Genomic DNA, 60,948 nt, shown 5'->3' on the forward strand with positions numbered 1-60,948 from the left:
TAAGTGTCATGTTACCAGAATATTTAATCTCCTGTGTCAGTGTTGAAGTGCTAATCAGCCCACAGTGGCACAGCTCTGAGTAACTTCATTCAGTGGAGTGGACAGGACTGTCAGCTGACCGAGCCACATGTAAATATGGCGCCAGACAGAACGGAATAAAGACCTGAGATTTGAATTCATACAGGTCACATTCTTGACCTTACCTGTCATGTGCAGTACTGGTAATATTATTACAGTGCTAATCTGCTTTCACTGTATTTAGTATTAACTTTTCATTTTCATCTTTTAAGTTTAGATTTTATTTTATTTATTACTTAAAATGTGTGTAGACTAGTGTAGCACTTAGAAAATTATAAAGATATTACATATAATAGCAGAATTACTTAAACATACAGAGACATGATTCATTGAGTTGCCTGCTTTCTATTTAATGATCATTTATTTAGCTTTGGATGGACTCTCAGCATGCCCCAGTGGTTCCCTCCAAGCGCCCGAGGGCCACCAGCTTTACAGAGCTAAGCAGGCTAAGAGTTGTGCTGCTAAAGCACCAGGGCTGTGAATTAATGGACCATGAGTGTGTGTGCCATGTACGGCAAAGAGACCGGGAGAGAGGTAATTTGAGTTATAGCTCCCTGTGCCGGGATACTACACCACTGACTACAGGTCATTAGTGCGAAAAACCAAGCACACACAGACAGATAAATATTCTCCCTGGAAGTACGGCTGCAATTTATTACCTCTATTTATATCTAAGGAAGATGGGAGGGGGCGAGAGAGTGTAGGAGGGAAGAATGAGGAAAATTGGGACAAAAGGTACAGGAAAAATGAATAGGTCCAATCCATAATCGCTGTATAAATAAATTGACTAAGATGCCATGCGTTTGTGAGTAACAGATGGCATAGAGGAAAAGAGGAATCGCCAAAAGACAACAGACAGGAAAAGAGAGGCCGTTTGGAAGGATTCTGGGACAGCTGAGATCTTATATGGCAGCAAGACGACATCCCCTGTTGCCATGACAACCGCCTCAGTGGTGAGCGATGGATGCGTCCCGCGCCCACTCACTCGCCCTCCCACACATGTATTCATATAGACACAACTATATCATGTCCTGAAACTCCCACACACACTGCCTGGCAACTTCCCTTCTCGTGTACTCCAAAGTCCCAGTACTCCATCCAACTGGCCACTAGTACAAGTATTCTATTTTCACTGCTTATATTAGATCATAGTACTTCCATGGTGTAGTTCGCTTAAAATAAAACTCTTTTTAAACACGCAATAGCATTTCAGTGCCAGGAGAGCATGTTTTTTCCTCCTTCTTATTGGTATGCAGAGCGTGTAGTGCTTCTTTTGCACTGCTAGATAGCGCTGTAAGGCACCAAAGAGAACCAAGGCAGGTGTCAGAGCGAATCCACAGACACTCCACAGCTACCCTGAGAGAAACGAAACAAATTAATTCAACATTTTTGCATGTGTGAAAAAACACTGCCCCCGCAACAAGCTAGCTAGAATGCACTTATTGGAATTGACAAGGCTTTTAATAATGGCGCAGAGAAAGAACAATCAGAGCAAGGTCACAGTACTACGGAGGTGCGTGCTGTGGAGGAGAGGAGAGAGACTTTTGGCACACGGGGGAAGGGCAATGCCAAACAATTTTCCATGCGCTGTATAAAGCCTGCCAAGGTGATAAGAGCCAGCAAATGTCCTGTCATCGCACAAAGCATACATGTACAATACAGTGGCCTTGAATACACTAGGAGACCCAAAGAAAAAAACACTACTGAGAAAAAGGTGGGTGGTGGTAATGAGATTCGCGATGATGAGCATTCGCGATCCAGCTGTATACATGGGGTGAGAGCGTGCATTTCAAAAATAATAATGAGGTTCATATTATCATATTAAGGTACATTTTCGTTACTACTAGGAAAGAGACAATAAACAGGATGGAGGTATACCGTAAGGATGGGCATTGACAGAAATCATTTATTTCGCAGGGTCTGTGGAACAAGCAGCTCTCTTCACAACCTTGAATTCATGCCTGTATAACTGTTGGTCATCGTAGTGTTACAGGTCTGTCACATCACAAATAATATAAATGACCAGGTGGGAATAATCTGAGGTCTGTTTTCATATATGCATGTATGACAACTTGCCTAAAATCTGCACATCAAAGTAGAGCATTTCATAAAAGCATAAGATGTTAGCATTAGAAAACATGACTATACTACATGGTATACCATCAATCATAATGTGGTATTTTTAATTACAGTTATCATACCATGAAAATTTATTGCGGTCACATCCCTGTACAGTACTCTTATATATTCAGACTGATTACACTTTTTACTCTCTTGTTACATCATCATAACAAAATAACTAATTTATATTCAATTTGTAGCTCTGCTGTCATCTGTGCTATTGATAAACTATAAAGTCACTGGTGGAAAAATGATTGTGACATTTCCAGCATTCTTTGGCAAATGACAGAGTAGTGGACAGATGGAGTCTGCTTCTACGATAAGAGGTCTCATTGTTTCTATCAATAAAATTGGGAAACATTTGCCATGCACATAATATGCATTGGTCATTGTCAGGCATTGTTCCATTGCAGCCACTGTCCAAGGTGCTGATTTTGGAGGCACAAGAATGGGAGCCTTGAAAGGTAAGCCACAATGACAATTCAACCCCCCCCCCAAAAAAAAAACAATATAAATTGCCAAATAAGGTAGGCAGAGGTCTAGACTAGTATATTTTTTGCATAACAAGACACCATTTACAACCAATCAATCAATTTGCAATTTCTGTTTGATGCAGTTTGCAGCTCTCGATCAGAATACAACTGAAGATGATTCTATAGGCTACGTTTTGGATCGAGGACTTACATCACATTGAAAAGATATTGCATTTGAAAACTATATATGTGCAAGACTTCTTTTATGTTTCCCCTGTGGCTTCACGCATCATTCATCCAGTCTATTTTGTAACCAGTGCCCTTGAATGCTAAGACATCCACTTTGTTTTTGTGCCCAACTACTGCGTTTCTCCCAGCATGCATTGGGTGATAGACAGGAAAACAGACACCGGAGGGCTCCAGTGTACATGACAGTTTAGAACACGATGTGTGCAGGTGAACTCGGCTGCAGAGAGACCAGTGGGGTTTTCTCACTGGGATGTGACAGTGCTAATCTCCCAGCCACTCTGGCACTTTACTCACCAATACAAGGTGTCACCAAGATGATGAGGACACTATGGGCCACAAATTGGAACCATGCAGGAGGATGTTGGCAGGTTTGTGCAGGCAGGCATCCAAAGCAACAAGCATCAAGCTGCCCCTGAAAAAAATGTCATAATTTGACATGAACAATATACAAAAATATGCGTAAATAACAGATATTTCAGAGCAAAAATAAACAGCTGCCATGAGATGCAGTAGTAGAAGTAGTAGAATAAAATTTTTATTATTATTATTATTGTTGTTGCTGTTATTATTATTATTTCCAAACAGTATCTTAGAATAAGTAAATTCCATCTTAAAAATTTAATCTGAACAATATTTTGGCCACTTTTGTATTTTATAAACACTAAGATGCCTTCTGTAGCTGTAGCTGTTCTGGTGGGGAGTCTAACACCTGCTTGTCTCCAAGAAGATGTCTGGTTTGCCTGGAAAGTTCAGCAGTACACATATTTTGCATTTATTCAATAACACATGCTTTTATTGCTAAAAACATGCATTCTTGCTGTTAATGGAGTCACATCTCTACATATCTGACCTGGTGGTGTCTCCTGCTTGTGTCCATGGAGATAGATAACATTAACTTTGGAGGCAAAGCAACATCGTCTTTAGGTCATAGACCCTCCACCTGATGTAGTTAAACTTTAATGTTCAGATTATGTTTATAAGATTTATGTGTGATTTTGTCTCTTTTTTTTTTGTATGACCCCTTAACAATTTCATTTGATACATTACAACGTTTGGCTTCTCTCCAAGACTGCAAATACACAAGGAGGTGGATGTGTCTCATGGTATTTTGTTTGTGGGAGCACTATTGTCTGTACTAGACACAGACAGTGGGCTTGAATGTGCTGGTTTATATAAGAGTCCGTTGCGGACAGTCAATGCTCTCTGAAGACCTTTTCCGCCCACTACTTTGGTATCCAGCTTTTTCCTGTGTACTACACTCAACCACAGTGGGCAGAATGTAATACAACAGAAATACAGTTGATCCTGGCCTATTGCACTTGGCAGAACACAAATCGCTGTATAGAGATTAATATAGTGCAACTAAACAACTGCTTTGTTTTTAATTGTGCGTATTTAGATGCAAATTGGGAGCCCTGATGTGTTAAACTAATAGGATCACATCCGAAGACTACAGCTTCATATTAACCAGTATTACATTTTACCAAGATGCTCCACGAATGTTGATTAAATGATTTCGTGACTAAATGAATCGAATACTGTTCCTAATTGGTACATGAATTACCATTTTTTACAAGGAATATCACTTGCATTGGTGTTAATGAGCTTGTAAAGACAACAGCATAATTGAAAATGCTCTTGCGACTGGGACTGTCTCAAGTGCATCGGGGGACAAGCAGGAACCAAAGCAGCCGGTGTCTGTGTTACATGTCCTGTGGGCTAGTTATCCTGTGTCTGAGTTGGTCGTGAATGATGAGTCACTGAGTCGGCCTCTTTGAAATTCCCATTCCATTTCAAAGTCCTGCTGCGGAGGGGTCAGTTGTATACACACATACACAAGGGGAGATTAATACGCACTCACGTCAATGGGCACGCAGACCAACACGCACGTCCATCGATCAAAAGCAAGAGGCCCAGCCGTTATTTTCATTCATCCCCTGTCTCCTGTGGCTCCACATATTGATTCTTTTACTTAGTGTTTAATTCTGGGCAGAAGTAAGCCTGGCACTGCCACAACTTCTAATACCTCTCTCGATGTTTATTGACCATAGTAGCACTATTCAACTGAGCTAAGGGTGTGTATTTCTGCTTGAGCTGGTTTACGTCCTCTGTTCAGAAATTTTATTACTCTTTTTACTTGTACAGCTGCTTCTACAAGGTATTGTACTGAAACTGCATTGAATGAGGTTTAATTGTCATCTTGGGAAATAGTGGCTTGCATTCTTGCCTCACAGCAAGAAGGAGTCAGTTCAAATCCAAGTCCATTATATGGTATCCTTCTGTATTTTTGAGTTTGTATATCCTTAACACATTTTTCCTTGGTTATTTCAATAGTATATCCATCATCAGATGTGTGAAATTTATGTTTGAATGATAAGCAAAATTTTCGTCTTTCTTTCTTTATGTATTTTAGGAAATCATGTTTTTGTTCCTATTAATTGCTTGATCTGGTATTGGTATACCTTTCTGATATTTCATGATACGGTGCAATAAAATCAATAGGAAAAACTGGGTCTTGCCCCCATCTGAGAGCATGACAACATCACATTCTATAATCTAAAAAACACCACCACCTGAACATCTCTGAAGGCATCCAGAGGCATAACAGCTTCATGGAGGCCTTGATTGAAAAGGGCTTCGTCCATAAGCGCCAAGAGCAGAGGAGAGCCAATCAACTTCACAAAAAACACATGAAACACGGGTGCTTCAAGAAGAACATGGTGAATCAGTACAAGCAGCAACCAGCCCAGAAGCTGCACACCAAGCTGAGACAAACTCACCCTGAGCAGAAACCTACTCAGCCCAGAGACGTGGTCATGAAGGTCCAAGGCACAGACTGTCTAGACCCACAGGAGATCTTTCCAGACCTTTTACTAACTCTCCATCAGACTCTCAGGAATGAGGGTCTACTCAGCTCAATGCAAAATAAAAAATTGCAACTGCAATTAAATGAGTTTTATCTGTACAGTGTAATACACTATTGGTAGTACATATATACTTCAACTACCTCAAGCTATTAAAACACGATACCACATTTACCCTTGACTGTGCCTGGCAGACCAAACACAGTCAATGTTATTTGTTCTGAAAGTAGTACATAACATAATATTGTGATGGATACGGCACATAACAAATTTTGAAAAAGATGATTCCTCTGCGACCCATTATAGGACCACCCACAGAACATCTATTTAGAAGGAAATAAATGAGTAAATAATAATCAAGTCGAACAAGTGGTTACCCCTTGTGTAAATAATAAATGAATGAGGTCAAATGCATTAACTCCAATAATGTATGAACCACAGAGAAAAAGATGAAAATGGCTAAAGTTACATTGGTTTTAACATAGCTTGGTAAATGTAAACAGATGTATTATTGGCTTGCAATAAGAAGATATATTTACACTGTGTAATAAAGATTTATATACAGCACCCAAGCATACATTAGCCATTTTGAAACACTTGAGAGAAACCTTACAGAGGTTAAAGGCCTGTGCATGTATTACCATAAATCACCTGCAGAATAATTACAATATCTATCTGTGTGAGAAAATGGTAGATACTTGAAGTCACTCTGAAATCACGTGCAGCTTACTTCCTCCTTATCCTCCATGACTGAGAAGTCTTGTGATTATGCCCCCTTGTTGTGGTTCCTTACTCTTTCTGCCTCTCTCTGCCTCTCTCTCCCCTTTTTTTCTCCCTCTCTCCTTCCCTCTCTTTTCCAGCATTTCCTTGTGTTGTGAATCAAGGAGAACTAAAGGATATGGTCTGTATGTAAACCGACGCATCACAGTCTGAGCAGCTCGTTACCTTAGAGACCAGGATAAATCTGCTGAAATCTTCTGATCATCTCTGTAATGCGTGTACAGGCAACGTGTGGGAGTATAGAAAAAAGGGGGCAGCTTCTGACATGCAGTCTCACAACAACAATAAAAAAATGAAAATTCTCAACAAAACTCAGCAGTTCGATCTCTCCCCTTCTGCCCTTGTTTTCACACACAAATTGTAGCATCAATGCAGCAAATCAGAACTAATTATTACAATTTGGACAGTGGCACGGGCTCCCTCGCTATTGTACCCTGCTAACCCATTATGTGAGAGAGAATAGACAAGCTGGTGTGGAGCAATAGGCAACCGCAGAGGTGAAAACTGTTGTCTGTGTAAAGGGGTAATTAGGAGAAAAGGACAAGACAGTGTTGGAAATGTTTTTAGACAAAACCTTACCTCTAATTGGAGCAAATAGTCATAACAGGAATGTGGCATGAAGGTAGGATTCAAAAGGTTATGGTTCTGGCAGGCTGGAGGGGCTGATGGAGTCACATGCCAGGTCGAAAGCAGGTCATGCAAAAGGAAAAAAGTAAAGATCAACAAACAACAACTACTATAATCTGAACTTCTCACAGTCCAAATCGGATTTTTGAGCATATTAGCAAAGGTATCCTGCACTGGGAAAAAGTGCAGGGAGTGCTAATGCTGACAAGAACGCAGGAATGTTTGATCACAAGATTCAACTTAACCATTAAAATGTATGTGTGTATGTCTATCTATACATGTATAGATATATAGCATAAAGATTAAGCAACATGTTGTGTAAGACCCATTTGAAAAAAAAGAAAGGAATTGGTAATTTTATAGACTGAAAATTGTGCATTTTATAATTTCTTGATTCTAGGAAAGCAAAGGGGATACCTATCTTAACTTGCTCCTTGGCCTTTGTGGCTAGTTACTAGACAGACTGATATTTTGGTTGGTCTATATATATTTTTAGCATATGTGTTATCGGGCCTAAATATCCAGCATAGGAAAGGATTTTGTTTTGGCCAACCAGCTACTTAGAAATATGCACAAGGCTTTAATTTGAACACTTTAGTAAAGAGTGTATTGAACATAATGTGACTTTGGACTTGTGACTGAAGCTTGCAGTAAAACAGAGTTGTTCATAATAAATTTAGCAAATGTAATTTGGGGGGAAAATCTACATTGGCCCTACATACTGGTCCAAAAAATCTCTTTCGCTGGACAGTAAATAATCTTGGTCGATCTCTAGTTAACCTACCAGACTTTTAGGGTTTTAATTAGCCAGAGTTATGATAGCTGTATAGTTTAGATATTTGTAATGAAATATACACAATAAGCTGTAAAGTCACGCTAGCATTCATAACATTATTGGACGGTGATCAAATCTAGCTGAACTAAAAAAATAGCTTGCATTGGAATAGTTAGAACTACTAGTATAGAAGAAAATGTAAAGTGGCTAGTGCATTAGAAGTCTAAATGAAAATCTTGGTGGATTTTACTAGTTGGCTAGTGAAAACTGATGATAATGTTAGCCTTTCACTAGGTCATATGTTAAGTAAGAAGAAACTCAGCCTACCTGTGCATACTGTGTAGAACAGATGTAGGCCAATGTAGGCAAAGTCAGCCTTATAATTCCATTGGGGACCATTAAGCCTTCTCCAGAGCTAACTGTAAATCTAACTATGAAACATCTTGCTTCTCTGCTATCTTTGCTCATTAATTGACTGAGTAATGCTAGGTGCCTACGTCACCTGTCTGCACTGACTGGTGTGATGCGGATGACATGAGCCTACCTATGCTAATGTTAGTCACACTAGCTCTAGCATATTAGGCCTAAAGAAATCATTATCACTTTATTTTTCTTTACCCATTTAGACCACGATGCTGCAGATTTTGGAATCGGTGGAGGAAAGAGCACATGGCCTCATACGAAGATCATGCGGTCTTCTTCACCTGGTGCTGACAACGTCAAAGAGCGACGCAAGGTCAGCGTCCTGTGGAGTAAAATTCTGACGCCAGAAAGTAGCTTCTGTCTAAAGTTAATTGGGGGAAATAGTGAATTAAGGAAAATAAATTAGACAAAATGAGTGAAGTGCCGCAAAATTGTCTCATTTGTAAGTCAGCCTACTAGTAAACCAGCTTTTGCAACAATTATTACACCACTATTAAGTTAACTCACGTAGCGCAGGAAGTAGTTAATTATTATGAATGTGACAACCACAAGGCCTTTTCTCCAAGTCAGAAAAACTACTGTTTCTGAAATTACAAGAAAGTGGACAGGAAAAACATACAGACTTAAGGTTGTTTTTATTCAAAATACAATGAATGTTATTTCAGGTCATCAAAAACCTGGGTTATTCTCTGAAAGTACATCTTTGGTTATTTCTCTTGACTTGTAGTTTTACATTTGCAGGCTACTATTACACACACAAACTAGACTATAGGCTACTAATCAGAGCACAGAATGGTCCATTCCACTACCATGTATAAAACTTTTATTCTGTTAGCGTAATAGCCTATGCATTTCAAATACAATAGCCTATTGAGTAAAAACCATAGACATATAATTATAATATTCTTTAAACAGTCTCTGGTAAAAACACCCAATTAAATAATAGAATTTATTATATAAAGTTATGTAACGTTCGGACTATGATATTCACAGGCAGAGCAACCACATGACACCATAAATGCAGCCGATTCATTTAGAAAAAAAAAGTATGACTGAAAAATACTGGACGAAATGGAAAACGACTTTTGCTCATGCGTTGTGCTGCAATAAATACTGAATAGAGATACTTTATTTCTTCCAAAATTATGGAACTGGTTGTAGCTATATCTATTAGCTAAATGCTACATACCTCTGTGCGTTTGATTGGTTTCAGTCAATTAAAGGGTACAACTGGGTAAGTAGCCTACATGGATAATTTTCACTAAACACAGCAATTTTTACAGATGAATGTGCAAACTTTCGAAAAGTTTTTTTGTTGTTGTTTGTTTGTTTGTTTGTTTGTTTTTACGCAGTGTGAACTTTATTTCAGTCATAACATAAACCACTTGTGGTTCAGGCTATACTTTTTTACTTCAACTGAATATGTTGGCCCAAACCATTTTGTTATCTTTCAATCTTCTTAATGCGATAAACCCAAACACCAAAACACACTTGGGACAATATGCTACTTTTAACCAAAATGTGGTCTATGTATGCACTAAAAGAATAGCATGTCATTATGAGCTGTCTCCACAATGCTGTCAAACCCTGCCCCAGAGTTGACCTTGTCTTGACAAGCACCCATCTGTACTTGTCCATATATATCTACACATTTGGTCTCTCCAGTCCATCTAATTTCTGAGTCCATTGGTTTCCTGTCATTCCTGACGCTGGGGCATTGGCACACTTCTCCTCTTCATTAAAAGCTGCCAGAGTCATTGTGCCTCTGCGTCTTGCTGGCTGACCATAATGAGATACAAAAGGACATCCGCGTTTGGTGAGCGCTTACTGGGAGCGGAAGCAGGCGGAGCACGTTCCTCCTCTGTCCTTCTCCAGCTGAGGTGTGACCGTATCGGGGACTTCTGATTGGAGCATGTCTTTCTCACTGGCAATGATGTGTTTCACCAAGCAGTTCGCCGCCTCATCAATGTTTATGTTTTCCTGCAGGATACAAAGGGAAATTAGAAATGGTCAAAGGTATAAACATAATAAACAGTTGTAAATTAGCCTTGAACAAGAGAATTAATGAGGTAGAACGTGTCAAACAAAGACATCTGGCACACTCACTCTTAACAGTTACCCATCCCTTTGTATTGTGACTGAAAAGGTTTAACACGTTTATTTATTTTCTATAGGGGCCATATCTCAAAGTGCACATTGGTGGAGTAATTGGAATCTGGCTGTCTCACCAAAAAGTCTGTGCAATCCCAAACTGGCTACATCCAGGGAGGTGAGTCTTCTTTAGTTTAATGGTAAAACCTATTTCCATCGTGTTAAATTGGCTTATCAATCAAATTGCAAATATCTTCATTACATGTCCATCAATGACCATAAAATGTTTGTATTTTAAGAATTTTTATTACAATTCTAATTCTGTCTACACCTTCAAAATGTTCTGTTCCACCTTGTGATGTCATGTAGCTTATACGACCTCAAACATTTAGTTGAGTAGAGATTGACTATTCTATTCTTTTTCAGTGTTTTGTTTTGTTTTTGTTTGTTTTTTTGCTTGAGAGAAGAATTCACCTTAAATATGCAGGGATTGTGTTAAACATGTGAATGAAAAAAAACACAACTCTAGGTATGTTTTAGATGAGGAAACAGCATTATAACATAAATCTGAAAAAGTGTAATATGGACCCTTTAATTAAATATAGGATATTCAGATTGGCACAGGTCAACTCTGGCTATTGCTTAAGTGAATTATAATAACTTCCTCTGTGTCAGTGTAAATGGAAAAGTGTAATTTAGGAAGAATATTGAATGACTGGTGATGGCTTAGCAAACTATAAAATGGCCTGAGGAGTTAGGGGAGTAATTCATATGCACACCGAACCAGCAGGGATTATAAATGTGCTGTATGCAAACACTTAGTTAATATGTGGAGTGTGAGAGAGTCAGAGCCTTGCCTGCATATTCACTGCAAAGATCTAACAGCGTGTTCAGTAGGATGTGACACAGTGGAGTCTGTAAAACCTCTAAACCCTTTGAGAATGCCAACACATGCCCAAAACACTACATACCCTCATCCATCATGCATTCCCTAAGATCTATGCAGCGAGATTTGACTTTTCCAAATAAAATACACTTTGTTTTATCAGTGTGATGTCCTTCCTCTTACTCCTCTGTGCACACTAAAGCATGCCCCGTGTAGTTGAAGATAAAAGCTTTGAATAATTCCTCTCGACTATTCAGCTCTGGGCTTTATTAAGAGTGCATCAAGTCCGATCGTGCTGTATTAAGAACTCCCCTTTATATCCTTAAAGGCAACTACATAGCTTTTGTAGCACTTATTACATTTAAAAACGTGAAACATTGATTTGCACTTACAAGTCTATTTACATTAAAGGTCACTAGCAATTTATGCGAAAACTGCAACCGTGCATACATAATGATTGATTCTAGCTTGGTATCGCTCGCACAACATCTCCCTTTGTGCACAGTAGACCAAATACCAAAAGAGCTTTGTGGTCACAGCTAATAATGGTTTTAGCATTTAGCTCCCACTAATTGGTCCCATCGATGATCAGTTGTGGTTGTTGCTCTATATTTTCTTGCCTTAGCCCATAGCTGTGAGATTCCTGCTCCACATTAGCAGCTATAATAGGCTATGTGGTGGTGTGTCACTGTGCTAGTGTGTAGGTGGGTGAATCCACAGCTCATCTTGTGGTCTGGGCTTTCTCACCACCTTCTTTCATTCTGTTCCGAGTCAAGACAATACAATAGGGATGTTACTCTGAAATGTGCCCTACTCTCTATTTATTTTCATTGCTTTAGTAATATTTGCACAATTTTCCAGTAGATTGTGGGTTAAGTGTTAGTCTTGGCAACTTTGGGTCTTAGGTGGGGCACATTTGTAACAGCATGCAGTCACATACATAACATAGTCAGATGCACACTCATTCAAATTTTTTGAGTCACTATTCCAGTAAGAAGTCAAATTAACAAGATAGCAGTAATAGTGATTACTAGGGGTGGAACAATAATATCGTAATATCGTATCGTCAAATTTCTCACAATAATATTGTGGTCCATCACAATATATAAGTCTCTTATATATTAGTAAGTATTAGTAAGTTATTGGTGCAGAAATAGCTAAAAATTTAAAAAAAATTTAAAAGACAAAAAAAAAGACAGAACTACATAGGCCATGATCCTTTGCTCCATTTCACTGTAGACTATAAGTAGAAATAACAATTCTAAGAACTTTTAAGCCTTAGTTCTTTGGATTAAGTCTTGTCAAGGCATTTTAAGAGGAAAAAGTAGCATATTAACAGTTCTGTTAGCCTTCGCAAAATATTGCAATAAATATCATACCGTGAGATGTATATCATGAAAATATTGTATCAAGAGATTTGGATATTGTTACATCCCTAATTGTGAGCTTCCCACCATATCGTGAGCTTTCCCACAATATCGCAATAAATACCGTACCATGAGGTTCATACCGTGACAATATTGTATCGTGAGACTTGGATATTGTTACACCTCTAGTAATTACAGTAAGAAATTGTAGGTGTTCAGTAGAGTAATACTACAAAAATAAAGGAATTGTTAAAGAAGTCTCAAAAGTAGCAGAAGCATATATAGATAATACATATCGCAATTTTTTTCCACTTGGGGTCATGACTCACAGTATCTCTTATCAATTTTTTTTTTAAATGGCTTCTCATTTGGAGCAATCTACATTGTCTTGGGAGTCATTTATTTTACCTAATGCTTACACTGAATTGGCTTTGGACACCATGTTGCTCTATAGTACATTAGGAAAATAAAGTTTTTAACTCAGGAACTTTGGATATAGAAAAAATTACAATTCCTCTCATGTCCTATAAACATGTCAGTGGTTTTTTTGACTATTGATTTTAAAATGCCAGTGCCGAGTTCCTGTACAAGGGTGTCCTCTTCACCATTCCTGCTCATTATCAGTAGTGTGTCTGCGTTGGCATTTCCACAGGGATGATCAGGTGCTGCGTGTGACACAGTGGAGCTGGCAGGGAGTCACGGCCCAAGGACATTTAAATGGGATGAGATGTCTGGTGGTTTCAGCCTGTACTTGTTTTGTATTCACAGCACAACACAGCCCAACAAGAATGACCTTTCCTCACCTTGGCGGAGGTCTCGAACCACCCCACGAATCCGTTTTCCTGACAAAACTGCTCCATCTTTATCCCATTGTTGGTCAAGACGTCACGGCCCTGGTCACATTTGTTGGCCAAAAGCACAGTTGCTACATGTTTCCCATTGGCAAGTGTCAGTTTGGAATCTAAGTCTTCCTTCCATTTGGTGACAGCGTCGAAGGAAGCAGGTCTGGTGACGTCAAACACAATGAATGCTCCCATGGCCTCGCGATAATACACACGGGTCATGTTGCCAAATCGTTCCTGACCTGTAATACACATCATATTGGTATTTAATTAACCGACATGTTTAATATTGACACTATATTATAAAAACATAAAAATCTATCATTTGTTTCTGGTCAAAAAGTGATCAAGATTGAATCATCTAAAAGATCTATATTCATTAAAGCTTGTTTTGGATATAGCTTTTGTACTGTACTCAAAACCTAAATATTACATGCATGTTTTGAATTTCGATACAGTCAGTTGCAGAGTTGCATTGGGAGGAAAGGGAAAGCATTACAATAACTGATTTGAACCACTCTGTGTGCAAATCCATGTCTGGGAGAGGCACAGTAATGATCTTGTAAGTAAATTGTAAATGATATAAGCAATATGTAGAATACATGCTGGCCATTTTCTATCATAGATTCGATTTACTTCAGGACTAACTGAGTTGGTGTTACAAATGGGGGACTATGAATACAGTGTTTGGAATGTACATGGTTCAGGTTGATCCTAGTAGTCTGATACTCCTTGGTGTGTACAGCCCTGTGAGCTGTAGAAAAATTACTGCTAAAAATAGAAGGGAAAGTCGCAGCTTGTTTTGGGAAAAGCCAAGAAGTATCGAGTGATTTATTACGTTGGTGCCATGAGAAAACTCAATGAAGCAAAAATATCCCCAAAATGCTGAAATGCTTAAATGTAAAACTGAGATGTACTGTACGATTTGGCAAATAGAAGAAACATATGAAAAGTGTTCACTACCCACATCACTTTTATGCACATGAAGGCATCTTAACACAGGCTCAGGCCTCAAATCTGCCTCACATGAGCTGCAGACACATGACTGTATGTGCTACAGGAGAAAGCGCAGGAGGAGAGCAGGTCCAAGCATTCTTCTGGCCCTCAGCCGACTCTCATGTGAGCCTCTTATCTGACCCTGCAGCATCACACTCAAAGCCTGCATTATAACTAATTCCTGGGGCCATTGCACCATTTGTTTGCATCACTGTGACATCAAACTGCGTTAGGTATGTGTTTTGTTTTGTTTTTTTGTTGTTTTTTTTTCTACAAATTCCTCACCACCAGGGATGTTCTATATCGGCATTTTTCTTACGTTAGATAGTGGAAATAATCTTTTCTTTGATACAGAATGTATTTTTGTATTGTATTTTAAAAGGTCAACAAGGACACATAATTATGCATCACGAACACAACTTTTGAACATGGTTCAGACCAGTTTAAGTAAAAATAATCTGGATGGATAGCATGGTGGTTTTAAATTTGTTGTGATAGTGTATACAGCCATTTAATTTACAGAAACATGTACACAATATGTTTAATAATATTTACAACTCATGTTCTTATTTCTTTTCTATAATATCAGCAATTCCACGCAAAATTATTTGAAGTGAGTAATGCCAACATGTCAGCTGGTGGACATGAGCAATCATGACCCTGAATAACCCTTTTTACCATCCCTTTGGTGAGGAAATGTCAACTGTGACCAACCGGTCATGTGTCTTTTCACTATACAATCATGTGTTACTCACTATACATATGCAGTATGAGTAATGGTCTTTTATTACAATTAACTGAATTGTTATAACAGCAAAGTATAACTTTAGAGACAAGTGTTTCATTTGTGGATGAAAGTAATGTACACCTGTGGGCCCAACTCTACCTGAATGGTTTTCAAAGTAGGTGTTGACAGGCTAATACAAATCTAAGGGACAAAGCAGCAATCAACTTGACTGAGATTGATGCAAAAACATAGCCTAGCCTACAGCCTACTGAATAATTAAAACACCGCACATAAAAACCAGAAAACTGTCTATAACCATTTCCTAGAGAAAGTTATACTTGTTTCTTAGAAGTTAATACTGACAAAAATTTATGACACGATGTACGTAAAAGTTACCTGCGATGTCCCACAGCTGAAGGCGCACGGTCTCTTGGTCCCAGTTGAGCACTTTGAGGGCGAAGTCCACTCCAATTGTGGCGCGATAGTTGGGGCTGAAGTTATGATGTACATACCGTTTTATGATGCTGGTCTTGCCGACCCCAAGGTCCCCGATTACAAGGATCTTATAAAGATGTTCCTTATGGTTGTTCTGCATCGCGACCCGAGAGAGCGAGATCTAAGCATGAATCCACCTTTAGCGTCAAGGATGAGGTGTTTGAAGGGGCCAGAGAGCGCAGCGCGGAAAACACAGCACAGAGCCAAAGAGAAGGATGGCGAAGAGCACAGGGTGGTAAGGTACAGCCCGGCCCACATGGGGATGTGGAGCAAGACGTCTGGACCTTGTGACTCACTTAGGACGCTGTAAGGGAGTAGCAGTGCCCTCGCAAGACATGTGAAAAGTGCTAGAAATGGTAGTATTAAATAGACTGAATAGTATTAAGAATGGTTATACATTTCATGAGATAAACTTTATAATCAAATTATAAAATACACCAACAAATCAGACTTTTGTTTTTTATAGCTTTAGTTACGTTTTATTTCCTTTTGTCCAACAGTGCAAACATTTACATTTTCTGAAACAGTACTGTGAAGTCAGCATTTTAATGAATCACAAATGATTTACATGATGTTGTAATCAAATATTCCCTTTTAAAATTAAAATAAAAAAAGGCATCCTAGGTTCAAATTGGATAAAAACTAGAGCCCGACCGATATATCGGTTGGCCGATATTATCGTCTGATATGGGCAACTTTGGGCATATCGGCCGATATGCTTGCTGATAGGGGCCGATATTTCACGTGGGCATGTTATACCTCGTTATAAAGCTTAGACTCTCTACATTCTGTTCATTTAATCCAATTTACAGACAGATAAATGTCCTAATATGTGGCTCCACATCAGTATTTATTTACGGAGTCATTTGTCTCTGTGTCCGTACTGTCCCTGAACACACCACAGAGTCGCGTCACTCACGTGTGTTTGTTTACACCTGCAGACACAGATCCAAACACTGAGATTATATTCTTTTTACGGACAATCGGTTTGAGTCTGGATTAAAAGGACATTTATTAGTGCAGATTTGTGATGTGAGGAGGAGCCTGTATGAGCGGTGAGTGTTGGAAATATGTCGACTCTGAAGCTAGTTTTTGTCATTTGTTATGGGTTAGCTGCTGTAGCTCCCGCACATAAACAGACTGTTTTCTATTGGTCTGTTCTAAAGTGACTATATTGGCTGTATATTTGCTACTGGACCTGCACTGATATGTAAATGAGCTGTGAATAGACGTGTGAATTATAACATTTGCGCATATAATTAATTACCGCGGCGCGCACGTATTTACGGCTAAAGGCTAATAGCGCTACTTTCTTTACTAGTTATGGGTCCGTCGCGAACGAAATGACTCTTAGAACCGGCTCTTTGAAGGGAACGACGGGAGCCTGATCCTTATTGGGAGCCGTGTTTTCTCTTTCTCTCACTTTTTTCTCTTCACGCCGCGTGCAGATTCGTAGTTTGACAGCGGCAGCGGCTCAAAACGAAACTTTGAGAAATTTGCGTGTACGTAGGATTAAAAAAAAAACGAGCATATTTGACTGTAGTTTAGCATAAAATAAATAAGTCCCGGTTTAGTCCTTTTTCAGTCCTGGTTTAGACCTGGTTCAGTCCTGATTCAGTCCTGCTTTAGACGTGCTTTAGACCTGCTTGCAACAAAACAATCTGAAGAGCCACTTGGGAGCCAAAAGAACCAGCAGCTTTTAGTGAGCCGAGCCAAAAGAGCCGGTTCTCTGAAAAGAACTGGAATACCAATCACTAGTGTCTAGAATGTGATGCAAAAATGCCATTAAGCCAACCTACTGTCTGTAAATATGATGTAAAGAGGCAGAATAACAATAAATGTAGCCTAAATAAACCCAATTTAAAATCCACCAGAGTCAAACCTAAGTTTTTTAAACAATTAAACATTTACAGTGAATTTTTACATCACTAAATATATCGGCGATTATATCGGCTATCGGCAGCTCCAACTTCCATTATACCGGTTTCATATCGGCCACCGCAAAATCCCTATCGGTCGGGCTCTAATAAAAACCATATGATACAATTAAGGGCACATAATTAAAATCTCATTTATGCTTCCCTGAGAATGCAGAACACATCAATTGCACAAAGATGAAGAGTTTCAGCATGTATCCAACCCTTTTTGAAAAGGCTAAGAATATTTCTATCAATTATCTTATACTTTGCTTCCTTTTGGATGTCCCTTTTCATCAGTAAAATTAGAACCTCAAGAATCAAAACAATAAAAACATAGTTTTCCAATTTAAAAATTGGCTCCCATAAAGGTTTTCCCTTTTCTAACTACAGCTTGGGGATGGGACTGGCTGCAACAGCGATGCTCTCAATGGAACATTCGTCGCTCCCCCTGCGGATGCGGAAGTAGCCCTCTTCTCCCCAGGCGGTGCCCCAGCTATTCTTAACTATCCAGTACTTTTGTCCAGTCATGTGACAGTGGCCATAACCCACCAGCAGCACGGCGTGGTTGGTCAGTTCAAAAGGATTGACAGTATCAATGAGACCAGTGTGATGGTAGATGCCCTCTTTGTAATGCATGAAGTCAGGATACACCTTTAGGAAAACAATTCAAGTCATTGATAGAATATAAAGACATGAGGACCAGAGTATGCAAGTAAAAGCAATTAATCAGACCTGACATGGTTCTAACAGAAACCTTTTGATGGCGTGAAACAACATCAGAATTTAAACACCCATAATTTACCTCAAACGCCACTGCCATGGGTCCATTCTTAACGAGCTCCAACATCATGGCTGCTTCACTGCAGGCACCGTAAAATCCACCAACATAGTTGTATTCTGCAGCATAAGTGCGCCCGCATTTTTGAGAAAGACCACAAGGGGTGTCTTTGCCAACATACGGAAAGCAGGATTCCTCCACCACACCAAAGTCCTGCACATACTTCCCAATCAGATACGGGAATCCACCATCACAACCTTTAAATGAGAAGGTAAATTAAAAATAATTATCTTTTTTCCGTTCATAATTTTGTTACTCTTTCATTAATGTACCTTGGGAGTATTCTGAACACGATACGATCTGTTGAGGGCTGAGGATGGGTGTCTGGCTGTTGTTGGTCAAAATGCGGATTCGTGCCTCCAGCATTCCCATTGAAGCAAAGGAATAGCAGCTACCACAGGAGGCTGAAAAAGAGAACATAAAAGGTTCACACAAAAGTCAGGTACACATCCATTGTACTTGCTAAAATAAACTGAGATAAGGTTAGCAGTTTCTGATAGAGCATCATAGTCTGAAAAAAGCTTTATGCAGCATTGTAAAAAGCAAATTAGGTCACAGAAAAGACTTTAGGGATTTACTGAGCAGAGTAATTGTAGAGATAATTCATGCCAAGGTTATGGTGGCTTTTATTTGTGCTTCACTTAACAACCACAAAGCAATACTTACAAATGTCTATGGTACATTTTCTCTAGCACAGCTGATAAAAACATTTTAGATTTTTGTGGTACTAAAATCTATTTGACTTGAGACCGTGGCAGAGGGCCTAACGCAGGCTTAGGGGGCTTCTACTGAAACACTCCAGGCCTCTCCAGATCTTTATACCCAGTACTGCCGAGGCCCTCCTAGACACTCAGCAGACATAATCTGTGCTCTCACACACTAGGCTGTGCAGAAACACAAGGGAAGGCACAATCCAGGCTAAAGCTCGCCAAAAGGGAAGCCATTGTACTGGATAAATGCTCTTCAGCACTGACAGCTGCTACAGTGAAACCTACTCAATTGTCCGCATATATAAAAATGTCATATTTGCCATGCTTGCCTGATTTGTATATTCAGACATGTTTATGATTTACCTTGGTTTCGTACAGCGCTGACAAAGTTAACACCATTGACGTTCCTCCAGTCCCAGTGGGCAGGGAGAGCAGCTGCCATCTTGGCTACATCACTTGTCACAGGGGCTGGGCGAGCGCGTCTGTGCAGGTATATTTCAACCATCATAAAAGATGTTACCCCAAAAAAAAAAAACATGCTTCAAGTCTGGGCATGATGTTGTCAGCTGAGCACATGATTTATGGTACAGTTTCACCTTCTATGCAAGTGTACAGGAGACATTTATAAAGAGGTTTATTTATGTAACACTAGAGTGGAGTAATGGGGTCTCCAAAGGCATCCTAAGGTAATGAACAAGAACATGAGGGAGAACTCACACAGGGATCCGAGATGCAGGACCTCCAGCTCTGTACTGCAGCTCCAACAGACTGTAGGTTTCATGTTCAAGATAAGGCTGAGCTTTCCAAAGGCTTTGAACGGAGTTGATTGCATCAATGAAGTCCAGATTGTGTTTGTATGAGCTCTGGAGATACCTAAGATTGAGCAGCATTTGATTAGATCAATAATAACATTGATTTTTGCCTTAAGTAGAAGACCTTCAAGATAGATAGTAGATATTTTCTAACACAAGACACTAAAGAAATATTCATATGTGACTTGCCGCAGCTTTTGTGAATATTGCTGTAGACCTACTTTCTGCTGAAGATCGGCTGGGCGTCCCTTCGGGGTGGCACTCCTTTCACTTTTTTCCCCACAAAACAGGCCCAGTTGTTTCCTAAGACATCATGAACCCATCCTGGCAGGGTCTGATCACAGTAACTGATCACCTGTGGACCATCCTGAGAGTACTGCAATGGAGGGCATTTAAAATAAAAAAAACATGTGCATAAATCAAAAAAGCACCATAAAATTATGAAGTGTCCAGTCAATAAAATCATTACAACGTATCTTTATTTTTTTTTTACAGAACAGGAATTATAAAATGGTTAACAAAAAAAAAAAAAAAAAAGATATAAAGAGGAAGTTTAGACCTAGAAAAATCAGGACAAGAAAGCCAAATGTGGCACTTCCCTCGGCCAAGTATCATGTGATTGTCTTCTCACACAACACTATGTGGGCCTATATTTTTAAGTAATAGTGTCTTAAAAATAAATTTGTTATGGCCCTTTTGATTCTGTGTTTTAATACTGAAGAAATATGACCTTAAATACCAATTCAGGCCTCTGCAAGCATGTATAAATTAAGTACAGCAAAAGGATGAGACTTACCTTGAAAAAACCAAACCATTTGTATCCACCAAGCACCACCTCATAACCTTGGTTGTAGATGAGCGTGAAGAAGCCAGTGTTGCCCAATTCATCAATGGCTACATCCTGTTTTTCCAGGGTCACGGTTACTGAGCTTGCTCCAACAGCTTTAAAGTAAAATACAACACTGACATTTGGAATTGCTTTTAAATTTAACAATGGATTTTACTGTTTGCACCGCCAATTCATGGTTAGGACGAGAATCAGGAAATGAAAGAGCCACCTGCCCCAACTTGTGATATTCAAGGCCCGATCACTCCGTCACATGACTTTATAATTATAAGCAGGCTAACACAAAAACAGGTTTACCTTCTGCTGAACAGTTGATGCTCTTATCGTGACCTCCTTTGGACACTTGAAAGACCCATGTGCCCAGCAGGTCTTCATAAGAGCAGTTCGCCGGTGTGTCAGCCCAGGACGACTCAACCCAGATCAGGAGAACACAGAACAGCACACCGCTGAGCCTCATGGTGATGAGAAGGAGACGAGCCGCTCTTAGAAACACTCTGCTGCCTGTGCGTACAGGTGACCTACTGTCGCCAAACAAACAGCGCAGGGGAATTTGAACTTCCCTGTTGTTCCGACTGATTTATGCAAGCGCAACTTTTTCAAAGAGCACTACAAGTCAAGATGAGTGTTGTTCCAGCGTCACACAAAGAGTTATGTCAATCTTCTAATTAACACACATTTAAAATATAGATTTAATAGCCTAAACTGGGCATTTTCACCGAACACATAAAGACAATTTATCACAGGAAATGCCCGTAGGTGGGTCTATGTGTAGCACATTCTGTCTGGCAACATTGAAACGCAAGAAGTTCACCTCTTGTCTCCTCGTGTTCTTTGTTCGAGTTTCTCATGTGATATGCTCGCGTGTCATGTGACTTTTCATACAATGCACATGCGCAAAGGAGCCCCAACACTTGAGCGTTACTCATGTCTGTACTCACTACTATAAATAGCTAAAGTATCGTTGCTGTTTCTATTGGTTAGTTGCCAAAACGTTATTTGAAGATAGTTTTATTTTTTGTGGATTGTGCAGCTCTTCTGCATCTTCCCATCAGGCTTTCTTGTCAGTAGTGCAGTAGGCTAAAAAGCTCCGTAAGCAGTGCTATGGGTGGCAGTCGGTAAAATTACTCATTAATACATTATTTGGACAGTGTTTGTGAAACATCACACTATCTCAGTGTAGCATCACTGTTGGCCCAGGTGACATTCACATGTCATAATAAAAGTTTATAAATGTTGTAATGTTTTGTGATTCTCTTGTGTTCATTGCTGACTATTGCAGTTCAGTCAGAATAGTGGGACTTTGACCACGCATAAGAAATAATACCTACTGATTACTATACAATATTTTATTTTTTTTTTTATGAAATCTATATTTAATTCATATAGTCTATGAAGAACAGGCCTTGTGAAACAATATCAGTCATATTTCCTGTTATGCTTTGGACTATATTTTTATGGCTCAGTTATCGTGACGCACACGCCTAGACATTTCGAGAAGTAATTTTGTTCAGATCAACTGTTATTTTAGACACAACATCATATTTGTTCCTGTAGGCCATACAGGACCCAAGTGAAAGCTGTGAAAAATTGTCCAAAAATAAATAAATTTTTTAAATCCAGGGCTGATATTTTTTTCCCAGTCCAGTTGTGCCTGATTGGTGTGTGGTTAAAGGGGTTAAAAGAGTCTTATTTCAGCCAGCGGGCACTTAAAGGAAGTACTGAGGGCTTTGATCACCATAGTAACCATGACATAGACTGACTCATCTCCTTGACAGACCATAATAAGCACTCATCTGTAGAAAGGGCTGAAGAGGAATTAGTCATGCAGCCTCATTAGTGCTATTAGTCCGTGTGTAAGTGAAAGTGTGTGAGGGAGCGGGTGTCTGTCATACGTGTGCGTCTGACTGTCTGTGTGAAGGCGAGCAGGAGCACAGAGCACAGGCGCAGACACAGAGATGAGGTTATGAATGCTAACAGCCTGAACCCAGCAAGCGCACTGCAAGAGTGACTCATACCAAGTCATGTTTCAATCTTGATATTGTTCTCGCTTCCACTGACAGGAAATTAAAACTCAAGTGACTCGGAGTTCTGCGATATTGGCAGCCACAATTTTGTTCTATAGTCAGCTCCCTTTTATTCACATGGCTCAGCTCAACCATAAATTACCAACGACAGCTTTGCATGGAATATTTCACAGTATGGCATTAAAATTATGCTACCATCTTAAGTTACAGGGTAGGTCTGTGGAGAGGCAACACCACTCACAGTAAGAAGGGTATTTTTGAGCAGAGATATGAGATTTTTCTTGGCCGATGCCCATTGTTTAGAATCCAGCGCAACCAATGACTCAGGAGCTCTTTCCCCCAAAATATATTATTTAAATTACTAGTAACATAAATCTTGTCTATAGTACTTTTTACTGCACGGCATAATCAAACTATAATAAGGAAAAAATCTCTAAAGAAATTATTATTAGACATCTACAACCCTGTAACTTCTCCTAATCCATAATGGAGCAGTGTAAACTCATTTTGTGCAAAGCCATTGTCGTAGTAAAGTGTTAAAATAAAGCTAAATGCACTAATTGGTGAGCTCAAACCACAACAGCCTGGGTAGGAGATTTACGATAAACGATAAGCTCAAAATTGCAAAACATGAAGTTTAATGCCATACTGTGGAACATTCTTGGAAGCAGACTGAAACCTGTACCACATAGAGAGATATTTAATGCACCGTTGCTCCTCAGCTCTAGAAAAGCCTATGGAAATTTGATAATTACATAACAGAGTGGCTGGTAAATTGCAAAGCTATTTAAATTGAGGCTCTTCAACTTAAATATATTTCACCAACATAGCAGTGAATTCTTACTTGATCATCTCTCCACTGCCCAAAAAGTTGAAGGTTCTGCTGACCACCTTGATTAACCATAGAAAGGGACATTTTGTCAATATACCTGAAGAGCTACTTGAGTGTGCTGACCACTCCACTCCTCTGGAGTAGCTTCATGGACACTTGTGCGCCCACATATGTGAGAAAACACACATATGCTGAAGCCCACACAGCTTTGTATATATAGTAAATCTCCACACACTATACAATCTCACCCGGTGTTAACCACAGGCTGCCATGACACCCTTTGCCCACACGCTCTTATATATAGGCCCCATCTGACTGCAGTGAACCCACAACATGCCATTCACGCAGCAACAAACAAGGGAAAAGAGTTAATGGACTGTACAGGCAACTGCTAAGAGCCTAAAACGATTGTTCTTTCTAGAGTTGAGTGCTCACAGCTGCTATTGGGTGTTATAAACCAGTGCACTTTTATTCTGTTTCATGACTGCAAGAAAAGCACTGAAGCATCTTAACTAAAAAAAAAAAATCTATTTTACAGCCAAACAGACTAAAATAAAAGCATGTTTTTGTTTTCGATTTGGTTGTGCGTATTGCACCGAAAAAGATGCATCTTCACAAACAAGGCATGTTTCCATGGAAATAGTGTTCCCATGGCTATAATCTTCCACAGTATGGCACGAAGTTGATTTATTTCTATGGAGAATATTCCACAATATGGTTTTATTTCTTTGGAATCATGCAGGTAATGTACCATTATATGGATATAAATGAATACAGAAGTGATTTTGCCGTTCAAATTATAATTGAATCTCACAAGAATCAAATTAAATTAAAAATGAAATCATTTTAGTTGACCCAGTAAAAAACAATTTGTTTATGTTAGCATTCTGGGCATGTTTCTTTTCACACTGAGCCATTTGCAACAATTTCCTATTTGATAGAGAGCAATTGCTGCTCTCAGAACAATGACAGGGTGTCTCGGACTGACACACAATATTAAAGGGTGAAATGAGGAGAGTGTGCAGATAAGGGGCAGGAGAATGAGAGATGGCAGAGTCGTTTCATAGTCTTGACCTGTATCCCTCATCACACTCACACAGTGAATGAAAACAGTGTGTGTGTCTGTGTGTCTGTGTGTGACTGTGGGCTGGCTGACGAGATCAGCAGGAGACAGAGCAGAGCAGATATCACAGACAGGCAGAGCATGGACTCACAGCTTCTATTGACTGGAGTCATTGACATGTAGGACACAGTACAACGGGCTGTGCCTTCATTCACCGCGTGCACTAAACTGACTTCTCTATTCACTGCCTCAGTGCAACAGTTCAAGATGTGACCACAACTGTGAAACATGATCCTTGTATATTAGAATATGGTAAACTTTGTAATAGAATTAAAGCACAAACAATGAATAAAACAGAACAGAGCCATTTAACCAAGCATCATTTTAATAACAATTTAAAAGGTACTTCAAAGTACACATACACAATTAATTATCAATGGCAAAAAATAATAGACAAAACACTTGATTGTTTCCCCTCTTATGTCTTCCATATACTCTGTGGTCTTTCTGTTACCAGAAATACTGGGATACATCCAAAACATTAAGAACTGCCTTTGTTCAAACATCAATATGATTGGGTAAATGTATTCAGACTTCCAAGTTATGTATTCGTAAAATGATATAAATGAAAAATTCAGTGCAATTCTTTTTAGGCAGCACAATATTTTGTCAGAAGATCAAGAAGTCAATAAATGAATGACCCCAGTCAAGTGCTTCATCTAAAGTGACTCTTGACCTGTCAGTGTGCAATAAATGAAGCTGCCTCTAGAGTTCAATGGATGCTGATTTTAAATAAGAATTTCCTGTATATGGTGTGTGTGTGTGTTTTTGATGTTTGGAAAGATGCGAAGCAGAATAAGCTATTTTTACTAATTCACAATTATCATAGCAGTATGATAATGGCACTGTTAAATGTGAATGTTTCATATGTGTTTCATTATTGCTCAATAAAAAAATTAAGAGGTATATTCAAAGTGCCTTTAACAGTGTCTTGTGTCTAATTTGGAATTAACTGAAGATTCATTGCAACATTACTCAGAAGCTATATCTGTAAAAGATAAAAATGAATCTATGAGACCATGTGATAATATATTACCAGCAACAAACACACTGGGCGGCATGGAGGCATGAAGTGTAGAAAAATGTAAACAGATTTGATTATAGGTCTAAATGAACTAAGAGACATCTCAGTTAGCCTGCAAGAACCCCACGCCATAAAGCCATGTAAATACTCTTCACCTAGAACCATAGATTCTTATATTTCACACTTAACAAAGCAATATTAAATAGGTCATCAAATACCCAAATGAACCATCCCTTATCACACTGATTTAGCATCAAATTACATTCTGTATTTCTGAACATCAGAAAAAAACGCAAAAACAAACCAAGCAATAAAAAGTTCATTAAATGCCATTTACTTTGAAATGAGAAGGACAAATGCCACAAAGTTTCTCAGCAAAACAATTCACTTTTCCTGAAAGATTAACTATAATGACTTCCTTATGGTGTAGTGTCCATCCAGGAGCAACGCCAGCATTACATTCTACACCATCAGTACAGTAGTTCTGGTGACTTTACATTTAAAATTAAAGTTAATTTGAGGGAAAATGTTCAGACCTACATTACTTTGTCTTTGGAAATCTATAATTCAAAATCTCATAGTTATTAAAATAATTTGATATATAACATTCACCAATGGACATCAGTTAAATTTGGAAGTTGTCCCGACACTACAATGAGAAGGTGTGTCAAATATAAAAAGCACACAGCATTTATCCTGCAAAGATATTTATAGAACATCTTATATAACATATAATCACAGTTTAGTTTGGTTTTGTTCTCTTAGAATTACAAATATAATTAATTAGCAATAACACTGTCACAATCTTGCCAACTCTATACTTTATACAAAGCAAACACTTATATTCAAACATGTCCAATACATCCATATACCATTCACCAGCTTCTTAACACAAGAAATCTGAAGTCATTAAAAAGGCAGCATCAAATATCACCATGATTTTTGACTAGCAGAGGAAGTTGATCCTGTGATAGCTGGAACAGTGCCTCTAGTGGTATGAAATACATGCTTAAGATTTGTTTCTCAATGATCATCAACCAAATATGGTTGGATTATGTACTTTTGATTGCAGGGATTATTATTTCAATCTTTTAGAGTGCATTTATAAAGTCAACATGGCCACAGCATTTTGCATATAGGGATGGAAAACCTTGTTTTATGCATTGTCATCACTATGTTCTGATTGCAGAAAAATGTGAAAATCAATGTAGCCTTGACCAGGCTAGGCTAATGTAAGCAATTGCTGTGTCTGATTGTTGAGGCTGGTCTAAAATGAGCAATGGTGTTAGTGCAGATTTCTCAGTCTGTCAGCAAAATGCCTATTTCCTTTCCCAATGTAACTGTGCTCTTTCATTTCCATACAAGGCCAGCCAGCAGGGCAGAGCAACCTCACCTGCTTTAAACTCTGACACAGGTCAAGCCCAGTCAAAGGAACTCAAGTCTTTTTTGTTCATTAATCACTGAAATGGTGGATTGACTTTAAGATCATGTTGTTCTTAAAGTCATGTTGTATTTGCAATACTAATAGTATTCTAACAAAATACATTATATAATATCACCAACCAAGACAATGATGCCCAGAATGTGGGGACATGCGTTGGGTGTACAGTGAGAACCCTCCTCTGTTTGTACAAAACATCCCATGATGTGTGAGAGGCGAGCCCTTAAAGAGAATAAGACAGTAGAGATGTATACACTCTGGTTTGTGCAGAGGCAGCAGCCTCATGGAGCCTGGCCCAGGGGCCGAGAGCAGGCGCCAAAGTGCTGACGCTCAGCTCCCAACAACAAGCACACACTCACACTGGGTACCTCCTCACAAGTGGTCTGAAACTGCACAAAGCAGCTGCAATGTGTTTAAGGTTTAAGCCTATTAAAGTTACTGAATGACATCATACTACAATTGAGCTGTAAATAATTAGAGCAATACATCTGGAACTGTATTGACAAGCCAATTCAAACTAAGCAGACCACATCTGTGCCATAGTTAACCAGCGTAAGTGTAGTGCAATAATGACACTGTTATTATAAAATGGCACATGTTCACTCTCTGCTAGGACCATACACCAGAGCACCACACTGATATAATATAAAGCACACAGTTTCTCCCCTGCTATTGCCCATCCAGTAAAGACAAAGACAAAGAAAATCTATCACAGTCTTTGCTACTGTCCACAAATCAGAATGAAAAAATAACCATCTAAGACACAGTTTAGGAAATGTCTCAAATGTGCACCATTTACAAATGGATCATATTGCTTTAACACTGGAAAATATGATCATATTCATATAGAAAATATCAAAAAACAATATAAATCCACGCTGACATTTTTATGAAACCACTTATACCCACAAACTAGGCTAGCCCTCCCCAACCCCTTTGGCACAATATTCATACATACTGATATTAAGTATTATTATACTGACACATATGACGTTTGCTAAGGAATGGTTACTCGCACGGTTAGAGTAGTAACACAGTTTCAGTAGTCATAACACATATTGTTACTGTATGATTTCATGTTTTTTATTTTTCTCATTTGTTGATATGTAAAAAAACCTTTTCATCTGAAACAAAACAGTTGTTGCATGCCCTTATTATTTACAGAATTAGAGTTGGGTGTTGCTGGCTACTGTAGAACAAAAATACTACATTTGCCTGTCACATATGAGGCGGTTTCTGCTAACACCAGAACCTCAACATGAAATGTGGATTCTGTATCAGTTTCTAATCTGAAGGGTTCCTCTTGGAAATGTAGACAAACACAACCTTTTGTTTCTCAAAAGTATACTTATATAATTACAAACATGATTTATATTAACAAAATTTGGCCACACATTCTTATTTAATTAAACATCATCCAACAAACTGTATGTAAGATTTTGATTTTAAATTTCATTAAACAAATATCAATTATAGCTTCTATTGATAACAATTATAATGCTGATTTATAAAAACACAGGACATGATGTCTGATTTATTTATGTTATGATTTGATGCTTTGTTTCTCAAAATCAATCAGAAAGTAGAATGAGCCTTACATGAGTCACTTATTTAGGTTCCCAGTTCCCAGTTAAAATCCAGTTGTTTAAACCTAAAAGAACTCTCTGATCCTAATTTTCTTTACCTAAACTCCAGCACCCGCAATCATTAATCACATAATTTCACATGAGACATGTACTATACTATATATTGAGAATGAGAAAAACTTGTCCTTTATCTGCATGTTTGGACAGTGGCAAACCAGGTTTAATTATGATTGTAGTATCTATTTAAAACTGTAAGAGGGCAGGCTAGATACAGTTCCTTTATTAAACCTTGTTATGAAAGTCAATAAAACTTGACAGACACCTTTAAGAAACACGGCCATGGTTTGTCAATCCGTTGTCCCTCTTTCGGAAGTGACATAAATAAAAATGACAAAATGTTTGGTCCCAACTGTAGAAAACATACATTCAAATGCTTACAAATGAAATACAACTAAAGAAAAAAATCACAGAAAGAGGAACCGAGGAAGCATATCCAAAAAAAAAAACAAAACAAATATGATGAAAAGGTCTGTAAGTTCCTCATAGTAACATACTAATTGTCATGTTACATCAGTGCACTTGAAGAAGCCATATTGGGTTTGACAATCCCCTCTCATGTATTTACACTGGATGGTTTGTCAAATAATAACATTGGTGTGCTCAGACGTACTGTATTTGGATGTGCCTTCAACAGCCTCTACTACTCCCCATAATCTGACGCAGCAAACTCACACACCCACACAAGCACATTCACTATCTCTAATTAGTTGATAGCCTGATACTTTAAGGCCACTACCCAAACCACAACAATAGCTGTAGACCTTACATGGAGATTTGGGGTCTCACAGACACCAAAAAAGAATGCACATCATTGTTCCTTTACTTACTTCTGTCAAACAGCACTAAGATCTGGTGCGAGCACAGGTTAGTGCATCTTACTGCACACATGTAAACACAAAACAGAACACCCCAGCCCACTGTGTCAGCACAGAGTCGAGACCATCCTCCTCGAGCTGCTAACTCACAGCTGGTCTGCAGCCTTCAGGTGCCCATCACAGAGATGAGGAACTCTGGCTGTAGTTTCTCAGGGTCAGTCTGCTGTAGCGAGGAGATGGAGGGGAGGGAGGAGGGAAAGAGGGTACTGGGGGCAGACATAGTCCTGTCTCTGAAAACTGGGAGCTGCTGCTAGATAAAGAGTCGCGGAAAGGCGATGGGGGAGTCAATGCAATAAGCTCCTCCTCCAGCTCCTCTCTCCTCAGAGGGGAGTCAGTGAGGCACCCAACCTGAGCTCCTCCGAGAGGGGACAGAGAGGGGGACGGCTGGGGCCGGGAACAAGGTGGGGGACCCATAGGGTGAATTGGACAGGGGGGGCGGGTCCCTAGACCTGGTTCCACCGGTGGCAGAGGTTGCACATCAGCATAAGTGGTAAGTGTAGGAGGCATGTGGAGTTCCCGTGGTAACAGATAGGGATCTGTGGGGACAGGAGGAGGACCGGTATGTTTGTGAGAGTGAGATGGTGAGGGCATCAGCATCATGCTATTGAGCTCAGTTATGTTAGCTGTAAAACGGTTCACCACACAGCTGATTTGATCCATGAGTGAACTCTGTGCTGGTCCTGGATGATCATCCACAGTAACCAGGCGACCGTCGCTCCCAGCGACAACAGAGCCGCTGCTTGGTGGACTGCAGCTGCTGGCCATGCTGCCTCTGCTGCCCCCGCTGCACGTGCTACTGGCATACTTAGGCAGGCTGGCGGAGGGCGGCTCCTCCTCTAAGGCTGCCCCCAGCCTTTGGCTCACAGTGCTGATAGGGGACGGAGTCTGAGGCTGATATGTGAGGGAGTAGCGCTCCTCAGCTTCAGAAAGCTCATACAGAGTCTTGTCTGTGGCGGTGTCCTGCTGACTGGGCAGAGAGGACATGGAGGGGAGGGAGGGCAGGGGCACGTGTGGGGGCAGGTTGCTCCCTCCACAGTAGCGTTCCTCTGAGTTTTTGGAGAAAGGCTTGATCACTGCCGTCTGGTTGTTCTCCTTCTTCTTGATGTGAAATGACAGTCTCTGCCACAGGTGGTTGCCACGTGAAGTGTTGCGCTCAGTCTGTGCCCAGGACACAGATTTGCCATTGGAACTGAAAGAAATGAATGGCACATTAGTCTATTCAACTGTTCAGTCCCATTTATCCCATTTAGCAAGTTTTATTTGGTATGGACTCGATTTCCAACTGAAACCAGTGAAAATTTAATATGCTCTTAGGTCTTATACTAGGCATAAAAATACTTATCTTTAACCTATACCTATTTTATAGACAGATGGACTCATACATGTTGTCTTACATGTTAAAATCTGAAATTTGTCCCTCCCTTGTATAGGATTCAGTACTTTGAGTCTTCCACCACAGCACAGGAGACAGACAGCCCTACCAATTATGACCACCCAATGAATAAAGACTGGATAAAAAGAGATGCAGCGGGGAAGAGAGGTATAAAAGAAACGAAGATAGGAACTCTCCTGACATTTCACAGAAGAGTATGATTGAAATCCTGCTAGCTAAGCGGGCATGCAGCAGTAACCTGCTGACAAACCAAAATGTGCTCATGTCTCTCATACTATTTCATCTAAAGAAAGTGACGGCACTGCTCGTCCTTTGTGTCCTTTGAGCAATGGGTGACAGTGGGTGACCTTAAGCCTGGTGTGCAAGCCATTAAAGATGTTTTCCATAGAAAAAGACTTTCATTAGGATTTGTATGTTTCATAACATTTTTTTTATCATTTTCTTTTGGGTTTTATTTTTCCTCTATGAATTACTTTTCTTTCTTTTCTATGTCTCCATTAGGCAATTGTCTTGGTTCACATTGGGGTCAGAAGAACAGTTGAGCAGACTCTGGGGAGTTGAGAGAATCAATCTCAGAGAATGCTCCAACACACACTTGCATGGTCCATAAATAGTCTCAGAGAGGGGCCATTACAGAAATGGTACCTTGGTCTGTAACTGAGGAATAACCTGGTATTAACCTGGACAACAGGCCTCCAGAGAACACCACACAAACACACGCTCACACACACACACCTGAGTGTCTCTCCAGTGGAGCCTCTCCTCTTCCACAGATTCACCAGACTAGAGGAGCGACTGGCAGCTGAGGATGATTTGCCATCACCCACGTGCATGCGCACCACTGTGCTCGTGGTGAAGGCACTGCGCACATTACGCTCTGGTTTGGCCAGAATAATGTATACCTAATACAAGATAATACATATAGATACAAATTTAAAATTTAAAAAGAGCAGTATAATTTAAAAATCAGGAGTTCACTCACCTTAGGAACAAACATGCAGCACAAAGCCACAGTGGCACTGAGGCTCACACTGAAGCACATTGTGATAATTTTGTAGTTTGACCCAAAGTAGATAGGTACAAAAGCCAACCATATGATACAGGTGGTGTACATGGTAAAGGCTATGTACTTAGCTTCATTAAAATTAGCAGGAACATTGCGAGTCTGTAAGACAAAAAATACATTTAGTCAGTTAATTAATTAATAGGAGGTTTAATCGTATTATTGCAAACCAATTTCAAAAATATTTTATGTACAAAAATAAAAATACCATAACAGTTCAACAAGTTTCATTACAGTCCAAGTAAAGTGTGACTGATTGACTTGCAGGAAACATGGATTATAATTTGTGAACTCACCTTAAAGGCATAGAATGTACAACTTAGGATGAGCAGTCCATTGTATCCCAGAGGAGCAACTACTCCCAGATTAGTAGTGTTGCAGATCAGATTTACTTGCCGAATGCTGGGGTAATCATGAATTACCTGCAGAGACAAGGAAAACAGCAATACAAATAAAGTCATGAGTTCTAGTTTATTATTTCAGTAATATGCAGCAAGGTTACAACACACTGAATGTACATAACAAACCTCTGGAGGTTCCATAAGAAACAGAGCAACAATGATGCCTAATTGTAAGAGAATGAGCAGGAAGGCAATGATGAGCTGAGCACAGGCAGACATGAAGCGGGGCTTCTTTGTACAAATCTTCTTCTTGCTGCCTGCTAGAATCCGTGCAATGCGGTTTGTCTAAAAAAAAAAAATACACACACACACACACACTTTGGTCAATAAATTGCCCTGATTAGGTCCAAAACCTTTTGGTTATCTTCATTTTTCTAAATCACAAATTTTACCACAAGTCCAGTAAACCCAAATAACTTGCCTTTGTGACCAGAGCAGAGTAACTCATGGCAGGTGACAGGCCAATACCAAGGCGTTGGAGGTAGCAATGAATAACATGGGGTTTGGCTATGAGGCTAAAGGTACATAGATAACCACAGCAAATCCCCACAAGTATAATGTAGCACAGCTCCCGACTGGAGGACTTCACCACTGGAGTGTCCCGGAATCTGCACACAAACAGTTAGGGTAAGGGGTTCTGCTGCTTCTGGTCATTTAATCATTAAAAAAGAAAAAATACCTGATAAAAACAGCAGTGACAAAAAATGTAAACATGAGTCCAAGGCAGGCAAAGACCACCGCGGCAATGGGCTCAGGGTCTCCCCACCGGAGGTACTCCACTGGGATGGGATCACAGCCTGAACCAAAACATACTCATGTAATACATGCTTACACTTAGGAAATAACTCATATAATCATTTTCTAAACATGTTTCTGCCTTCTTGCTTCTACACAATGGATTTAGTTCCTCACTCCATCTTTTGTCTTCCTCATAGGCAGGCAGATAAGAAGTAATTAATTAAAAGGACCATTTTAATTAGTTCCCATCTTGCTGAAATTATGCAGCTCAGTAATCTTGACACATCAACAGCAGCAGCTGAATGCAGCACATTTTACATTTTACATATTTTTTATTCATGAATTCACAAAGTGATCAGACATTAAAAACACACAACAAATTAATTTAAACTGTGGCTTTCCAACAGTTTTATTCTCCATCATATAATCACTTCCTTGGTGCATTGTTTCAAGATCCCTTTTCCTGAACACTTATTTTTCATTGTAGCTTTTTCTATTTTCTGTTCTGTTTCAGTTTTCCATAGTTTTCTTGCTCCTATATCCACTTCGCCTTTGTTGCTACCAGCTAAAATAGCAGCGTGGTTGTGCTTTTTATTGCTCTGCTCTTCATCTGTGCTCCTCTATACGCTCCTGCCTTTGTGGCCTAAGGGACAAAGATCAAAATGTCTGCAGAAGAAACAGGCCAAGGACTTTGTTTACACCTCATTATAACTGCTCTGGGCAAATAACACACAACTTTTACCACGCATATTAGTACCTATAATAAAATTCATTTACAAACATTTCTAACATTAATTACACATTGATCTTACATGAATACCTAAGCGTCTTTCCTTCATGATTTCATTTTTACAGTTTTGCTTTAAGAGTATAGTAGTGTTTCTGCATTTGGTACTGAAGCTTAATTTGAATATCCACCACCACTCATTTCATGTTTTAATCATTTCTCTTGGTCAGGACTGAATGCACAGTATAATGAGCGGCTGAAAGCATAACAAGGCAATATCCGAGCACTTCAAATGCAATCGAGAAGAAACACATTTTCATAGCAACAGAATTGAATTTGCATTGGAGCCTTCTCTTGATGCAAAATAATTAAAACACTGGCAGTAACAAATTACAGACACAGAGAGAGAGGGGGGGGGGGGGGTTTATACACCACTCCAACTGTGTTTATGTCATACACTACATTATTATTCTAATACATACCACTATACATTCTTAGGATGGGCTTAAGAGAAATACCAGACCAAAGTTTGCCTCATCTTGGTCAACACAAATGTCACAGAGAGGGAACTAACCTGTGAGGTCATCAGTTGGCCAGGAGCCCAGGTCACAGGCCCGGCATGTGTACTCGTCAAACACAAACTCATTTTCTTTACAAGGAGTGCAGGTCCAGCAGCAGCTCACTTCACCTTTACGGATCACCTAAAAGGACAAAATGGTGTGAAAATGATGAAACGTAAACTTATTCACATGTAAAAGTCAAGACATTGCCTTACCTTGATCTGGCCTTTGTCACAAGGTTCACTACAGACAGACTTGATGATAGCTTCTTTGTTAGGCCAGATTTCATCATCATCTATCTTCAGTCCACGATTGTCCCAACTGCCCACGTTAATATAGTCGTAGTAGTCCTTCCCCATCTTCTTAAAGTTCATTATTTCATACCTGCAATTAAAATGGCAGAAAGATGTACTTGTTGTTCTAAAAACAGCTGCCCCCGACACGGTCTCGCCTAAAAGTAAAGCACCTACCTCCCAGGAGAGTCTCCATTCTCATCAAATAAAATTCCCTCTCCTGAAACCCCTGTGAAGTTTGTTTTCATCAGAAAGTCCAACAGTGTAGCGCCATCTATAGGTCTCATGGCATCACACAACCCCTGCAAATGAACATACAGTCAAAAATATACAAAGCAAGAATTATTCAATAACAGAACTACAGAGCAAACACAAAATAAAGGTAGCATTACTAATTCTTCATAGACTGAATCCCATTACACCCCTTGGCCATACCACTTTCCCGCCGTTTTACGTGTTCACGTGTAGAGGTAGGGGTGTCCCAGTTGCCGTTATGGCAGAGGGGTAGGGGAAAGTGGTAGGTTCTATACACCTCCAAACAAAGATTTTTGAGAGGCACACTCCAAACATAGGGGTGTGAGCAAGTAGTTGCATTGTGCCAATAAATTTCACATTGGCAGCTTTGAAACAGTGTGCGGACTTTTATTATTTCTGTTTTGTATGAGCAATTTCCCAGAATGCCTTGTGAATCACCGGCAAGATGGCTGCTACCACGAAAACAGATACCAAAGAATCCACAGTGGTAGACGGCATGTTGGATTTCTGGGAAAAGCTTGTCACGTCTGGTTACGTAAAAGCTGGTGGAGGCTACTGATGATGTATGTGATTGTTGTAGAGGTGTCCCAATTCGTAGGGGTTTACTTTCAACCCCTACCCCTTGCAGCTCAGTTTCTAGAGGCAAGGGGTAGGTACCATTAGAGAATTTTCAATCATGCTTGAACCCTTCCATACCCACCTGGTAGCCTGGGCACAGAGAGCGCTGCATGTTATGTAAGCCATACGCCATAGAGTAAATGGCATTGATGACAAAGCCCATCTTTGAGTCTTGAGCATACTGCTGACGGAGCGACTCTCGTTCTAGGGGTAAAACACAAACAGGGGAAATGGGCTGATGAGAAAGAGAAGAGTGAGTCTGTATATTCGCCCCCATAGTGTTCTGAAACAACTCCATTCTAGTTTCATCAAAGCCCGCTCTTGTCTCTCTTCTTTTCATCAGCAGTTTCCCACCTACATGTATCTTTCCTATTGCCTCTTCTTGCACCCTTTATTTTGTATTCCATGTCCTTTTTCATTAGAATACATTAGACATGATTCCCTTTGATCCTCCACTCAATTTCATTTTTGCCAATGAATGAAAAAGGACCAGACAGACACAGTGATGAGAATATACACATAAAAATGGAGTACAGTTGGGCTGCACAATAAAAATGCAATAACTATGCTGAATGTAGCATTAACAAAATGATTTACAATGATCTAGTTACGATTATAGCAAGTTTAATTATAAACAAAGACAAAATAAGGGCCCCTGTCAAACCAACAACAAAAAAAACTTCAGATCATATTTTAAACTAAGACTTTAAGGACAATAGTTCTAGGAGATCACCTCAATTTACTTTTTATTTAATACATTTCAGTTTGGTCAGTAAAAATATTTATACTAAGCTGCAAATATAATTCGACAACATCTAACTGTTCTGAGGAAGCAGTTAGATCGTTTTATTGTGCCTCATAATTTTTTTTTTAATTGCACATGTGTGATTGGCTTTGCTTCTCATGTCCTATAAATTTGGTTATTTAATTATTTTGAGTATTAATTACTCAATAAAGAGGTTCTAAGACCATTAGTGATAGTATTCCCTTTGTTTTGCACACATCAAAACAGGGGCGTGTTTAAACACTGATAAATGGTGCCCTGTATCGACATGGGATTATATTTAAATCTGGTATCATGATTATCATTGTCAAAATAATTGAGATTAAAGATTAAATCATGATAATTACTACATTTACTGACAGTTTAAAAATGTTATGGATATCAATAATTATCATTTTAATGTTATGAATAAGTTCCATGTTTAAACAACTTTTAAATAACTGTACTTTGATCTAGCGAAGATCATGATGGATAAGTAGCTTTTTTTTCACATTTTGGCAATTATCTTTGCTGGCAATTATCACGATTATATAAAATGTCACACGAACGATGATTACCAACCGTTTTTATCATGATATTATTCTTTATAATCCCATCCCTACTCCTGTAAGAAGATGCTGGGGCCACACGTTCACTGTGGCCGTGTCTCATTTCTCTTTCCTCACTGCTTTGACTCCTCTCCTCAATCCTCCATTTGTCAGCTGTCAATCAAATGTGTCATATTAAGTGATGTCCCAAAGAAAACCACGGAAGGAGTAAACCTGAGGGAGCAGACATCAGATGAAATAATCAAACTTTATTGGTCTCAGTGAGGAGTTTATGTCCTCTCTCCTCCCTGTGTGGGTGGGACTTCCTCACCCATTTCCTGCAGAACTGAGGAGAGGAATTAAGGAGAAGGAAACAAGCAAAGAGAATTGAGACAAGGCCCATATCTCTCATTTGTCCTCTTAGTGACTCACTGCTGCAGGTGCGGTTGAACTTGGCGTTCTCTTGCGGGTGACCTTTGAGTCTGCAGTGGAAACGGTGCTGCCAGAACTCAGGGAACCACGGGTTGCGATGGTTGTTTTCGGGGCGCAGTTTCAGGTAGTAATCATCGAACCATTTCACATCGGCGGACTGGAGTTTGATGGTAATGCCGCCTGCTGCCTCGCGCACGTAGCCATCAGTCACGTCGTAGCGATCAGCCCAGCCATCACTGCAAAATATTAATCAAAAGGCAGATCATTTATTTTTCATTTTGGTGATTAAGCAACTGTCAAGATAATCTCAGAATTTGCCATGAATTCAATAAGAAAAGAATGAAAAATCTGTCAGGGTCAAGACTCCAAATCAATCAGCAAATGTACAAGTGACAATTCTACACATGGCAATCCTACAATTTAAAGGTGATGGCTGATGAATGGACCTATATATGTGATGAGGATGAAAACACAAGGTTTTCCTACCCAAAAGGTGTACAACTTGATGATGAAAATAAAACCACTATGCGCTGTCTTCGTCAAATTAAAAAATATTTTATCTATTGTTAATTTGTAAGAAAGAGCTGTGCTAGTGGACAAACATGTATACACGTGAATACTGGCAAAATGTAAAAGGGTTTGTGAGAGCTAGGCACAACTTAGACAGATTTGCATACCTCTTTCCCCCCTATTCAGCTTGAAAATCAGGTACCTCAGTGTTCAAAACCTGTCTATTTTTAAACACTTGGACAGAGTCGAATTGATGGGACTGCAGCTTTATATCTCTGCATCTATGCATCAGGAGAATATAGTACATTTACCATTAAGACTGATATGAAGAGATGAAGAGTCAGAATTGCATATTATTTCTATGAATGTTTCTGAATGTTTCTCAAAAGCTGTAAGAAAGAAAAATCACTTGTACTGACAAATCTTCCCATCTGACAAGGCCTGAAACCAGTGATATTCACCTCTCTTAGCTCAGTGGCCATGTGCTTTTCACTTCTTTGCCCCTCTGCTCAAAACTCAGTTTCTCCTATGGCAGAGTGTCTGTGCGTGGGAATGTGTGTAAACTACCGCTATTGCCTGCTGACATTTGTCTTTGTATCTCATCCAGTCACCCACCTTTTCTTGACTACATTCTCCCCCCTTTCTTTACTACATTTTGATTTTCTAGACAATTTTCAGTAGCCATAAAAAACAGTGTGTATCCATTCAAGAAATCTTAGTATACACATTATTAATAAGACATTCATCATCTTTAAGCTCAGTTCTAAACACACAAACACTGAAGTCAATTCATGTGCTTTACAAATGCGTGCATGTTTTATTCACTTTGCCACCATCCTGCAGAGCTACGATTCCCCAGTCACACTCAATCAGGCGGCTGGGTGAAGTATGTTGCCCAAGGACACATGGCAGTATGAATTGAAAGAAGTTTAATATTTTGTTAGGTATAATTACTTTTTATATCAGTTTGTCTTGGGAGTACCAAGACAAATCAACAGCATGTATTAGATTTGATCGCTGACCTTTCTGCTGCTCAGACAGACCTCAGACTATTTGGATCTATGGTGTCATGCAGCGGGTGCAGCCCCATGCAGGGCCAAACAGTGCTATCATCAGGCTCCAGCCCTGACTGTGGATCAATCTGTGGCTCCCCCATGGCACATAATAAAAGGATTTGGATATTTATGGGAATAAATGCCTCAAGTCTGTGTTTAACACACTGTTGTAGTCACAGTACTGCTGGAGACAGTGGGTGTGAAGTGAGACTGACAAAAACAGAGAAAGAAAGACAAAAATACAAAAGACTAACAGGCAATTACAGTGAGTTAAGACAATAACCTCCAATCAGTTCCCTCACATCTTAAAACAGTGCAAGTATTTTTAATCCATTACAGAATATGTGACTCAACACTACAATTTATGAACCTTACATCAACAAAACAATATGTTACACATATTCTTATACCTCTTCTGTTTGTAATGTTTCTTCCCTGTCTTGAGACCAAATAGACTGTGAGCAGACAGAAGTGAAAAGTGAAGAAAGTGAAAGTTAATCTTAAAGAACGCACCATTACCAGAAGAAGAAACATCTTTTACTGCTGAACTGTTCAATCCTTTGCTTTAGTGAATTGCCCTACTCCCTCTGTCACTGTGACACTGTGAACAGGAAAACCAAAAGACCAAAGATACTTGATCATATGGCTTATTTAGATAAATGTCTCGTCTAGATACAATATAACCACAGCCCACTGCTGCCTGCCTGTGGCTGTCAGAAAGTATGGAGCCTATAGAGTGTACTGTGTGCACTAGTAAAACAAATAACCTGAGACAGATGTGTGGAGATCAATGCTCAGAGCGTAGGAAACGCTGCCACAGCAGCAGTCCTCATGAGGGTACAGTGTGTTCTGTATGTACTGTTCATATACAGTACACTGATACTCACAGTCCAGGAGCACATCTCAAACATGTGTCTAATGCCTTCTTACCAGATCACTACATGTTATGGTTAAAACTAAATCACCAATCATTCATATCAAAATAACTGATCTTAATGACATTGTAGCTCACTCTGGTTCTGTCTCTCCACATGTCTCAAAGCCCAAGGCCGTTGTCATGGTTTCAAGCCCACGCTCAACCTGCTGTCTGTGCTTTTTGTCTCATTAATGCACACTGGATTTTAAATATACACACATACACCTTTCTATTCTGTATTCAATTAACATGGGGCGCCCTGTCTCTAAAATTACTGAAACTCATGTTTGCATAATATGCCAATGCTGTCTGCCGCTGTGCTGCCTTAAGCAAAAAAGCTTTACAAAACCACTTTTAAAGACCTATGAAAACTTTATTTCAGAAAAAAAAAAAATTAAAACAGGAAGGTCCATTGTGATTTTTTATGTAAGATACAGATTTCCTTTTTTAACATTTTGCCATAACTTTCTGGTACTCTGGTTGTAGACTACATACTCTATCACTAAGCAATTCATGGACCTCAGAATTATGAAACATTAGGATAATTGCCATTTTTTAAAATTTGTTTTTTGGGGGGTCCTCAAAACATTGCATGTAACAGGAAGCTGAAATCCATGAATAAATAATACAGTTCAAACCCTGCACATTAGTATGATTGTAGAATTTATTAGCCAAAATTAGATGAGTGACTCTGAAGACACCAGGTCACTTTTGTAATTAAATGTCTGAGTTGTGTAATGACATGCCACCGACCTCAGCCCACCCACTCTTTTGCTGCCATGGCAACTTGGCAGAAATTCGAGATGAGCATCTGCTGCTTACAACCATACATTGTGAGTGCACACGACAAATGCACATCCACACGCAGCAGTGGACCAACAAAAGTGACACCAGTAATGAGCCCGACTGACAAGGCAAATATGAACTCTGACAGCTCCAGGGAAAAGACCTTAACAATATCTGAATAAATACAAATATGTAACATTTCTGGTGGAGGGTCTGTCACCAACTTATATATATTTTATATTGGGGGATACATGGGGATAAGCAGATGGCGCCACTAGGCCAAGGCGCAGGTCAAATCTCTGGACTGGCACTTAAAACATATACAATTTAATGTACACACAAACACAAGATAGATGTGTCCAAGTCATACTGCGGAACATTTTGCAAATAAAAGCAATAGCATCGCCATGGAGACAAGGAGGTAGCAGAGTGTCCACCAGAAAAGTTATAAGGATTCCCAGCTGGCATCACACTGTATGTACAACTAACTTATGCGATTTTGTTAGTATCAACACTTGTGATTGGTGAAACTGAGCAGTTATACAGGCGGCATAGTGGCTTGGGCAGAAGCCAGCACCAAACAAGCCAAACCAAACACAGAGATGCCGACAGACTATTTTGTTTTTGAAAAATGTGCAGAGGGAAGTGCTTTTGTGGACGGGTAAGACGCCTGTGCTTTTCTCTCAACTGGATTTCACTTTTTTTTTTACTTTTTATTTATTCAGTTTTTCAAGTTTTGTGTAACAAACAAATACAAAGCTTAGGGCACTGTTTCACTGCAATAAGAATGTAGAAGTCAAGTCTCTTTTTGTTTATATTTCAACCATTTTCTCCAGTGTTTAATGAAGGAATGTCCTATGAGGCATAGAAATAAAGTCAGTCGTTCCATGGAATGTATTTCTTGTATAATGTCTAGCCATTAATTCACTGACGGTGGTGCTATTGCTTTTTTTGATGCTGATGTGAGAATCTTAAAAAGGCATCTGTTAGCTTTTTCAATCACCTCTCCAGGCAGAAGGTCTAACAAAAATATCTTCGGGTCCTTGGGGACAACATAAGTCAAGCTCATATCTGTTTTTTCAAACACACTGTCCCAGAATTATTTTAATTTTGTACATTTTGTAATCTGAGAGTGATTCCCGTTTGAATAGCCAGACTGTCTCCAACAATGACAATCAAACCCTACTACTCTAGCAGTAATTTGGGGAGTAATAAAGAATCGTATAAGATGCTTCCACCCGAATTCCCTCCATCTTTTTGAGCAAGTTGTTGTTAGTGTGTGCTGCACATCAGCAAAAACTGGTCACCCTCTGATAAAACAATATTCAGCTTCTCTTCCCATTTAGATTTAACACAAAATATGTTGTTACCCTTTTGTTTTTGCAGCCCTTTATAAAGTTTAGAGACAGAACTGCTGGCAGAATTTTATAAGCATCTGTAAATACTTTTAGAAAACCAATATTACTGTTATCATCTTGGCTTATTTCTGTGCTGTAAAAATGACATACTTATATAAACAAATCTGTGTTATCCAAATTGAATTCTGTTTTCAAATGATTTAAAAGTTTTTCCCTTCATAAACGTGTACAAGGCCGTTAAACCTTTTTCTCAACTGGATTTAAGTTTTAACTGTTCTGCTGTCGTGACACTTTGACCAATCAACGTGATGTATTATTTTAATATTCCGATCAAGGGTTCTGATCACTTTCAGCAGGAGCCATCGCAGAATTATATGTTGAACTCTATTCAGAGAGCTACACATATCAATCTGGTGAGAGCCAGCTTAGCTCTGTCCCTAAACAAAAAAGTGAGGGTTAACATTAGAGATGTAACGATATCCAAGGCTCATGATACGATATCGTCATGGTATGAACCTCACGGTACGATATTTATTGTGATATTGGGGGAAAGCTCATGATATGGTGGGGAGGCTCATGTTTGGGGATGTAATAATATCCATCTCTTTTGGTACAATATTTTCATGATATACATCTCACGGTATGATATTTTCTGGAGCCTAATATGCTACTTTTTCCTCTTAAAATGACTTGACAAGATTTAATTCAAAGATCTAAGACTTGAAAGTGCTTAGAACTGTTATTTGTTCTTGTAGTCCACATTGAAATGGAGCCAAGGATCATGGTCTGTGTAGTTCCATCTTTCTTTTTTAGCTATTGCTGCATCACAACTCTTAATTTAAACAAAGAGACTTGTAATTCGATATATTATGATGGTCCATGATATTATTGTGAGAAATTTGATGATACAATATCACGATATTTCGGTTATTGTTACATCCCTAGTTAACGTTTATGGAAACAACATAGACATTAAAACCAGATAGCTGCAGATATCTGTGTCAAAAAGATTATAGTGATAAGCCTAAATAGCATTATAGCAGTCCCAGTATTAACCCAGCATAGATCTGCTGGAATGGTGTCAGAGAGTTGACAGAGACACATGCTGTATATTATGAGTATCTCTCCTGGTCTGGCCTCATCACTTTTTATTGCTCTACACATTAAAGTGTCATCTCTCTTATATCCAATGCTGCAGACATTGTAATATCACCTGCTGAGGTAATACGCCACCGTGGCACCAGCATAAGTCTTTCCAATGGCCTTATTTTTTTGCTTTATCTTTATTACCACTATGGTCCCTCACACTGGCCTCAGACCAAGCCATGTTTTTTTCTACTTTTCTACTCTGTTTGTTACACCATACATTAACTGTGTTACTATGGTTATTTGAATGCTAAAAATACAATAAATGTAGATCTCAATAGGTCCAGAATGAGCTGAATGCAGCACTGGTTCATTGTATACACTGCATAAAAATGACACTGTTCTGGCAGGAGATAAGGGATGTGGTTGAGTTATTTATTATTTCTAAGCAATTTAAATTGGACCCAAGGTTATTCTGGTTTGGCTTAAACCCAGAGAAAAATACATAATCCAAAGGTGAAAATCCTTTATAGACAAAGCGTGCTGAATGCTAAAAGTATTACATTTTATTGGAGGAAAGATCATAGACTGACTGTAAATGAGTGTATACAACAGATGTCTACTCCCGTCCCATTGGAAAAATAACATATGTACGAAGGGCAAATAAGTACAGACAGATTAAGGGGTTGAGCGCTTGGGTTTATTGTTTAACTCTCGAGGCATTGCATTGTATTTCTGATCTGTAATGCAGTAGTTTCTCCTTGTATGTTAATGTTTTTGTTGGTTCATATGCAATGGGCATGCCTTACACGGTAATTGAATCATTTTGTGGGTTTGCCTATTTCATATTTATTATATTCTTGTACTATAGTGTCTGCTACGCTCTCCATTGGCCCATTATTTCTTATTCTTGTGATCACATGACCACTCACATGGTTTTTATGTATTTATTTAGGAACCTTTGCGCCCCTTTTTCAATTCCTATGGCCTCATGAAGACCAGCCAGTCCGAAACACAGAGCGTCCCTCCTCATTAAGATATAAATCTAAGCAGTGCCTCGGGTTTGTACCTGGCCCATTCGACAAAGCTATGGTGAGCACTTCATTATGTTAAGAAATAATTAGAGATCTTTCACTGATTGCATAATGGCGAGGATTGTGTGACTGTTTCTCTTGGGGTGCGTTTAGCCTTGTCACAATAACAAATTTTGAAGCACGATATACTGCTATAGAGAAATATTGGGGGAGAAAAAATTAGGGCTGTATCAGTAACCAAAATATTGTGATCGTCAAAAGAGTCTCAATAATATCATGGGCCATCACAGTGTATCAAATCACATGTTTCTTTGCCTAAATTCATTGTTATGGTGCAGCAACAGCTAAAAAAAACAGACGATCTATATCGAAACAGCACTTCTAAGCACTTTTAGTGTTTAAGTCTTGTCAAGGCATTTTAAGAAGAAAAAGTAGCACATTTACAATTTTGTTTGCCTCCACAAATCACAAATCACCATACCATGAGATGTATATCATGAAAATATCGTACCATGAGATTTGGATATCATTACATCTCTAATTGCAATAAACAGTAATATTTAAACAACTTTATGCCTCTGACACAAAGCAGAATAATCCCAGTAAACTTTTAACTCCACTGTATCATTAAAAGGCAAGAGCTGCAACAAATAAATAGCAGAATGAACCAATAATTAGCTACAAGTTTTTTTATTCAACTCTCTACATCTTAAATTGTACCTTATTACATAAAATAGCAAAACAAATTCCCACTATTACAGAGAAAATGTACACACCATAAATACTGAGTCCCAAAATATGTTGTTAAAACTTTTATACACTGAACGATAAATTGATAAAGTAATTAGCATGAAAGGGGTTTTCATACTTTAGCCCTGAGGGTGTAGTCCAAGTTTACTTTTGGGTTTAATCCCAGTTTAGTAGTCCCAGTTTTGATGTTATGTCAGCACAGACTTGCAATATAACTTTCCAATTTGCAGTTTTATGGATCATTTCACAGGCCATTTATGTTTGTGAGATACACTCGATCAAAACATTTATGGTTCTGTTATTACACATTTCTGATGGATTGACATAATATCTGCAAAAATATTGGTATCAAGATAGACATACCTGGAGTTTTGTTTTTTCATTCACACATTTGTGTAATCCTGTCTGCATCTCCAAAAGCTCTAAAATGCTCTATTTCACTTTGTGATGTCATGAAATGGTACTTTATTTCAGTAGAGACTGGCAATTCCAAACGATTCTTGTGAAGGTGTGTGGAGTTTAAAAACACAGTAGAGCAATTCCTGTATTATCATATGACATCACAAGGTGGCACAGAGTGTTTTTTGTTTGAGAGAAGACTTCAGCCTAAATATGCAGGATTTGTGTGTTAAACATGTGAATGACACAAAATACGACTCCAGGACTTTGCCCTGATGAAGACCATCTTGCTGGTCAAAACGCGTTGGCGTCCCTTCATGCAATAAAGGACTTTTAATATATTCAGTCGGAGTACCTCATGTTTGTACCATGCCCACTTTTACATTTGCCAGTAAGGGCAACTATCTGTTTTAAGACTACTAGTTTAACCCTCATGGAGCACCTGTACTGTTATTTTTTAATTCTTTTATGACCCAGTGAAGCGCTCTACCTCTTTTTTTTTTCATCTGACAACTCCAGGTATGTTTGTGATGAGGAAACAACATTATAACACACATCAGTGTGAAGGAAATTTATATTGTGGAAAGATTTCTCTCCATCTGTAAATGAATGTGAATTCTACACGAGATGAGATCTCCGCAGTAAAATGTTGATTGATTAAATTAAAATAGTGATTAGTTTATCTTTTAGAAACACATTTGCTCTTGTAACTAAAACGCATTTGGTTTGTTAGAAAGACCCTTCAATGTAAACACTTCTGTTCCCTTTTGCTTGCTAATCTTGTCAGGAAGTGACAAATGCGTGAATATGGATGGAAGTCAGGTCAAGCAAATCTGGCCACACCTTAGTAGGAGTCATCACCTTCACACTTTGAAATGTATAGGACCTCTGGTCATCTCAGGCTTTATAAACTTGGTGCTTTGTAACATTCAGAGTGCAATGGAGTAGGTACATACTGCTGGTTAAGACGCCCTGTCCATATCTGCTGTAACAAGAATAAACCTTAGTCTATATTAAAAAACTCATCCGGCTTCGCACATGGATGAATTATTTATCATCAAGAGATATTAAATTTTTTCCACAAAATTCAGAAAACAGGCCATTACATCCTTTACATACAAGTGCAATTATTTTATCAATCACTGTAAATTTGTGTATTATTTGATTTGAGTTATAGGATAAAGTGAAGCCTTGTAGCTGGAGTTATGAGAGCCTTTTCAGAATTAACATCTTTAAGTGGCAACAATCAGAGCCAGTCTTTCTTGCATAAGATAATAATCGTCCAGTGGCTAATAGATGGTCGTTCACAGCTATTCTCTTTTTACACAGCAGCCATAATTACACTGGTTGGTCTCACATGCAAACACCCACACACACACATACACACGCACACACACACACACACACACACACACACACACACACACACACTGCCAACGTCCCTGCTACTAGTCTGGATGTTTGACAACTCAGATTAGCGAGGCGAGGTGCAGCTAATGCCCACTAACAAGAGATCCAGCTTATCGCCCACAGAATGTTACAGGGGAGAGTTAGTAAAAGTAGGATCAGACAAAATTATCACTGGATTATTTGAGATGTCATCAAATTCTGATTTTAGTGTTGGAATGAAACTAACAGAGCAGGGAGTGCTTCGTAATGTCAAGTCAAGTCCCTCAATAACTGTAATGGCTTGTGTCCTTAAAATAGTTTGCGCTGACGTTCTACGATTTAATAAATTTCAGATCAGGCAAGGGTCTATTTAACATACAATGAGGTATACTTGAGATATACTTTTTGATTGCAAAAGTTCAAATGCAGAAAATTTAACCAGGTTATTGTTAGTGAGGCTACATTTATATGATGACGGTCTGAACAGAAGACAGAAAAGTAGCGTTGCATCTTCACTTTTTATTCCATGTTTAGACAAGCATTTTTGGGAGGAAATTTGCATGCATACGGTGATGCAAAAGTGTGTGGAATTTGATTGGGAATGCAAGTCAGGCGGCTCGGTGGTGACGCTCTGTGGTGATGTATGAGACGTAAACGCATACACAATGTGAGATGATCTGACCAGAGTTGCATGTTGGGCAGTGTAGACAGAAAAGCTACAGCAGAGCATATTGGACCTTTCCACTTCAGAGGGTGGTTTTAAGCCCTAAAAACGCAGTCACCATCTAAACAAGGCACTTCCGCTAAAATATTTTGTCGTTTTTACCTGCAAGTGTTATGTTGTAAACAGGTCCTGAGAGATTAGACTGATCAACCTGTTAAAGGTTTTACTGTATATTAAGCAAAATGGATTCATATGAGATTTAAGCCATGTTATAAAGTTGTTATATCATCAAACATACCTGGGATTGTGCTTTGTTTCATTCACATGTTTGAGTAACTCTTTATTATTGGTCTGTCGACATACCCATAGCTCAAAATGCTCCAAAATGTTCCACCTTTTCATGTCATCAAGTGTTGTTTTCAAGTTAACAGCTACCTTTTACCATTTGTTCAGAAGAGATTAATCAGTCAATAAGCAATTTCAAAACTGAAATGATCCAAATGATTCTTGTGAAGGTGTATGGAGTTTAAAATCACTGTAGTGCACTTCCTGTATTACCATACGACATCACAAGGTGGAACAGATCTCAGCCTAAAAATTCAGGGCTTGTGTGTTAAAACATGTGTGAATGGAACACAACAAAAGTCTAGGGATGTTTCTGATGAGGAAACAAGATTATAACAGATCAGAAAATTGCGCAAACTCAATTCAGCTCACGTTTGTGTTTGAAATAACTTTTTTTTTCAAACTATATGGAAAAAAAAAACTAAATTTGTCCTTTGTTAATTCGTACTGAGGAAGAATACATAAAATTTTGTGCCAGTTTTTGTTTCATATGGATAGAGCCAGAGATAATTACCATAAAACAGGGTAAAACATCTGGTTTTTGACAGAAATACCACGGAAATATGTCCTACCCTCCAAGTCAGTTTTAAAATATGGTTTAGTTTACAATGTTCTGATGTTATGTGAGCGCATCCTATTTTTCACACACTGAGAGGAAGTAAAATGTTCTTAAACGTCCTCTATATGCAGCAAGTCACAGGTTTTAACTAAGCAACGAAATAAAAAATCATGATCACAAACTTTTTTTCTCTCGCTCGGCCGCTTTCACCGCGCGTCTCTCTCTTTCTGTACTTCTCACTCGCTGGCTCGCTTGCTCGCTCTGTTGCCATGGTAACAAACAGTGCGGGGGCTGAGATGCGGTACACATGACACCCGTCTAACCAAACACGCCAGAAGAGGGAGGAGACGGGGGGCTTGGAAGTAAATGAGAGTTCGGGGGTGCCAATTCAAGATGATGGGTATTGGGCATTATTGTTTATATGGTGAGAAAATTCAAAATACTGTTAAACATTGGATATTTGAAAAAAAAAAAAAAAAAGAAATAAAAATATATTCAGTAATTGCTTAAAGGGAAAAAATGCATTTGATTAGGGCTGGGTGATCACATTTTTTCCATTAAAGTCTGAACTGTGCTCCAAACCACATGTTTTACTGACACAAGATTGGCTCTAGGCAATCTTGATCTTGTATCTCTCAGCCCAACATTTAATTTACAATTTGAAACAGCAGGAACAACATTTGACCTTTCATAAAAGTAGCCAACTATAATACAAAAATATGCTAAAGTAGATGGAGTAGAAGGAGCATTTGCAAGCATCTTTTTTGTTGTTTTTTTTAAAATAGTAACAGAATCAAGTTTCACATTTTACCATTGTGACAACACTGCAAAACAATATGTACATGCCAAATGGATTAGTCCTTCTTTAATCAAATGAACAAAATACACCTGAATGTGTGAACGTGATAGATGAGACTAGGCTTCTGGCAGCTCCACGCTCTATGATTTTAATAAGTGTTCAAAGATGCCATCTGGTCTGGAGCCTGTCTGGGGCAGGTGCGTGTGAAAACCTGTTGTTCGATAATGGATTTAGATGAGTTTGATGAAGGGGAAAGTATCCAGGGGATTTTGTTTTTTTCTGGAAAGTCTGTGTCAAAACTTCAATTAAAGGATTTCAGTCATTCGCTTTCTTGCTGTGTCACAAGAACACTTAGCAACAAGAATGTGAGCCCCAAACCAGCACTTAACCATTTTATACCTCTCATTATCATATTTTTAAAGAAGCATTTTGTAACATTTCTTCTACTACCTGCTTGTCTTCATTGAGCCCGACTGGCAGTATGGCATTACACATATTTATCTCCAAGGAGAAAAGCAGGTGACGCCACCAGGCCAATCTAAATTAAAGTTTTTGAGGTATTTATTAGCAATTAAACACACTTACATTAAATGCCACGCTGTGGACCATCCCAGGCAAAGCTATAACAACTTAATAGCCACAAGCAGGTGGCAAACCTCCCACCACACAGAGCATGTACCTTTAAAACCCCATCTTTTTTGTTGTTGTTGAAACAGCTGATAATGTGAGGTATTTCTCAGTTGTTTCACAGTTCATAATAATTATAATTACTTATGACTTGTTCACTGTCAGAGGTAAATTAAAGGTCAGTTGATTTTCTTGCTGATTTAATTACAGAAAATTACACATGTGAAGGTTAAATATCAGTTGCATTAATACAGAAATCGCACAAATTCTGAAATGGGGTTAAAATATGTGAAGAGGCTTAAGCAAATCAATAGTAGATACTTTTCTGAGCAGGTACATTCTGTGACATTTTTCGGGGTTATAGGATTAGTAAAATGAAGGTAAATATGCTTATTATTATGTATTGAAAACAGCATTTTGTTGCATAAATACAGGAACTTAAAGGAACTGTAATGCTTACTGTTTTAAAAGAGATAACACAATCACAGTTGAACCTGGGTTATCAGTGCCTTTACCTGCAGATAGGACACATACATATAATTTTCTATAGACAGGCCATAGCTCACATGAAAGCTTAGAACCTAAATTGTTATCATTATTAAAAGCTATATTTGACAGGTCAACTTTAACAAATTAAAGAAACTGTATGCTGCCTGCACTCTTACAGTTTTGAAAATGTTAGTACAATCACAACGGAAACTGGGTTGCCAGTGTCTTAACCTGCATATAGAGGACACATACAAGTTTTTCTCAATATCAGCATATGGTCAGGCCATGCCCAGAATCTCCAAAACTCTAATCAAACTGAATTATTAATTTAAATTCTAATAATAGGCAGAGGGGGAAAGCGTTCAGTCATACAAATAATGGATTACACAGTGAATATTTCCTCGGCATGTGCACATGCGTGTTACTGTGTATATTTGAGCTGCCCGGGAGGTGATGTAACATTCACTTTAATCCCACAGTGTAAATCTGAAAATGAGCAGCCAAATACCAAACGGGAAGCTCAAAGACGACTATCCGGACTACCAAACCAGCTTGTTGCACCTACACACAAATTCCACATGATTCCAATCCACATATAGGGACACAAATATCACAACCCACTTTTGAAACCTGAACTTGAGCTCCCGTCACTCCTCCACGGCTGTTGGTTCCTGTCTTTATCTTCTGTGTCTGTCTGCGGCCGATGGGTCTGCCTGCCCCTCCTCTCCTCTATAATTCCCAGCACTTTTCCCATTGGAGTGTGCTAAGAGGATAAGGCCATTCCCTCTGAGAGCAGTAAGAGGATGAATATGTGTGTGTAGGTGTCAGTGTGGGCCTCTGTATCCTTAAGCTCATTTTTGGAGATATTGCAAGTGATGTTGTGGCAAAGTTTCCATTTTTATTTTTGTCTGTTGCTTTCAGTTTTGTGAAAGGGTTTGTTCTCAGCTAAGGTTTTCATGTGATTTGTAATAAATGCTGATTAAATTGTTAATAAAATGAAAGATGGAATGTGTTTTATTGGGTTTTAATATGCCTCAAGTCATGTTTTTTGTCTTGTTAAATACATTTGAGAGTATTCACTGACTTATATCAAATACATGCACATACTACTAACCAAAATCAACTTATCTTTTGGAACCCTAGCATAAGAAAATGTTCCCAGTGAGACAAATCAAAAACAACAGTATCTAGTGTTAATGTCAATCAGGAATAGAGCTCAGACTACTGACAAACAGCACAGATCCCTCGACGTATACACATAACCATTCACATAAACACTCAGGCCAGCTGCTATGCTGGATTCATCCAAATATGGTAAGGGATATTTCCATGGCAACAGCAGACAGAAGGGCTGCACACTGGGGCAGGATGATCTCCAGAGGGAGTCTGCTTTTTGACTTTCCATTCAGACTGCTCTTTTTCTCTTGATTCAACAGCAAGGTCCAATCCTTCCACAGTCAGAAATTTAAGAAAACAAATGCATTCTTGTAACTAATCCTTGTAAAGTTATCAATCACAGTATTCAGCTCTGTCAGCAACAAGAGTTCCCCTGTCTCACACAACTATCTCCAAACAACAGGAGAAGTCCATTTGCAAAATATTCACTGCTGAGTTAAACGCTTTGTTATCAATGATTATTCAGTGCTTTGTTTATAGACTTTTTTCTATAGCTTGATGGTTATGGCAGTTACCACAAAGCGGAGCGTGGTGCTAACTAGGTACTGCAGAGTGTTTTATAACATTACCTCTTAGTGAGCAGGAGCTGCGGTGTCCATGACGATGAGGATGGTCAGCATGAAGATGATGATTATGATGATGAAGCTGATGAAGATAATCAGGACGATGATTACAACAAAACCCAACACTTTGATGCTTAATTAGAGCCAGGCAAAGCTGAGGGACAATATAATGAAATCAAAGGAATGTGGGAGCATTTTAATACTAATCAATGGAAGATGTTTCATTTATAATGTGTCAGGACATACTGGGAAACATTATTCATTTCATGTTAATTTGATATTTCAGTACCCCAAATGAGGAATAGGTCTAATTTACTAGACCAAAGACAGAGTATATACATTCACAAATACTGATGGAAATGGAACAAGTATAGGACAATCAAATTATTATTGCTTTAAAAATAATTTTAACACAAAATATGACATAATGATGATGAAACCTCCTGTCTAAAGCTTGTGTAATAGACAGTGCAGTACATGTGTCTGCCCTTACCTCCCGATGAGCAGGAACTCCCCTACTGAGCCCTGGCGCCTCATGGCCATGAGGATGTTGCGGACGGTCATGCCTTCACAGAAACAAGCCACTACTCTGGCCTTAGGCAGATGTGCCCTCAGCCTCTCCAACAGCCGGTCAAAGCTCTGTTCTCCTGCATTGCTCCAGATTTTGCCTGGAGGGAAACACTTGTGATCAGATCTATGTCAGTGAATGGCGTGGTCCTACTGGTTATTGCTTCACTACAATACCCACTCAAATGTTTTATTCTGGATAAGATTTGATGTGACTTTGTTTCTTACCAGAGTGTGCAATGCAGATTCCCTCCTTAGCTGCCATGTCTTTGAATGCCTCCATTCCACTTTCACCATAGTTGCCTAAAACAACAAAAGCAGCTTTATTAAACATTGACCACACACCATAATCCAAAATAGCAGTTTCAAACATTAACTGGTTTAACTAAGTAACGTAGCATTGAAATAGCAGTTTCCCTAATGTGGCACCCAACTCTTTGCCAGAGAAAGTGGGTGACCTGGAATTTATGCTAATGACGGGTTGTACACACTGGCAAAGAATATGACAGGATTTCCCTCTTTCATATTCGTTGCTCTGTTTCATGTGGGCCCCTGACTGTGATGTCTGAAGAGTAGATCAAAAATACATCTTTTTCTTCACTCAATGAGATCATTATCTGTTCTAATGCCCCTGCGTGTGTGTGTGCCATCAATAACACAACTGCAGCCTAATGAGCCGCGATTGATCCATTTAAATTGATAGGAGGTCAAAGGAGAGAAAGTCAGAGAAAACTAATAAATACAAAAGAATGAAAGGGAGTAGAGATGTTTGAAGGGATGCAGTGAAGGTGGGGAGAGGGTCTGAAATCCTTGAATGCTGCCTTTGTGATACAGGGCCAGTGATCAGTGTGTCACAGTGAAGTGTAAAGTCTTGTAATTAGTGTCTGGCTGAGGAGAGAGAGAGAGACAGATGGTGCAGTCCTCCCTTCTCGTGTACACATGGGTATACAGCGCACTCACACTCCTACCAGATCGATAAAGCTTGTAACCTACTTCCCTCTTGTCTCTATAGGGATTTATGTGTTAGGTAGCCGCTCTCTCCCTCCCACCCCAATGTGTCATGTGTCTTTTTCACACTTAATGTTTGTCTAAAAGGCGTGAAATCTGAAAAAAAAATAAAGTAACCAATGTTGATATGGAGAAAGGTTATGATAAAATATACAAATTTGGCGACAAATTATTGATACCGTATCAATATACTGACATAGTATATTGAGTTTTTTATGGTTTATCTTTGGTATATTTTTCAGCTCTACAATTCTGTTGTTTGTTTAGAGAAAGGAAACTAGTTTAGCATTAAATTGGTGCATTTCATACTAAGTTTTACAGTTAGTGTGACAAAGAAATACTGTTGTTAAAATGTATTTGGTTCTTAACAACAGAGGTGGGGACTTGCAAGTCGTGACTTGAGTTTAAGTCAGACTTGAGTCACTATTTTTAGGACTTGAGACGTGACTTGAGAAGCACTTTTAAATTTGAATTCTTTCTATTATGACCGTAATGATTCACAATAATATCTTGTCAAAACATTTAAAATAAATAATAAATTTACATTTCTACAACTCTTACATACTCTATAAATACTCATATAAAAATATACTTAAGTACAATTTATCTTAAAAGTCAAATAAATAGCAAAAATCTAAGCTATATTTGGTATTTTGGTTTAAAGACTCGAAATGAATTGAAGCTCAAAGCAGATGACTTGGACTTGACTTGGATTTGCCTGTATTTGACTTGGGACTTGACTCGGACTTGAGGTCAAAGACTTGAGACTTACTTGAGACTTGCAAAACAAAACAACGACTTAGTCACACCTCTGCATAACAATAATGATACATCACTGTCTTTCTTCATATTGTGAGGGACACTATATTAAAAATCATCCAGTTACCAAATTAATATTTACATTATTTTTTTATGTGGCAACCATCCGCACAAACCTTTCTCCATTCCAGATGAAGAAGTAAGAGCTACTACATTTAATAGCAATTTAATTCGATAAAAGGCTATATCTCACACCTAACATTTAAAGCCATAATTAATCATTATAATTAGGCATTAATTTGTTAATGGTACTAGTAAGCCACTGATAGTCTAACATTACAAAGAAATGTACCATGTCACAGAAATAATTTGTCTCAATTCTGTAAACCTCCCGTATAACACAGTGGTAGGGAGCCAAGAGACTCTGCCTACTCCATTCTGTTCCCATTCACATCCTCTTTTCACTCTTTTGAGATGCTATCACATGCAATTACTGTACAAATCCCCCTTGTTGCCACTTGCTTCCACTGCTCCCTCTTTCAGAACTCAGCCACCTGCTTTTACTGCATATGCCATGTAAAAAGGCTGTTTCAGGTATCCCACTTCCTTCTGACACTCAGCTTTGAAAAGGGATTTTTTCAAGGTATTTCAGATCACTTTCAATGTGTCTTCTGAATTTATGGATTAAAAATGTGTTATCTATTCAAATCAATATGAATAATAGTAACAATAAATCCACAGTAATAATTCAATACCATAGAGCACGTCTCATAATGTGGCCCACGAGAAATAGTCTTCTGACCCAATTTTAAATCATCCCCCTTAGGCAGCCAAGACAGAGAGATTTTCTGCCTTTTTTTTCTGCCAGTTTTCTGTATTGACTCGCTACAATGAAATGTCAATCTATAGGCTACTGTGGGCATTGGATAAGTGGATACAGTGTGATGAAGGAACAAAAAGTAATCTGAAGTGAAAGTCATCTGATGATCTGCCAATAAGTTAACAGCTAATATGACGGAGGGTAACGATCAAAAAGAGTGCTTCATGGAGCACATCAATAATTTCTAATGAGCATGTTTAGGTGACATGCATCAAACACAAGTCAATAGCATCTACAAGGCTTGAGTAAAATAAAAATAAAGAGGACAAAGCAGAGCATAAAGAGTGGATAGGAGTTTTTATGTCTCAGAGCAATGTAAGAGCCACTTTAGAGCACTAATTAAAGTTTCATAAAGAAGACAATTACACTTTTTGGGATATTTAATTGGTATGAAACTATAACAAACGTAGACCATTATTTTACACTTTCTACATTTTAAACTGCAATATTAACTGAAAACAACTTAATAACAGAAGTGGGTCCACTGACATCCTCTTCAAAACTAGGCGAATTTCACCAGAACAGGCAGTGGATTTTCATTTACCCATGTGACAGTCTAGCACCCTTCGTGTATGACCTGGTGTCTGAATCTTTTGACTTGCAAGTCATCAGAAAGCAGTGGATGGAGAGAGTGAAAAGTGTTATATGAGCACTCAAGCCTCAAATGCAGGACAGTAGCGGACTATTGGAAACATGCATGAATCAAAATACAACTCTGAGTAAGTCAACAATGAACGATGTTATAACATGGTTAATCACAGAAGTCAATTTTACAGTCTATCTAAACAACCTTCCCTTTTCTTTATCTACAAATTAATTTTTTGACTTAACCGCACTAAGTATTAAATGTGCACTGTCAAATGCTTTTCTCCATGTAGATGTTATTTCTTTGTCTGGAATGTTTCACAGTTTGGTATTAAACAATTCTATCTCCACAGAGATCAAGCCAGACCTAGTTACAGATCATATCTGGGAGAGGCAACCCCGCTCACAGTCAGAATGCCTGTTTTTCTAGATCATTTTGAGCCATAAAACCACCTGTAATTGAATAAATATAAGGTAGAGCTGTTTAATGTTATACTTCCAGGCAGAGCAATGACACATCCATAGAAACAAGCAGGTGTCTGACCCCCAACCAAAAAGTTACATAGTGCACCTTTAAGGTATGTCTGCTCTAGTGTCTGTGTTTCACATTCACAACGCTCACATTGTGTATTTCTTCATCTTTAACAAACTATTTTCCCCATCCTCCTCCTCCTGTGAGCCTCTGCTGTCTGCCGCTCTATTAGCTCAGTTGCGTTTGAGTGATTGTCTTTAAGAAGGCAGCTGCCGCCCTCGAAGGTTGTTACAAGGTCAAACCCTCTGAATGAGAACAGAACTCACAGGGGTGAAGACATCCAAATACTAAGCCATAGCAAAGGAACTGAAGGAGCAAATTACTGCACAAAATTCATTCTCAGCTATTGTTGTGAATGGCTCATCTGAGTTACATGACTAGAAATACTTAATATTCTTTTTTTCTCTTTGGGGTAACTTATAACTTTTGATCTGCTTTTACTGTTACTATGACCTTTAGACAGGATACATCCTTCATAATCTAATAATTGTGTATGTCTGTGTACATACAACATCCAAAGAAAGGTGGCATGATTTGTTTACATCCGTGCTATAGTGACCCACTTTCTCAACTCCCCAATAAGCCAATGCTTGCTTTTGCTACTATAAAAACAGAAGTCATACCACTAGGCAATGCCAAAGCCAAGTAATTATAATATTAAGTAATAGCCTGTGTAATGTTTATTAGGGACTAGAACAGACAAAACTAGATCACTTCAATTTACTCCTATATAGTATATGCAACTATAGTAGAGTGCAATTAAAATGGAGCCCCAAAAAATGTTTCTCCAAAATAAACAGGAATTGAACAATACCAACAAGAGCAGATTTGATGAAACACATTATTATAAAGATGACATTAAGCTTACCTTCTGTGTTAATGGCAGACACATAACTCCAGTTGTATCTCTTCACAATGTCCACCATAGCTCTTGCTTGCTGCATGTCTGAAGGCACTACTCTCATGAAGTACTTGTAAAGGCTCTGAGAAAAAGCACATATTTTATTTGAATTGAATCAGAAGGAATATTTAAAATGCCATTCCTGGGGTCCGCCACCATTTTCCACAGTATGACGTAAATTTATCTATGCCCATAGAAATAGAGAGCTGGTAACGCGACCAGACCAAGGCTACATTTATATGATGACACTCTGAACAGAAGATGCAAACGTGACGCTGCATCTTCACATTTTATTCCATGTTTAGATGACCATTTTCGGGAGGAAATCTGTATGCATACGGTGACGCTAAAGTGTGCAGAATTCGATTGAGTATGCATGCCAGGCAGCTAGGTGGTCATGCGAAGTGGTGATGTATGTGACGTAAACACGTATGCGACGTAAGCAGATCTGACCAGAGTTTTGCGTCTTGGGCAGTGTAGACGAGAACGCTATGGCGGAGCATATTCAACTTTTCAACTCTGAAGGGTGGTTTCAGATTTTTGCATTTTTAAGCCCCAAAAATGCCGTCACCGTCTAAATGAGTTCGTATAAACAGGCCCCAAGTTGGACAGATGAGCCCACTCACAGTAAGAATTCATGCTTAGGTATTTTCAATGAATAAGATGCCTTTAAATTAATTATTTATGCCATAATGTGGTACATTTCAGGGTACACAATAATATGTCCATGGAGACAAACAGGTGGTGGACCCTCAGTCAGAAAAGTTACGTCGTGTGCCTTTTATCAGCCTGTGTCTAACCTTGTCGCTGAGGTCCATACTGGTGGCAGAGTAGGCAATCTGTGGTATGTTGAAAAGCTGGAGCAGATTCTGGACTTGGATGGCCACAGAGCTTGAACCGGGTCCAATCAGTCCCACGATGGGCTTCTTTCCTCTCATGGGGGTTGCTGAAGGGTCAGAACACTTCATGGGTCCTCCTCCACCTCCTCCCCAGTTGCTCCCGCCCCACTCCTCTGCCTCATCCGACGACACCAAGGAATCTCGGATGAATTCGATGCTTTGCTCCAGGGCCACAGCTGAGTGCCAGCAGGAGTCTCGGATTTCGCAGCCCAGACTGATGTTGGGGAGGATCTGCTGGTCGGCATTGATGCGATCTAAAGTGTGCATCATGGCCTCGACGCGCTGGATGCCATACTGCTCCCGGACTGCACCACACTTACGTTCATGTACCTGGTGAAAAAGTTGACAGTAGTATTATTAAAAATATATGAACTATTACTAGGGATGTAACAATAACCGAAATACTGTGATATCGTATCGTCAAAAGTCTCACAATAATATCATGGGCTGTCACCATATATTAAATTACAAGTTTCTTTGCTTAAATGCATGGTTTTATAGAAACAACATCTTATAAACACAGGCAACTACATATCCAATGATTCATTTCAGTGCAGACAAGATGAAGAAATATATTTTTGACTTGAATTTTTGGGATTAGGACAAAAATAATTCACACCAAAATCTTGTCAAGGTATTTTAAAAGCAATAAAGTGTCACATCTACAATTATATTAGACTCTTCAAAATATCACAATAACTATTGTACTGTGAAATGAATATTGTGATAATATCCTACTGTGAGATTTGGATATTGTTACATCCCTAACTATTACCACAACCTAAATACATAAATAAAGAGAAAATGCATATTCTATACAATTTCATCCCTGTAATTATATGATATTTCGGTGATATTGTCATATAATGATTCAGTGCACTGACACTTTTCCTCAACCAGTCCTATTGGGGTGAGAAGAGGATATAACCAAGACATATTGTGAACCCTCAGAAGAAGCAAATATAATGTCAATGTAATGTAATAAAAAAAAAATCCTGATGATTTTTTAAATGTGCATAATGGTATAGGAAACGTTTTGTTAGTGTGTTCAATAAAATAAATTAAGAAGTAAAAATGTTGAGAAAGAAGATATCAAGAATTTTGTATTAAATACTTGATCCAGAATTTCACAATCCTACATGTCTACAATCCTAAAAAAGAACAACTTGAAACAGTCACTAGCAGAACTGTTTGAATATTGTATTGTAGTGGAGCAGCATAAAGCAGCCATGTCATTTATCAGGCAGCACTGCAAAGACACTCACCTTGTCAGCAGGTGGTTGATGATGAACGGAGAACAAGGCTCCGATTATGATATCACCAGGGATGTGAGCTACAACCCTCCTTTCATTTGACTGGGCAGAGTGGCTTCCTTCAGGCACAATCCAGACGCACAAAAACAACAGTAGCCAAATTGCCATCATGTTCCACATTAAACTTGAGCACAAACTTGAGACTGCAATTCAGAGGTTACTGGTCAGAAGTGTGCACGGTTGCTCTTCTCCTTCCCATTTTAGTGGAGTGTGGCACTTTCAGCAAGAATTCTTTGTGTCTTCTTTCTCTTCTTTTCTGTCTGATTTCATGGTGGGGCCATTACTGCAACAGCAGAGGCAGGTGCAGCAGAAAATCTCATTGGGAGAAATAACCCCAAGCTCTCTCTGTTGTTAGGTGGGTTTGATCTCCATAGCATAACAGGATCACATTACCCTATGAGCAGAAGACATAGCACACATTATAAAATGATAAATGATGTAACTAGAATATACTAGTTTTGATGTATTTATTTGTCTATAATGTGAGCTGTTTACCTATGGGTACAAATAAAACAAACTTCTCCTGAACCCCAAGGTTATGTAAACTGAAATATTATGTAACAGCTACATAATAAATATGAAAAAGCCCAAGTTTCACTATTGCCAAAACTATTTGTTAAAAGTAATCTATAATGGATTGAGGAAATGAATGCATCACTCAAAAGCACAAGGTTTGATAAGTGGCTGGCCATGGTCTCCTATGTCACTTTTCATTTGATGTGATCTGCTCTGTTGGTGATAAGTTCTTTTGGAAGCGTTTTGCTGTGAATTTGTTCCATAGTGATTCTCCTGTGGACACTCAAGTGCACCTGTGCCCTCGCAAACCTGTGGTGTCAGCATATTTTCAAATGTTTACTTTGTTTACAAGTGTGCCCATGACCTTAAATAATCTCACTGAGAGGACACCTAAATAAACTGTCATTCCCTGAGTCCCAGTTTACAGTGCATCCATGAAAGCAGACTACACCTTCAAAGACACCACCTCCACACAAAGGCATCATCTCCAAACCGGGGGTGCACCCCTGAATACTGAACTACCTATTCATATGTTTTGCAGGGGGATGTGTCGGCCTATATATGATTTTAAGAGAGCAAACTAACCAGAAAACGAAGACACTGCAGACAGATCTCAAACTGTGACCTTACGTCGGGCTACTTCATTCAGCAGCATTACCATCGGGCAGAGTTATTTGTGCTTGTCTTTGGCAAAATAAAACAGACATACTAGTATATGTATGTACACATGTGAATCCTCCAGTGTCCGTGCCCATTCGAATGGTCCTTTTTTTGGCTGAATGGTACCAAGACAATGCGCGTGGCGCA

The 60,948-nt window shown here is 38.9% G+C and overlaps 3 protein-coding genes across 4 annotated transcripts; all 3 read right to left on the bottom strand.

Annotated features, from left to right (window-relative positions):
• Positions 1–9,122: 9,122 nt before the first annotated feature.
• On the bottom strand, positions 9,123–16,051 carry rab38a (RAB38a, member RAS oncogene family). The gene is made up of 3 exons (XM_020940483.2): positions 15,696–16,051; positions 13,538–13,818; positions 9,123–10,370 (listed from the first exon to the last, which is right to left on the bottom strand). The coding sequence occupies exons 1-3, from the start codon at positions 15,892–15,894 to the stop codon at positions 10,215–10,217; spliced, it is 636 nt and encodes a 211-aa protein (XP_020796142.1). The 5' UTR covers positions 15,895–16,051; the 3' UTR covers positions 9,123–10,214.
• A 194-nt stretch (positions 16,052–16,245) lies between these two features.
• ctsc (cathepsin C) lies at positions 16,246–21,703 on the bottom strand. The gene is made up of 8 exons (XM_020940348.2): positions 21,218–21,703; positions 20,870–21,015; positions 20,295–20,449; positions 19,979–20,134; positions 19,625–19,743; positions 18,824–18,955; positions 18,516–18,748; positions 16,246–18,364 (listed from the first exon to the last, which is right to left on the bottom strand). The coding sequence occupies exons 1-8, from the start codon at positions 21,375–21,377 to the stop codon at positions 18,098–18,100; spliced, it is 1,368 nt and encodes a 455-aa protein (XP_020796007.1). The 5' UTR covers positions 21,378–21,703; the 3' UTR covers positions 16,246–18,097.
• Positions 21,704–30,002: 8,299 nt separating this feature from the next.
• Positions 30,003–59,736, bottom strand: grm5b (glutamate receptor, metabotropic 5b). 2 transcript variants are annotated; one of them, XM_055166977.1, is made up of 17 exons: positions 59,578–59,736; positions 58,214–58,642; positions 57,381–57,495; positions 52,977–53,051; positions 52,675–52,849; positions 37,677–37,912; positions 36,016–36,137; positions 35,238–35,362; positions 34,983–35,151; positions 34,782–34,908; positions 33,422–33,539; positions 33,164–33,350; positions 32,869–33,027; positions 32,638–32,763; positions 32,261–32,443; positions 32,014–32,180; positions 30,003–31,074 (listed from the first exon to the last, which is right to left on the bottom strand). In XM_055166977.1, exons 1-17 carry the CDS (start codon positions 59,734–59,736, stop codon positions 30,003–30,005), a joined length of 3,744 nt encoding a protein of 1,247 aa, XP_055022952.1. The 2 variants fall into 2 exon arrangements, with proteins under 2 accessions (XP_055022952.1, XP_055022953.1); XM_055166978.1 differs by lacking the exon at positions 59,578–59,736 and having other exon boundaries at positions 30,003–30,559; positions 30,653–31,074; positions 58,214–58,597.
• Positions 59,737–60,948: the final 1,212 nt, after the last annotated feature.

Source organism: Boleophthalmus pectinirostris, unplaced genomic scaffold (genome assembly GCF_026225935.1).
Source record: "Boleophthalmus pectinirostris isolate CB_2022bp ecotype Guang Dong unplaced genomic scaffold, ASM2622593v1 HiC_scaffold_9, whole genome shotgun sequence".
Classification (NCBI taxonomy): Eukaryota; Metazoa; Chordata; class Actinopteri; order Gobiiformes; family Gobiidae; genus Boleophthalmus; species Boleophthalmus pectinirostris.

Bases quoted from the DNA above. Each gene is read 5' to 3' on its own strand.
- ctsc (XM_020940348.2), bottom strand. From the start codon at position 21,377: ATGAGGCTCAGCGGTGTGCTGTTCTGTGTTCTCCTGATCTGGGTTGAG. The intron at 20,135-20,294 runs GTAGGTCTACAG...GCTCAATCTTAG, and splicing joins CAGCCGATCTTCAGCAGAAA to GTATCTCCAGAGCTCATACA. The intron at 18,365-18,515 runs GTAAATTATGGG...GTTTTCCTAAAG, and splicing joins CCATGGCAGTGGCGTTTGAG to GTGTATCCTGACTTCATGCA.
- grm5b (XM_055166977.1), bottom strand. From the start codon at position 59,736: ATGATGGCAATTTGGCTACTGTTGTTTTTGTGCGTCTGGATTGTGCCT. The intron at 58,643-59,577 runs GTGAGTGTCTTT...CTTTTTCACCAG, and splicing joins ATCAACCACCTGCTGACAAG to GTACATGAACGTAAGTGTGG. The intron at 31,075-32,013 runs GTGTGTGTGTGT...CATTTCTTTCAG, and splicing joins TCCACTGGAGAGACACTCAG to TTCCAATGGCAAATCTGTGT.
- rab38a (XM_020940483.2), bottom strand. From the start codon at position 15,894: ATGCAGAACAACCATAAGGAACATCTTTATAAGATCCTTGTAATCGGG. The intron at 13,819-15,695 runs GTAACTTTTACG...TGTGTATTACAG, and splicing joins TCAGCTGTGGGACATCGCAG to GTCAGGAACGATTTGGCAAC. The intron at 10,371-13,537 runs GTGAGGAAAGGT...TGTATCCTGCAG, and splicing joins GGTTCGAGACCTCCGCCAAG to GAAAACATAAACATTGATGA.